The sequence below is a fragment of the Aptenodytes patagonicus genome, chromosome Z (genome assembly GCF_965638725.1).
Source record: "Aptenodytes patagonicus chromosome Z, bAptPat1.pri.cur, whole genome shotgun sequence".
In the NCBI taxonomy this organism is placed as follows: domain Eukaryota; kingdom Metazoa; phylum Chordata; class Aves; order Sphenisciformes; family Spheniscidae; genus Aptenodytes; species Aptenodytes patagonicus.
Genome location: NC_134982.1, coordinates 50857591 through 50929679, shown reverse-complemented (window position 1 = coordinate 50929679; position 72089 = coordinate 50857591). Strand labels below are relative to the sequence as shown.

At 39.6% G+C, this 72089-nt stretch overlaps 1 protein-coding gene across 2 annotated transcripts; it reads left to right on the top strand.

Annotated features, from left to right (window-relative positions):
• Window positions 1–39685: 39685 nt before the first annotated feature.
• Window positions 39686–58875, top strand: DIRAS2 (DIRAS family GTPase 2). Of its 2 annotated transcripts, XM_076362641.1 has the most exons (3): window positions 39686–40010; window positions 46904–46965; window positions 54723–58875. In XM_076362641.1, the coding sequence occupies exon 3, from the start codon at window positions 54762–54764 to the stop codon at window positions 55359–55361; it is 600 nt and encodes a 199-aa protein (XP_076218756.1). In that variant the 5' UTR covers window positions 39686–40010; window positions 46904–46965; window positions 54723–54761; the 3' UTR covers window positions 55362–58875. The 2 variants fall into 2 exon arrangements, with proteins under 2 accessions (XP_076218756.1, XP_076218755.1); XM_076362640.1 differs by lacking the exon at window positions 46904–46965.
• Window positions 58876–72089: the final 13214 nt, after the last annotated feature.

The following is a 72089-nucleotide window of genomic DNA, read 5'->3' as shown; positions in this document are numbered from 1 at the left end:
TGTGAGTGGGATGCCACCCGAGAGCTGTGATTCCTTCTTCACTGAAACTGGCTGAATGAAAGCCTAACTGAAGGTTTACGTGTGGAGCCATCTCAGTTATGGGGTTAGCAACTTGTACCCGTAGATCACACTGTTGGAAGAATACCAAGCTAAAGTTATTGGACATACATTTTGACGTGTGGGTTTCTGTTTCATAGGTTTCTAAAATCATGTCCTAACTTACTTAGATTTTTATATATAAATGGTTAATGAAAGAGACCAAAATAGAGGAACAAAAGATGCAAACTATTTTCTTGATGGTGGAATAACATACTGCAGATAAATATTTGCTCTAATAAAATAAGTGAAGTTCCTAACAATTCAGAAATTATTTTTTCACATAACCAAGAGATTTCTCCTTAACTACTGTTAGACTAGGACTGTGGTTAAGATGACAAGACTGTAGCTTACTTGAATTAATGAGCTCAACAGATGTTAGAATTTCTTTCAGTGAAGTGTGGGAACATCCACCAATAAATAAATAAATCTGAATGTTCTGTTGACTACATGCATTCTTATAAATGACTAAGGACATTTAGATATTTAGTTAAAGTTAAGGATTATCACACTATTGATTTATCTATAGAGTAAGCATAGATATTAAATATTGTACAATGTATTTTCCTTAATATTGGTGTAGTTGTGAAGACAAGCATGCAACCTCTTTTTCAAAAAAGAAACATTTATCTCTTCAACGCCCAAACTAGTTTGTATTGTCTAAAAACAAAAGACTAACTTCTGCTTTGGGCTATATTTTTTGCAATTCAACTGAAGGTCAATGGAATTATATGTAGAGTCAGATGGGTTTTACAGAGTTTATTTTGACACCGCATCTGCTGTCTTGATGTCTTAACTACAAGGTGTGTCAACAACAAATGTAGTTTCAGAAGATTTTGCAAGTATCAGCATGACAATTCTCTATTCTGTCTTCTTTTTTTTATTTGTTTATTTTTTAACATGAATAGGAAGATCAGTCAAGAATACTGTCTTCCAAAATATTTGGAGAGAAAGATATCAGTGTATTTTAATACCCTGTTAATTAGAACAATTCATAATGAGTTAAAACTCTGCTGTTAAACATCAGTAAGTGAACTACCACTGACCTCAAAAGACAGAAGAATTGACAAAGAGAAGGGAGAGGTACATCGGTGGCAAGCAAATGTGGATTTAAAGCTAGCTTTAGTCAAAACATCTGTGCAGAGATGCCTTAACTGCGTGTCCTGGTTTTGGCTGCTATAGAGTTAATTTTCTTCATAGTAGCTAGTATGGGATTGTGTTTTGGATTTGTGCTGGAAACGGTGTTGTTGGGGATGTTTTAGTTACTGCTGAGCAGTGCTTACACAGAGTCAAGGCCTCTTCTGCTCCTCACCCCACCCCACCAGTGAGTAGGCTGGGGGTGTGCAAGAAGTTGGGAGGGGACACAACTGTGACAGCTGACCCCAACTGACCAAAGGGATATTCCATACCATATGACATCATGCTCAGCAATAAAACTAGGAGGGAGGTTGGTGGGGAGGTTGCTGCTCGGGGACTGGCTGGTCATCAATCAGTTGGTGGTAAGCAATTGTTTTCATTTGCATCACTTGGTTCTTTCTTGGGTTTTATTTATCTCTTTTTGTTATTTTCCTTTTCATTACAATTTTTATTATTATTAATATTTTCATTATTATTTTATTTCAGTTATTAAACTGTTTTTATGTCAACCCACAAGTTTTCTCACTTTTACGCTTCTGATCCTCTTCTCTCATCCCGCTGGGGGGGCGAGTGAGCGAGCGGCTGTGTGGTGCTTAGCTGCTGGCTCACGACACTGAATATTGCTGTTTCTGGTTTATGGGGGAAGATTCCTATTCAGAGTATCATCATACACAGCACGGTAGCCAAGGCCATTTCAAATAATCAGCAGAGTGCCAGGTGAGTGGTAAGCTCTAAAGGAGCATTGTAAAGTGCTCCTGTAAGATCTCAGCGAGTTTGTAGCAAATACTTGCATATATTATGCATAAAAGAGAACTGGGTAAAAAGTCAAAATATCCTCGATTCTCAGTTCCCAAACCTGACCTCGCTTCCAGTTTCACCTCCTGATTTACAGCTCCTTTTATGATTCTCACTTCTGCAAGTTTATTTTTGTTCAGTTCATCCCTCTACTGTTATGTGCCACGGCTCCTACTGAGGTCATTACTCTTATTTTGGGAACCACTACTTTTGATGCAGTGTCCTAACTAGCATTTCACACTTTTTAGAAGTTAATATAATACCCAAACGGACACCTAGAAGGCAGCTTTTATGGATACAAGAAACAACAGTTGTTTCTTAGAGCTTGTATTAGTCCACTGCTACCTGTACTCCATAAATTATTTATCTCCTCTGTGAGCATAAAGCATGCTCTCTGTGTCCATTAGGACATAGCCTTTTATGTAACATCCCCTCAGGGAGATATGGTGATGGCTGCTATTCTGAAAAAGACCTGAAGCAAGGACTAAAAATTCACCAGTTCTAAGAGTTTGTTTTTTTTTTTTCTAGCTGGCTTGAAAGGTACTTCCACAATCAGATGTCTGTAACAGTTTCTTACATACCATAGCATTTTATAATGCTGTCATCACTGAAGTACCACTTAATGGACTTCATGGACTCTCCATCTTTCCTCACCGTCAGTGGGAAAGCACCTGCCTGAAGTAATTTTGTTTGGTTCCTTTGTATTTGCTTTAGGGGTAAGCATAAGCTAGTATTCAAGCAGGGAACATCATACTCAGATTTCTGTGGAAAAACTTAGATATATGACCCGCAGCATTTTTACCCAGTTACAGCATATTGTAATAACTTGTTATCAATATTGCTATAAAGTATGACCACTGCAAATACAGTCCATTTACTTAATCCATGTCTAACCACTCTAGGCTGGTCAAAAGGTAAATTAATTGGCTATCGAGAGCTGTATTCAGAGCTTCGTAACATAGGACATAATGTCCTAACAATGCTTCCTAGCACATCGTATTTCAATACTGAGCAAAACTTAGCAGGGTAGGCCCTTAGTAAGCTTTAGCAGGAGTAAGATGTCATATTGAATATCAATAAGGAAGTTCCCACTCACCTTAAAAGACACACAAGTCCGTTGAAAGCCCTCCCTTCCTTTTCCTCCTCCATCTGTCTGCACTTTTCTGAGCAGCATCACAGAGGCAGATTTTTCCTCTGTGTCCTGCGTATCCATTTGATGTCATTTAAATTATGTTAAATCCTTTGATTTTCAGGATGGTTACAGAATTCGTCACTGCATTTTAGCATCTTGCAGGAAAAGCATTTCCTCTGATGCGTTAGAAGAATTGTCAGAGATCTCAGTAAGGTGCTGTCTGCCTACATCCGTGGTGGAATTAGCGTTAGGTACCAGATTGTTTGGTCCCTTTCCTCCATTCTGCCAGGCCAGGTTCATGCACTGGGAGACAGCTCACATGCCAGGTTCACAGGGATATTGCCATCAGTGCCATTAAGTGGTGTTGGGGCTCAGTTCCACACTTAGCGCTAGATAAATACAGTGTTAAAGGAGAGACAAGTAGTTTGCAATCTCGCAAAGAGATTGCCTCAACAGAGAAAACTGGCAGTACTCCACACCTCACCGCCTCCAGATTGCTCCTGATGCTGTAGGGCTCAACAGCATTTTTTAAAGTTTCTATTCTTTCCTCTTCTCTTCCCAACTACGAGACTTCTGACATATTCTTCTCACCCCTCTTGCTTTTGGCTCTGCTGCTGACGACACACAGCATGGAAAGCTCAGCTTGACCCGGCTAAGTGTGTGTCTAGGGATTCCTTGATGGCACTGTCTCCTACCCTCCTGAAATCCTGCTTCATGGTGTACTGTGCAGCAACATTAGTTTGGGCTCTGTGAAATGTCCCAGCACACCAGTATTCCGTTGATAAGCCTATCAGTCTTTTTGTATACACAATAGCAGAAATCATGTTTGATAAACCAGGCTGCTAAGTAATCTATAAAAATTTAATTGCCCACATTACTCTGCAGTTGCTGAATCAGCACAGTAATTTTGGATTCAGTTCCTGCTTGTTTTTTAGGTTCTCTTCTTCAGCTACATGTCCAACAATACAAAGCCTTTCTCATCCATGTTTTTAGGTATATGATACGGGGTGTAGTCTGGTCTGAGCGCTAACACATAGGAGAAAATGAGGGTTTCCAACAACCTGGATGATAATACCTATGAATTAGTGCACCACAGTGGAGAACTACAATTTCATGTTGAATACAACTGAAAGGAAACATTTTGTTTCAGTTTTACAAACTGACAATTTTTTCCCTGAAAAAATAAAGAAAAGGGCATTTTTTGCACAATTAATTACTCATTCTAGACAGAAATTTTTATTTCATGCTCTCTATATAGTGTATTGTATAATTTATGTTCCACATCTGGTCTGTGATATAATTTTTGTAAGGCCCGTAGAGGAAGCTGTGCCTTACATTTCTCCTTGGGTACTTTGGATTCATTCACATTTTTTCTAGGCTTTTCTGTAGAATCTTTGTTTTGCATCTGTTTATATTGACCTCATCAAAATTATCTAAGGCATATTTGCACATAGATGCTTACATATGAGCACACGATCTACTTTTTAGTTACATTTCTTGATTTTCCTTTGCCAGGTGGAACACATCTTTGGAGATTTTGTTTTGTTCACGTCAGAAAGGATATTCACATGCCACATCAAGAGGGATTTTTTTAAGAAAATGATCTACGAACCAGAGATTCAGTCACAAAAGACGTTGTAAACAAGTAGTCTAGTATGACCATGAACTTCCATGTATTTGAAGGAAAAATTGTAAGTCACATTTCTTCTGCCATAAATGGAAGGAAAATATTGTTCAGTGCCTGTTGAGTGCAAATGCATGGTGTGAGTAGGGTGTGTGTGCGGGGAAAGACATTATATCCTAAATCGGTTGCCCAGGTGTAATGGTGATGGGCACCATGCAAAAACTAGAAGAAATGTCCTGTTTGTTATATTCCATAGCTGGAGTTCAGGGAGATCTCTGGCTAAAAATTCATAACGTAAAGTAGAAAGAGACATGAAAAGTGGATTGTAAGGCAAATTTATTATGATATTTTCTCTCATATTTAGGTAGGTCAGGTAGAGGGGCAAGCACAGACCTTATGATTCTGTTTATGCATTACTATATCACTTAAGGGGAAAAAAGCTTTGGCTGAGAATAGTCTTGTGTCATATGATTGTTGTAGAAAAACCTTCTATATTGCCACTTTACTCTTTTATGCCGGGTCCTTACCTTTGCATTGAATTTGTAGTTTAAATCCAGCTGTTTACACTATGATAGCTGCTGCAGTAAGGAGTTCTATTTTGAAGGCAATAATAAAGATAGGAAAAAACTAAACCTTTTCAACCTAGGAAACAGTCAAGCAGAGAAGATTTGACAGAGGTCTACAAAAGAATAAGTTGCATAGAGTGACTTGGTGAGGGCACCAATTAAAACTGAGAGGACAGGTTCAAAACAAATTAAGGGCATAGTTCTTTACCCAGTGTCTAGTTAAGCTGTAGGAGGCCTTGCTACATGTTGCTGTAGACTTCAAAGGGTTGGCACTAGATTAAGAGGCAAATGGCCATGCTTATAAAAGAGAAATCCTCTGAAGGGTTTTCAATACAAAGATCTTTCTATTCGAAGATACCGTGTCCGGATCAGGAGGTCCCTCAGACTCAAGTAGTTGACAGTCAGGAAAATACTCAGCAGGTTTGCCCTTTTCGTGAAGTCTTCCCTCATAATTTGCTTTTGGCCACTGTTGGAAACAGGATTTTGAGCTAGTTTCTGTGTGGTCTTGTATATTCTTATTTTTAAAAAATATAAACTGCCATCTAAAATATTATTTTTAATAAAAGAGGGAAGCCTAACTGTCCCTGAATAATTTTCTGCTAGGAGCAGAGCCTGTGAATGAATAAGAGAGCTTGTGAGTGAATATAGGCAGCCTGAGACTCTTGAAAAAGAGCACAAATACTGCTTTTACATACCTACAAAACAGTTTTTCTTAAAGAAAGGGTTAGACATAGACAGTTCTACTTCAGATACATCTGGCTAGCTCACTTAAGCTGGTCTGGCACAGGCATGTGTATTACTTTGAGTAGGATGGGAGCATGAAACCTTATGTGCTCTGAAACCAGCTGCCACTGGTGTCCTAATTGAAAATGTAACTACAAAGTTCAGGAGGCGTCTTCAAACTCAGTAAGGGATGGAAACAATGAATAAATGATGGTCATTGCCACTGATACGAAGGAATGACCTTGCTTTCTTAGACACACATAAAACATTTTTAAAAGCTGAGTTAGGTTAAAGGCTCTTTGCAGCTTGCTCTCAGAAGTCTTCATTTGCAACAGTAGACACAAAGTGCATTTGTATTTTGGAAAACACATTCATAAACCATCTTTCAGTAAATGAATTGCCTATGCAACATGTTCGCTGTGACAGAAAATGTGGTATAACATCCTGTCAATATTTACATTTATAACTTCCCTTCATAAACTATGTGTTCTCTCAAGCCTTGCAAGCGTTAGCATTTTAGTTTTAGGACTTTACCTTTTGACCGTCCTGCTGATCGCCATAATTTCCTTTAGTGCCCTGAGACTTGCTAGGTACTTCCTAAAACAACAGTTGACAGCAAAAATCTTACAAAATGTGTAGCATAATGTAACAAAAGGGTTAAAAGACAATATGCACAGGGTATGAAAGGAGAATAATGTAAGAAAAAACTGTCATGGCACTCTCAGTAAAACATACCTGGAAGTTACACAGAGGGAATGGGTTTGTTTCACTTTTTGGGGCATTGGGATTTTTTACTGAAGGCCTATTTTATATTGCTGTCATTGTGGAAGGGGTTGCAAGGAATGAAGGAGACTTGAGCTTGCCTCTGCAGTGTTTCTTGCACACAGCCTGTCACAGAAAGGTAATAATGTAAACAGGAAAAGCTAATGAACTATGCATCAAGGAGAACATAGGAACAGGAGGAAAATTTGAGAAGAAAGCATGTCAGCCAAGAGAAAGACTCGACCAAGACTCTGGGGCTCCCTCTCTGAGTTGTTTCTGTGTACAGTTCCTTTCCAGTGGGGACTCATGCAAGACAGTTAAATAATGAGGAGAGGTGGAAGCACATCATGTAATGTTTTGAAACTGATGTTAACCTTTGATGTGGTGAAGCGGGGTATAAAAACATAGTGATGACCAGATTTTATATGATAGAGTATATTCACACACAGTGTGAAAACTTGAGTTCCTAATTCTTTATAGGTCATAAATTAAATGTATTTGCTTGTTTCTTCCTAGGATATTTTTGTTTCAGTTTTGGCTTTTGATTTTGTTTTGTCTTTTTGTGAGTTTTGTCCACATTGCATGCTCCTCTAACAATGCACCACCACGGATTTTCAGCTCAGGAATCTCAAACCGTGAATAGGGGAGGTGTCACGTGTAGCTTTAAGTAGTTGTGGTAGGGGTAGGTTGGGACTTTTCGTACATCAGTTTACAGTCTTTGGCTGAAATCAATATTTTTAGTATCCTGAAGCCCAAAGTCTCATGTAATATCTACAAGATAGAAGAAAATGCTCATTTGAGTTATAATACAAAAAGAAAACAAAATATAAAAGTTTTACATTAAGGAAGTCTATCAATAAATTTTGTTATTGCTTTACCAGCTGCACAGACTTTTTCCCCTGCCAACATTCACTGGAAACTCCTGATTTCACTCTTGTTTATTGGCTGTTTCATTCACTGTAATTTGATTGTGGAGCCTTTATATCATATCTTCCCTTGACACTCATATAATTTTGTTAGAGTCTGGATGTTATAAAACAAAGGACTATTTGTCTTTTTTTCCTACACTTCCAGTTTAAAATTGCTATTTTATCCTCTTATACTCTACCAATAGTGTCCAAGCTGTGTTCACATCCTACTCGTAGTCTGTGAGGCAGTTTGGAAGTAGTCTTCAGCTGGTCCCCAGACTAGATTAAACTGCGAAACCTACAGAGTAGTTTTTTATGGCACGCTGGGATGGCAGTGCAGCAGAAATTTTGCACCTTAACATTGGTACATAGCACTACATACTCAGAAATCACAGCGCATATAGTCATTAAATAACGCGTTGTAAAGAAGTAAAAGGTTATATTGGATTCTTATCTGCACTGTGCTGCTGTTTTGAATCTTCTTTCTTCTTTTACTTTTCCCTGTACACAGGCCCAAACACTATTGTCTGTACTGCTGAGGAGCTACTATGCTATTATTTGCCACCATTAAGCTAACTTTTAATCTATTTGACACCAATGCCAAACTCTTGCTTCTCAAATAAGCCAAAAGAATTGCTTTCAAGCTGTGGAGGAAATGACTCATCAGAGCTTTGATTATTACTGATTTGGTAAAAAACATGGGCATGAAGGAACTCAAGATGATTCAAGATGAATGAATAAGGGATGTCTTTCACATTTCTACATTATGAAATGATAGACAAATTATTAGTGTTTATCATTGATAGCAATTTAGAGACATTATTAAACCGTCAGCCTGAGACAATTACTGCATACAAATCTCACCTTGTCGACGTCAATCCAAATGGACAAGCAAGATAGCGATACCAAGCCTTATGCAACTTCCTAATGAAGGAAATTCACATCTCTCTTGCTTAGCTGCATGATTATTTCAGAACCACAGAGTAGCTGATGGCTAGCTGGAGACATGTATCTCACTGATGCTCACAGCCCTAAAGATCCCTTTTGTAATTAGGTGGAGAAGCAAAGAAGAAGAACGAAGTAGTCATCCTGCAAAATCCTGATATAACTTCATTCCTGACACTGCATCCCTGTGCTGGAGTGTTCTCCCATAGTTGTATAACAATTCGTGCGTTACGGCTGTCTGCCTGTCAGCATGATTTCCTCTTCTGATCAAAGACTCAGGGTGGGAATATGATGCAAACTAGCTTTTATAGTTTGGAATTTTCTCAGTTTCCCTGGGAGAAAGGAGGAACTAAGTGCCAGGAAGAGTCTGCATGCAGCAACAGCCTCTGCCACCTCTGCTGCCCCAGGCCTTTGGCTGCCTGTCCTCAAGGCAAGCCCTGATACCGTCTACCCTTACATCATGCTCCTGGGAAAGAGCCATGTGAGAAAGAGCTGGGAAAGGACTCAGTAGAGCCTCCCTGCCTTGGCTCGGGAGCCACAGTGGAGCTCAGGCCCTTGCCAGGACTGCACCACAGCCATGACCATGACTGTCACCGTGCCTGGCCACCCACCCTCCTGGTGCTGGCCACCAGACCTGAGATCTCAGCTTGGCCGCAGACCTGCCTCGGCTTGCCCAGCCATCACTGGCCTCTCGGCTGACCCTGATTACTGTCATTAGCCCCTGCCCTGCTCTCCCAGTGGCCAGGGAGGCCACTGCCTGTCCTGCCCCATCACCCTGACTATAGGGCATCCCTGCCTGTGCAGAGCAGCTGCCCCTCGCTGCTCCCTGACGCTACAGCTTCAATTTTCAAGGAGAACTGCATGTGCAAAATAACGCCTATCAAGTACTAACTTTATTCATAGAGTTATCTGAAACCTTACTGGATGCAACCATCTGTCAGAAAAGGCATTCTGGTCAAAGGCCAAATCTGCTGCTAGGAGCTGTCAATAAAAAAGAAAATATTAAAGGAAGAAGCCAAACTCTCTGCTTCATTAATGCCAATTTCCTTGACTTCTGGAAGGTATTCTAGCAGAAACCCCTGAACAAAAATGACTGAAAGATGGCACAGTTTCACATTGCAATAACAGAATATTTCAGTGAGTTCATTCTGAATTTAGAAAATAATTTTTACTTTTCTCTAGAATTGTTCCTATTTTGTTTTTTTTTTTCCTTCCAGTTGAGAAAGGAGAAAATAAAAAGATTAAAGGAAAGAAAATTTTTTAAAAAATGAAATGGTGGAAATTCTAGAAAGCAAGAGAGATATCTGGTATAGACATATTACAGAAAACATAAAAGAGGTATGCCAACATTGGTTTCCATGGGTATTTTGAACAAGCAAAAGGAGTTGTTGGAGTCTAAATCTTTAGCTTTAGTGTTGGTAGCACTGAGCACGAAAAATCATTTTATTGTTCAATGCACATCATGTAAAAAGGAATGCAATTTTAAAATAAGGGCGTTATGTATTTTTATGTGTTTTCTATTTTCCTTAGAAAATAGTTTTTTACCTAGTGCCAGATACTTTTTTTTTTGAGGGAAAAATTCAGAGGTGAATCACTGACCTGTTGTAGCTGACAGCAAAAGCCAGTAAGTTTTATTGATTCAGTGGTGTGCAAAGAGTCAAGGTGGACATACACATCAAGCTCCTTTCTGCTTCTGCCTGTATCCCTAGAACTCTTCCCAGGACAGAATTTGCCTCAGTATGAGAGCAAAGACGTACAATGCAGCTGTTTTCAGTGCTCTGTCATGAAAATGTGGGAAGAGAAAAAGAGAGATAAAAAATCCTGGGGGTGTTTTGTCATCAGCAATCATGAAAGTCTGTCAAAGCATGTTGGGATCAGCTGCTCCAATGTGAAGCAAGAAAGACAGCTGGTGAAGAATCAGTGCCCAGACTGCTATACCAAAGGCTAACAAGATGGCTTAATCAAATGGTAAAGGTGGAAGATGCCAGAGCCCAAAACAGGATTTAGTTCATATGTTGTCACAAAAGAAAAGAAAAAGAGGGAAAAAATGACTAGCTTGAAGAAGAGCTATTTGCTTAAACAACATGGAAAATATTGCTCGCTAAACTTCAGCAATATATAACTCATGAAAATGGTTAGATGAGTTCTCAAGAAACAAAGCCACCTTTGTGGTTCTGGAACTCAATAACAAAACCATATGTAACCAAGCACAGCATCAAAACTCTTCACCTGTCTCTGATAGGGTCAGATAACAATAATTTCCCCAACCTCTGCCAGGCTCTGCCCCAAATCTGTGTGATCAAGAGTAGACTGAAGTAACCTGTGGCCAGTCCTGTGCCTTTCCTCTAATGCATTTTAACTTTCATGGAGGAAATGCCGATAAATTCTATAAAATTTGTAGGCTTCGGAGAAGAGGTCTTCAGAAGAGAGAACTTTGATCCTACAAAAACGTTAAACGAGGTATAAAAGGGATTAGGTCCCAAATTATTTTATGCACATACACAGAAACAAAGGCACATATACATTCATCAGTATTTAAATAGATAGTGGGGAATATTGAGGATGCAAAAGATTTCTTCTGAAGAATGTGGCAGAGGAAGCAGCAGACACTCTTGGGTTTAGGGAAGTGAGAGCTCAGCATTATTTATACCACAAACTTGTTCAAGTGGTTTGTTGACAGCAATAGGACTTCTGAGTATCACTTTTCTGCCTCCTAAATAAAACATTTGCTGCGAAGAAAGTTGGGGAGCTGCAATTATTATTTAATCTGCGTCTGGCAGAAGACTCCTACCAATACTTCCAGGATGTCAGTGGAGACACTTTGCCATGCCCAAGTCATGTCAAGATCAGGAAGATAATGGTGACTGATGCCAACCTGTCTTAATATGAAATGTTTCAGCACTGAATAGTGTCCTGAGATGTCATCATAACCGTTTAAAGCAGAAACAGATGGAAGAGAAACAGGGGCATTTTCACAATCTGCAATAACACAGACATGGCCACAGACCCAGTGTCAGAGACTAAGAGTGTCTTTGTCAACGAGACACTTCCCACAAAACTACTTACCCCAGATGAAGCAAGGGATTCGTTATCATTTCCTTTCTCTGCTGGAAATCAGAAGTGGAAGTGAAAGTTCAGCTTTCTGTGGTCTTTTTTTTACTGCAGAAAGAATATGTTGAGAATTAGTAACAGGCTTGTGTGCTTGGAAATGGGCAGGAATTCACACCCTCGGGACTTGTCGCTCACTCTTCAGCTTCCCTTCCATAAACAGAATAAGGCCTGGAATCACTGGACGTAACCGTAATGGAGTTATTAAATAATAACAGCAAGCAAAACACTCATGATACATGGAAGTAAATAAAGTTGGTTCATTTCCCTTTGCGGGCTAAGAAACTGTTACTTCAGCTGTTTCCCTTTGGCTGGCTTTCCTCCTTAGTGCTGACTCAGAAACAGGTGTGCCAAGGATGGATTTGTTCCACCATATATTGGTGACTCCTTTTTAATATTTTCCTTAGAACATAAAGACTGTTCTCTTTTTTTTACATCTTGAGTTATAGTCGACCTTTTGGCATAAAAAGAAAAAACTGTTTTCAAAAATGTCACTAATTCATAAGTAGCAGTTTGGCAACTTAATGTCTTGCTGAAGGAGAGCTCTTGCAAAAGTGATAATTTTTCATTTCTTGATCTGGATTTTTTACTGATTTTTTTTTTTTTTTTTTAAATTTGGGGAGAGGATGTCACTTTGCACATCTTATCCCTGCTTAAGCTCTTTCACATAGAGGACTTACAGATTCCATCACAGGTCAATAAGAACTATGTTTCATTAAGAGATGATAGGGTTGTTTGGAAATAGAAGGTAAAGCAATCCATAAAAATAATTGCTTCATTTTATTTTGTCAGAGTTAACCATTTTCCATTTTCCATGCACATAATGCTTTTCTTGTACTGTAAAATACCAGTAGGATTAATATGTCCAGCTTAATTATACTCAGCATGACAGAACTGAGTTGATATGGGGTGAGAAAGGTATCCTAACCCTCATGCCACTTAAATGAATTGATGATTATAATCTATACATTATAGAAAGCAAAGCTTCCTTGATTCTTTTTATAACCATTTCTAATGCTTACTCTGACTCAGTCACACAACACGAATATCTATAAACAGACGCACAAAACAACTGACTCAATCTGAAGCATGCCTGTTGCACGTGTTTGGTCATATTTCCCCATTGAAGCTGGATGTGTACATTTTTCTCTGGTCACAGAAATATTCTGATTGAGTCAGAACATTCCAAATACAGACTACAACTGAAAGGGGGTAGGTACCATTAGGTGCTATATAAGAGCCTGGGAATATGTTCAGTAACTGCAGTTGCAGGTGAGTAAGAAGCACGGTTTCTCAGAAATTTTACAGTTAATTGGAGGGTAATGAACTTTACACCAGGGCTGATGCACTTTAATAGCACTTTAACTTTTAAGTTTGGAAACCTGAGTATTCACCTGCTGTAACCTCAGGCGATGAGGTGAAAGCCGAAAAGCTCAGTTTGAGCTCCTGACTCCCATCTGACTTTTCAAGACTGACTGAAGGAGAATAACCCTAAATGTTTTCTGCTGAAATATGTAAATTTCACTGAAAGGCACAATAATATGTTTATGGGCTTAGTATTTGTTCATATAACTTTACTTCAAACAGAGAGTGCCATATGTTGGGGAGTTTTGACAGAGAAGTAGTAGCTGTTTCATACAAAAATATCCCATGAAAAGCAACTAGTTGAATGTTTCGTCATCATCAGCAGCATTAATTCTGAAATCCCATTCTTCTCCACAGGTTTCTGACGTTTGGTACTCATAGGTAGGTTTGATATCAGAAGAGTGTGGTGCTGGTCCCCGGTACCATCTGGTCCTAAAAATAGTCACATCTGTTTTCTGATGTATCCTAAACATCTCCAGTGTAGTTGGTGGGGGTTTTTTTAGCAAATTTCCAAACCTCCAGGAAATGTTAGCTTATGTGTGTTTCAGTTCCTAAAAGTGTTCACATGTGATCAGTTTTCAGAAGCACGTGGTTGGCAGCAGCCCACTGGTTTCAAATTCAATTACATCAGTCGTGTTGCACTGCTTGAAGCAGAAAAAGACTAACACTGCATTTTCTTACTTTTGTCGCCATCCTCTCAGAGGAAAAATAAACTGTGAGATCTGTGCTAATTACATTTTCTGGGTAAATTTTAAAAATTGCATGAAACATCCTTTCAAAATGTTGGATTTTTTTATTGGTTGGCCTGTGGAAATTGGATACATAAATGCACAGTAAACAAATAAGAGTAAGCACTGTGATGTGGCCAGTAATCAGCACAGATTCAGTGATCACTGTAGTTGAGATTCTCAAAGAAATCAGGCAGCAGCATGTGTTTAATGAATAAACAAGGCATTGGGAATTTTGGCCAGATCCTTTAATTTAAATATCTCTGCCCTGAATTTTGAAGTGGAGGTAGAGAACTGACAAAGTAGCTATGAAGGTGGGTTTTTTGGTACAGTATTTTGAACATAATGTGTTCTATTTACTACCTGAACAGACTGTGGTACCGTACATTGGAAATAATGGATAATTATCTGACAGATACATTAGTTTCTGTTATAGGTACTGATACCTAAATGAAATCTCTCATTTTTCAAGCTTTAAGTGTATATGTATATATAAAATATATATTTATTTATGTATTCATATATAAGTACATACAGAGAAATATATACACAGAGAGCAAGAAATACATAATTTTAAAATGCAGTCTAATTAAAACCACAAAATTGCACAGGTATGGGGAAATTATTGTTACTGGATTTGAGCTGTCTAACCATTACAATAGATGAATGCAAAAAAAAAAGTCTGTTCTGAAAAATAATGAAAACAGTGGAACATACAGTACAATTCACCTTGGTGGCATGTTACATCATCTAAAACCCTAATTCAGACAATTGCAGAAGAAACTCTAGCTATAGAAAAACAGATGCATGCTATTTTAGCCTGTATGCCTCACTGCAGAGTAACAAAACAGGGCAGTTTTTATACTGTTTCTTCATTATTTTTCTGTATAATCTGTTAAAATTTTGGTCATCTCTGATTTTCTTCACTTCTTGTACAGTCTGTTAGAGGCAGAATGCCCTTTACCACAGCATCAGAGTCAAAGATGTTATTTTAACTTTCTTCCTGTACTCTTTGTCCTCCAAAGGGCTACAGACACAATAGTTTTTATTTACTATTTCTATTCCATCTTCTGATTGACGTTTATCACGTCTTCCTGTTTAGTACATTAGGTTGTGTCCTGGTTTCGGCAGGGATAGAGTTAATTTCCTTCCTAGTAGCTGGTACAGTGTTGTGTTTTGGATTTAGGATGAGAACAACATTGATAACACACCGGTGTTTTAGTTGTGGCTAAGTAGTGCTTACACTAGTCAAGGACTTTTCAGCCTGTTATGCCCTGCCAGCGAGAAGCTGGGAGGGGGCACAGCCAGGACAGCTGACCCAAACTGGCCAGAGGGATATTCCATACCATGTGATGTCATGCTCAGTATATAAACGGGGGGGAGCTGGCTGGGGGGGGTGACCACTGCTCGGGGACTGGCTGGGCATCAGTCAGCAGGTGGTGAGCAATTGCATTGTGTATCACTTGCTTTGTATATTCTTTATTATTATTATTATTATTACTACTACTATTACTACTACCATTTTATTTTACTTCAATTATAAACTGCTCTTATCTCAGTCCACAATTTTTCTCACTTTTACTCCTCTGATTCTCTCCCCCATCCCAGCGGGGGGGCGGGGAGAGTGAGCAAGCGGCTGTGTGGTGCTCAGTTGCCAGCTGAGGTTAAACCACGACAGTCCTTTTTGGCGCCCAACGTGGGGCTCGAAGGGTTTGAGATAATGACAGATTAACCAGAGTGCATTAAGGAATTTATATCTGTTAACAGTTGCGGGTCACAATATTTAGTCATCTGTTCTCAATATTAGTTTATCTGATCTGCACCATGCTCTTTTTTTTGCTGTACATGTTAAAGATTGGTGTTGTTTTTTGCAGTTTGCTGTGGTCTGCAGTGATAACTGATGTTTTGCCTGGGAGATTTGTTGTTAAAACACTGGCCTTGAGCTTCATCTGGTATTTGAGCTTTGTACTGAAGCCATTACTGTACTTCGGGTACCACTTCGTGGAGACAATTAGCAATTATAGTTCTTCCTCTGAGAGGTTTTTTATGGAGGAAATACAGAATGACAGCATCGCTACCTTCTTCTATGATGTTTCCTCCTTCATTACAGTAACTTTTCAGTATCTTGAACATCCCTGGGTAGTTAAGGTACTTCTATTGGTATTTCTTGGGAATATTGTTTCGGTTTTGTCTAAGGTTAATAAGCAATTTAAGAATATCATCCAGAGATCTGCCCCCAGGCTGGATAGTTATGAGTGGCAGGGTGTGTGGGATAGCATGGGCAAGTACCTAGGCCAGTGGGCACTCCCAGTGTTTTGGAACTTCACTCCTGGGCAAGTGCAGAATCCTGAAAAATTAGTAGAGTATTTGGACAAAGTATGCTGTCACCCTGGCAACTCCAGAGAGACACAGATCACTGCAACGTGCTGGGGCCTGGCCCATGCCTACCGAGCCCTGTTCAACACTATTCAGTACCCTCAAGGGGAAAAGATGGTCTCTGGATCTGACAATAAAATGACAGGCCCTGTGGCCACTCTGACCCCAGTGACAGGCACTGCGGCTGAACCAAAGAACCAACCTGTGCCGGTATCAGTCACCCCTGTACACAAGAAGAAATCTTGGAAGCGAAAGTCGGCTCGTTTAGTAAGGGAGGAAGAAACTTCTTCTAAAAGGGAGCCGGAGGAAGAAGTGGACAAGGCAGACTACCCTGGAGTAGGGCTATCACGAGAACAAGAGGAGGAGAGCCGGCTGCTGACTGGGGAGGAAGAAGAGGAAGAACTCATAAACAAGGCAGTGACCACCCAATCCCTATCCCTGAGTCAGCTGTGAGATATGCAAAAAGATTTCAGCCATCGTCCAGACGAGCATATTGTCACCTGGCTGCTCCAATGCTGGGATAATGGAGCCAGTAGCCTGGAATTAGAAGGTAGGGAAGCCAAGCAGCTGGGATCCCTTTCCAGGGAAGGGGGCATTGACAAAGCGATTGGAAAAGGGGCACAAGCCCTCAGCCTTTGGAGGCGACTCCTGTCAGGCATGAAGGAAAGGTATCCCTTCAAAGAAGATGTTATATGTCACCCAGGCAAGTGGACCACCATGGAGAGAGGTATCCAGTACCTGAGGGAATTAGCCATGCTGGAGGTGATTTTTGATGACCTGAACCATAAGCAGTTATTCAAAGATCCAGATGAAGTCAAGTGCACACGACCCATGTGGCGGAAGTTTATACGGAGTGCACCATTGTCATACGCCAATTCATTGGCAGTGATGACCTGGAAAGATGGAGAGGAACAAACAGTGGATAAATTGGCTGGCCAACTCCAGCAACACGAAAAAAGTCTCTCTTCCTCCCTCATCTCGGCTGTGGAGAAACTGTCCCAGAAGGTCCAGCAACTCGAAGAGGATAGGTCCTACTCCCCACCTGTATGGACCAGTATCTCGGCTATTAGGAGTCAGCGTTCTTTTGCTCAAGAGAGAGGATATAAAGGTTACACACCATGGGGCACCCTATGGTTTTACCAGCGTGACCACGGAGAGGACATGAGGAAGTGGGATGGAAAACCTACCTCAGCCCTAGAGGCACGGGTACCTGAGTTGCAAGGGAAAACAATCACAGAAAGAGGTTCTTCCAGGAAAATTGCTGCTCCAGTTTCCAGCGGGCAGTTCCCCGGTCAGAGTAGAAGGGCCGATCTTACTCCTGATCTTAATGAAGAGACTTCTGACTTGTATTTACAAGAAAAGAGAAACGAATACTATGACCAGGACTAAAGGGGCCCTGCCTCCAGCCAGGTGGAGGAAAGGGACAACCGGGTTTACTGAACTGTGTGGATTCAATGGCCTGGCACATCAGACCCACAGGAGTATAAGGCTCTAGTGGACACTGATGCACAGTGAACCCTAATGCCATCAAGCTATATAGGGGCAGAACCCATCTGTATTTCTGGGCTGATGGGGGGATCCCAACAGCTAACTGTACTGGAGGCTGCAGTGAGCCTAACTGGGAATGAGTGGCAGAAGCACCCCATTGTGATTGGCCCAGAGGCTCCGTGCATCCTTGGCATAGACTACCTCAGGAGAGGGTATTTCAAGGACCCAAAAGTGTACCGGTGGGCTTTTGGTATAGCTGCCTTGGAGACAGAAGAAGTTAAACAGCTGTCTACCTTGCCTGGTCTCTTGGAGGACCCTTCTGTTCTGGGGTTGCTGAGGGTTGAAGAATAACAGGTGCCGATCGCTACCACAACAGTGCACCGACGGCAATATCGCACCAACCGAGACTCCCTGAATCCATAAGCTGATTCATTGACTGGAGAGCCAAGGAGTGATCAGCAAGACTCGTTCACCCTTTAACAGTCCCATACGGCCAGCACAAAAGTCTAATGGAGAGTGGAGACTAACAGTAGACTATTGTGGCCTGAATGAAGTCACGCCGCTGCTGAGTGCTGCTGTGCCAGACATGCTAGAACTTCAATACGAACTGGAATCAAAGGCAGCCAAGTGGTATGCCACAACTGATATTGCTAATGCGTTCTTCTCAATCCCTTTGGCAGCAGAGTGCAGGCCACAGTTTGCTTTCACTTGGAGGGGCGCCCAGGACACCTGGAACTGACTGCCCCAGGGGTGGAAACACAGCCCTACCATTTGCCATGGACTGATCCAGACTGCACTGGAACAGGGTGAGGCTCCAGATCACCTGCAATACATTGATGACATCACTGTGTGGGGAAACACAGCAGGAGAAGTTTTTGAAAAAGGGAATAGTCAAAATCCTTCTGAAAGCCAGTTTTGCCATAAAACAAAATAAGGTCAAAGGACCTGCACAGGAGATCCAATTTTTAGGAATAAAATGGCAAGATGGACATCGTCAGATCCCAATGGATGTGATCAACAAAATAACAGCCATGTCTCCACCAACTAGCAAAAAGGAAACACAAGCTTTCTTAGGCGTCGTTTTTGGAGAATGCATATTCCAAATTACAGTCTGATCGTAAACCCTCTCTATCAAGTGACCCGGAAGAAGAACGATTTCAAACGGGGCCCTGAGCAACGACAAGCTTTTGAACAAATTAAACGGGAGATAATTCATGCAGTAGCCCTGGGGCCAGTCTGGGCAGGACAAGATGTAAAAAATGTGCTCTACACCACAGCCGGGGAGAACGGCCCTACCTGGAGCCTCTGGCAGAAAGCACCAGGGGAGACTGGAGGTCAACCCCTAGGGTTTTGGAGTTGGGGGTACAGAGGATCTGAGGCCCGCTATACTCCAACTGAAAAAGAGATATTGGCAGCATATGAAGGGGTTCGAGCTGCTTCGGAAGTGATCGGCACTGAAGCACAGCTCCTCCTGGCACCCCAACTGCTGGTGCTAGGCTGGATGTTCAGAGGGAGGATCCCCTGTACACGTCATGCAACTGATGCTACATGGAGTAAGTGGGTCGCACTGATCACACAACGGGCTCGAATAGGAAACCCCAGTCGCCCAGGAATCTTGGAAGTGATCATGGATTGGCCAGAAGGCAAAGATTTCAGAATATTGCCAGAGGAGGGGGTGACGCGTGCTGAAGAGGCACCACTGTATAATCAACTAGCAGAAAATGAGAAACAATACGCCCAATTCACTGATGGGTCCTGTCGTATTGTAGGAAAGCATTGGTGGTGGAAAGCTGCTGTGTGGAGTCCCATGGAACAAGTCACAGAAACTGGTGAAGGAGAAGGTGAATCGAGCCAATTTGCAGAAGTAAAGGCCATCCAGCTGGCTTTAGACATTGCTGACCGAGAAAAGTGGCCAGTGCTCTATCTCTGTACTGACTCATGGGTCGTGGCAAATGCCCTGTGGGGGTGGTTACAGCAATGGAAGCAGAGCAACTGTCAGCGCAGAGGCAAACCCATCTGGGCTGCCGCATTGTGGCAAGATGTTGCTGCCAGGGTAAAGAACCTGCTTGTAAAAGTCCGTCACGTAGATGCTCACGTACCCAAGAGTCGGGCCACTGAAGAACATCAAAACAAACAGCAGGTGAATCAGGCTGCTAAGATTGAAGTGGCTCAGGTGGATCTGGACTGGCAACATAAGGGTGAGTTATTTATAGCTCGGTGGGCCCATGACACCTCAGGCCATCAAGGAAGAGATGCAACATACAGATGGGCTCGTGATCGAGGGGTGGACTTGACCATGGACACTATAGCCCAGGTTATCCGTGAATGCGAAACATGCGCTGCAATCAAGCAAGCCAAGCGGTTAAAGCCTCTTTGGTATGGAGGACGATGGCTGAAATGCAAATATGGGGAGGCCTGGCAGAATGATTATATCACACTCCCACAAACCCGCCAAGGCAAGCGCCACGTGCTTACAATGGTGGAGGCAACCACCGGATGGCTGGAAACATATCCCGTGCCCCATGCCACCGCCCGGAACACTATCCTGGGCCTTGAAAAGCAAGTCCTGTGGTGACATGGCACCCCAGAAAGAGTTGAGTCAGATAATGGGACTCTCTTCTGAAACAATGTCATCATAGACACCTGGGCCAAAGAGCACGGCATTGAGTGGGTGTATCACATCCCCTATCATGCACCAGCCTCTGGGAAAATTGAACGATACCATGGACTATTAAAGACTATACTGAGAGCAATGGGTGGTGGGACGTTCAAACATTGGGACACACATTTAGCAAAAACCACCTGGTTAGCCAACTCTAGGGGATCTGCCAATTGAGTTGGCCCTGCCCAGTCAAAACTTTTATGTACTGTAGATGAGGATAAAGTCCCTGTAGTGCATGTAAAAAACATGCTGGGGAAGACAGTCTGGGTTATTCCTGCCTCAGGCAAAGGCAAACCCATCTGTGGGACTGCTTTTCCTCAAGGACCTGGGTGCACTTGGTGGGTGATGCAGGAGGACAGGGAAGTCTGATGTGTACCTCAAGGGGATTTGATTTTGGGTGAGAATAGCCAATGAATTAAATTGTATGATGTTAATTACTATGTAATACACTATATCATCACTTCTGTGGTGGCTATATGCCATATCAATGGTATCACAGTAAGAATCACCCAGATGAACGAGGAATGAATTTTGATGAAACCAAACAAAGTGCAGCAATGATGGAACCAGACAAGTGCAGCCATAATGGAACCAGAACTGGCTTCAGCATGCAAAAATCCAACACCACACACCATCCCTCCTGCCCTGAAGGACTGTTATGATATATGGAGCCCAAAGTCATGGAGTAAATGAACTCCACAAACATTTTAAAGGGATGGCTTATAGACTAAGGGAATGATATCTGTGTATATATATCAAAAGACAGGAAAACTGGTGGTGATTAACTGGAATGTGTTGGAAAGCGTGGGGACCTGGGCATGACATAGAGATGGTATAGAATAGGGGCTGGATACTGTTCTGGTTTCGGCTGGGATAGAGTTAATTTTCTTCCCAGTAGCTGGTACAGTGCTGTGTTTTGGATTTAGGATGAGAACAATGTTGATAACACACCGATGTTTTAGTTGTTGCTAGGTAGTGCTTACACTAGTCAAGGGCTTTTCAGCTTCCCATGCTCTACCGACTGAGCAGGCTGGAGGTGCACAAGAAGCTGAGAGGAGGCACAGCCAGGACAGCTGACCCAAACTGGCCAAAGGGACATTCCATACCATGTGACGTCATGCTCAGTATGTAAACTGGAGGAAAGCTGGCCGGGGGGGCCGCTGCTCGGGGACTGGCTGGGCATCGGTCGGCGGGTGGTGAGCAATTGCACTCTGCATCACTTGCTTTGTGTATTCTTTTATTGTTATTGTTATTATTATTACTATTTTATTTTGTTTCAGTTATTGAACTTTTTATCTCAACCCACGTGTCTTCTCACTTTTACTCTTCCAATTCTCTCCCCATCGCACTGGGGGTGGGGAAAGGGAGCAAGCAGCTGTGTGGTGCTCAGTTGCCGGCTGAGGTTAAACCACAACAGGTTGATCTTTCTGGGAGCTGGACCCTGAAACTTTACCATGTTTGAAGCAATTTAGTCTGTCCAGCAGCTCCCTTTCCTTTTCGTATTATGCAGAAACTCATTGCATTTAATAGGCTCCTGACTACAAATTTCAGTTCATATATGCTTAAAGTCCTTACACATGGAAACAAAGTAGATGAAGAATTTTCTTATAAAAAATAATTTTTATGACTAACATGGAAATATTTTATGATTAAGCTTTATCCACCAAGCCCAGTAATACATGTGATGAATATTTACAGGAAACTCGTTTGTGCTATTCTGCCAATGAAAAGAGCTCTGAAATGGTTGCAGGTATAAGTTGCTCCACTCTAAGGCACTTTGTTGTGTGAAAAGGCAATTTAAAGATACCTGTAATGAAAACAGCACTCCAATAAATGACAGAGCTAATTAATTTGCTTGGCTTTGCTTTGTCCTGGTTTGCAAGGCCAGAATTGTGACAGTAGGGCAAAAGGTGAAAGGAGCACTGGGAGACCAAATGAATACAGCATTAGCTTAAATTAACTATTTTTGGGAGAGAATGCAAAAGACAAAGCAAAAAAACCCTCAACCCCCAAACCAAAACTACTGCATTAATGTAGGCAATATCCCTTAATGACAAGAAATCAGTGAGAGGGCTGACAGTCTTTCTTGTAAAAGATACACCCAATTTCAGAAGCTGAGTTTTAGGGCAACTGTTTTGACATTAGCAAGTAGTATGTGCCATAAATTATCTGTGCCCTTTTGTATCACTAACTATTCTTTTCCCTCTTTCTGCTCTGCATTACCCAAGAAAATGAAGAACAGAGCACCAAATACAGGATACTTTAGTTTAAATTTCCAGTGTTGCTTAAAGTGTAATGTAATATTGGCTTGAGTCACGTCTATTGGACTTCACACAGGACTGCAGTCTTCACACAGGCCATACTTAAAAAGACCAGAAAAAAAAATCATGTATTCTGGATAATTATTTTTAACACAAAGGTGAATATATACTGCACCAACAATGGACTTGTCACACTATTTCTTAACCCACGACAGGCAAATTTTCTGGGAGCTGATGTAATGGCATGGATTTCACCAGGTAGATACCAATCCTGAGTTCAGATGAATGAGAAATAAATCTAAATCGTGAGCCCAGCAAAGGGATAAAAAAGTCTTTTCCATATACCTGGTTTTCACTGGATGGAAGCAATTACCCTTGGTACTAGACAAAATGGATGATGTAAACTAGATAATAACTAGATAAGGAATGTTTTGAAAAAAATCATAAAAAATATCACTGGAATCTTAGAGCCGTATATTTGGCCTTGGTCCACCTCTTCTGTGACCATATGGTGGGAAGAGAAGGCTGTAGCGCCAACATAGTGTCTCATGGGCCTGGTGATAAAAACATCCCAGTGACGGTTAAAAGCTGGGCAGCAAGGTCCCCAGTGTCCCATTTCAAGCCCCTGAGATCCAGCACAGGCATCATAAAGGGCCTAAAGCAGGAAAACTGGGTAGAGAAATGCTCCAGCCATCCCTAGTGGTCGGAAGGGTTGTTTAGAAATGAGGCGTAACATCAGCAAGCGTAACACTGGCATTGCCTATTCTGAGGTCAGGCACCACCTAGCAGTGGTTTTATGTGACTTCAAAAAGTCTGCATGCACTCCAAGTACAGTCATTTTACTCCTGTGCCTCTTGCAGAGCCACAGCCTGCTGCTGCACGGTGCTTCACCTGGCACTGACCTGGCACTGACCTGGCACTGACAGGCACCATGAAATGTATTCTTTTGATTTTTGCATCCCATGTTGCAAAGAATTTGTCCCAAACCAGACAGCCTTACCCTTCCAAACACCAGGCAAGTGGGACCACTTTCTTCTCAACTGTGGTATTTGTGAGATAAGGTTCAAATGGATTACTGCAATGTGGAAATCTGCACCTAAATGCCAAGAAACTCTGATCCAGAGCAGAGCGCTAGTGATTTGTTGCACATGCACTTCTGTCTGTTTTCACTTTCTTAGCTTTGTTTCTGATTAGTCAGAATGTTATTACTGCAAAACATTGCAGGTTAACTTATACAACAATTAGAAGGCAGAAAAAAGGAGAAAAAAATCTCTATTGACAAAATCAAAGCACGTTAACACGGCACAAGTCCTGGTGATAGTATGGTGGCCTGGTGTCTAGAAATACCATCTTGGGGAAAGGTTGAAGGAACTGTTCCCTTAAGTGTTTTCTATATCTCATTTAACCTACCTCACAAATACATTTTTTAAGCATCTCTTAGTTATTTTAATTAGTACATTTTTATTTTATCATTTCTACTGGCTACACATATTCCTTTTCTCAAACTTTCACATTCACCAGCATATTGTTATAGGGCATTATTACTATGACTTTGCACAGTACTGAAATTTCTACTAAACTAGCAGACACTTTAAGGTCATCAAGAGTCAGTGGAGAAATGTTTGTAATAATGACAGCTGTTTGGTACGCCATTATATCACATAGCACAGTCCAAGGAGATATCAAAAAATATGTAATTTCCAGTAATAGATTTCTGTGCTTTTCTGATTCAAAGTAATTTTCTTCAGTGTGCTCCTGGTTAAACATTCATTTATCTGATAGATTTCTAAGACAGTGTCAGTGCTTTTGTTTGTGTGTATACAAGGTGGAAATTTTAAAAAACCTTTTTTTTTTTAAGCCACCAGAAGGCCACCAGAAATTAAAGTTAGTGTTATTGATAATGAAAGTTTGATAAAAAGATAGATTGTAAAATGATCTGGATCATGCCTCTACAATTCTAATTACTCTAATTTTTAAAAATCTATTTATGTAATATATCCTATAGGATAAATTCATTGCTGGAGTAAATAATTTTAACACCACTGGTTTCAACAGAGCTGCAACTGAACTGCTCTGTACATTGCCCTTTTAATCCTTCCTTGGAGAATTAGAACCAAAGTGAATATCTTCCCACATATAATTTAGCAATTAAAAAAAAAAAAATTATTCCCCCCCAGGCTTATTCTGTTTCAGGGTGGGATATTTTTAAATAGATTTTTTTTCACAGCTGCAGCAGCAGGGGACACACTAGGTTGCTATTATTGGCTAGTCAGGCGCTGAAGAACTGCAGAAAATGGAACAGACAGCAAAGTTTCACTCTTTGAACTCCTAAGAAGGTGTAATCTAAAATATGGTATAAACCCTCCTTCACAGCTTTTGTTTGGGGTCTGATGAGAGGGGAATCTATTCTGGCGACTGTAGCCTCTCTCAGCATAGCTTTCTGTACTGAATTTCCAGACAGGCTGATGAACTTCAAGAGAGCATCTGAAAAAAAGACATTGGGAATCTCATTGAGAAGCTTCCTCTTTCTGATTCCTGAGATAAATCCCTGGACACTATTTCTGGAAATTCCTTTAACAGAAAAGTTAAAATAACTTGTGTTGAACCATGTTGTTCAGCGGAACCTGTCTAAAAGATACAAGTAATCAGCAAAGTGAGGCAGCCTTGACCATCACGTCGAAGGCAGCCGTCCTGGAGGGAACAAGACTCAGTCAGTTGCTGGGGTCAGCTGTGAAAAGAAATATGTCATTTTTACGTAACATTAGGGATCATGCAGGCCATTCATAGTGTAACATTCATATCCTGAAAGCAGACCAACAGGCTGGAAGGGAAAGCCTTCCAGTGTGCGGATGGAAGTCCTGTGCCTTACTGACAAGAAATCAAAAATGCACTCCTGAACTGAGCTCCAGATCTTGCTGTGTGGAATAAGAGCAATGCCAGCACCTCCTGGCTGTTGGCACTGTGACAAAGTCTCCAAATCTGACACTATTGGGCTAATATTTATTAAAAAAAAAAAATCATGTAAGATTACCAAATCTGCTGAGCTTATGCTACTATTGTAGTGAGCGTACAAGAGGTTTCATGGATTTAATTGTAGAAGCTGTGTCTTAAATCCTGGTTTTCAGCTGTTGAAGACAGCTGTGAAGAGGTCAGGCCATTTGTGGTGAAGCTTATTTCCTTTGTAGTGGAACGATGTTCACTACAGACCTCGTCAGAACATTAGATCATGTTAAGGCTTCACTGATGTAATGATTGGTGCAGGACTTTTGGGAACCGTATATCAAACAAGCATATCTTTTGCAGACTTATGCATGATAATATGCTAATAAGGTCAGGGGAATGGTGTGGGGTGCACAGACCTGTCCAAAAGTGAGCAATGAAGGCAAGGGTAGTGAGCACAGGGCAGCCTACCACTAGTAATGTGAGGCCACAACATGAATGCACAGAGTATCTTGGTAGAAGGTGCCGGCTGGTTAAAGACAGGAATGTAATTTGCAACTTGTTTTGATCAGTGTAAACTCTTTGTTTGGTTACTGTAACCTCTTATTTTGGTCACTTTATAAAATGATGGATTGAAAAATGTATCTTTGTACTGGCCAGGAGATGCTTTTTTGGGGTTACTGCCTCATCAGAGTGCGGATGGAAGTCCTGTGCCTTACTGACGAGAAATCAAAAATGCACTCCTGAACTGAGCTCCAGATCTTGCTGTGTGGAATAAGAGCAATGCCAGCACCTCCTGGCTGTTGGCACTGTGACAAAGTCTCCAAATCTGACACTATTGGGCTAATATTTATTTAAAAAAAAAAAAAAAATCATGTAAGATTACCAAAATCATTAGGAAGGGAGAACTCTGACAATACCTAGATAATCCTTTGTCAATACATACTTAGTGAGGGACTCAACTGTTGTATTTTGGGTTATTTTGTAGTGAGTGAAGATCAGAAGGTCATGCTGATGTTTTGCAAAGTAATAGTAGTACACCCAAAACCAACAGAAAAAGAAACTGAGATACTGCATTTAGTCAAACTCCCCAAACCAAGCAGGCATACAGATGTAAAATTTCGGGTCAACTGAAGTAACAAATTGCACACCTATATCGTCTGCCATAACGAACCTCCTACTGCACACCTATATGGTCTACACAAATGAACTTCCAACCTTGAACTGAACTTTGCAGCTCAACCTGGGAATGGGAAAGCATCAGTCTCTGCCCAGAGAAAATGCCATGGTTGTCACGTTCATTGGTAATACTTGTAAAATTCACTGAAATCAAGATCTTATTAAAGAAGCACATGTATATCAACACAGAGGCCCCTTGCAATGAAATGCAAGCTATGGAAAGGATTGAATAGCTTCTCTCTTGCTTAGAGATAGGTAAAGGACTTCAATGAAATCTTTCAAACTTTTAGTCTCCCTCTTGCTTTCTTTGGTAGCTCTCTTCCCTAGGGAGAATCCTTTGTGGTTAACTGGAACAGATTAGAAAACCATCTCTAAGAATATCTTTTCTATCCATTATGTTTCCATCCAAAATTTGGTTCAATAAACTGTTTGTCTATTTCCAATTTGTGTGCATCAACATAGTTCTTCCTGAAATTATATTGAAAATATTTTATAAAATGAAATGTTTAATGTCCACACAGCAATGAATTAGAATGATCAAGTTTATCTGTGAAACGTCAGAAAATTTAGCAGGGAAAGAATATTTGCTAGATTTAGTGAGATTGTGTTACTCACAGAATGATGAAGTGGTAGCAGTTCATGTAAGGGTATTCTCTCTGTCTATGCCAACACAATTGATTTGGGCAGAATATACCTGCATTCATCCTTGTTCCAGGACTGCAGCAATGTTACAGAATGGAAAGGGCTCATTTATTTAGAGCCCACTTACACAGAAAGGTCCCAATTCTCAACTCTGTAAACTAGCACATCTTGAAGTCTGATTTCAATGAAGCTAGGCTTTCACCCACTGAGTACTTGGCTTAAGGCTGCTTAGTTCTTACAAAAAAAATATCCCCTGGAAAGGGCAACAGCAACAGCAGCCTTCTTTGAGCTAGCCCTGGGATATTTTATAAAACTGGCAAGAGATAAGGCACACATGTTTTGTTATCCTACATAAGAATATTTTATGTAAAATTTTAGTTTATTCTGAGAAATACCATTTATTCAGTAGGTGCTATTACAGAAAAAAAAGGAATGTACTAGTCAAGTTCTATCTTCAGCTGAAGTCTGCAAAGCCCCAGTGTAAAAACAACGAGAATCTGACCCCACAAGAATTATTATTATGGCCATGTAATAACTGTCTAATAGTTAGGTGGGCTTTTCTGGAAAATTATGTTCTTAAGTACACTATTTATATACCTGAATGACTCCCTTAGCATGAATGTGGTAGTGTTAGTGATTGCATTGCTGCACAGTGAGTAAAGCTCTTTATGGTCTTACTTCCGTCAATGCAAACCTTTAAACTTTTGGCCACTGTATAGGCTGTGGGCTCTTTGGATATGCCTACATGCAGCATACGTCTGTGCAGCACAGGATCCAGGTACTAGCAGAGGTCCCAGATGTACAATCATCATGTCACTGAAGGCATCACACTGCACTTTTCACTAGAGCCAATTAATTTGAGAGACCTGCTGAGCCAAGATGGTTGTGCTATTTTCAATTTTGGAGTTAGCTTATCTAGCACAGGCTCAGCTATCTCTGCACAGTCCACATTGTGTTCTTTAGACATACTCTAAATGGCCCAGAGCCTATAAACAAAAGTCATACACCTTCTTGCATCCAGTTCTACCACCTTTCCTCAAGAGAAATATTCAGAGGACTCAAGTTTTGATTTAGCAGGTGCCTAGCTGGTTGTCTGCACAAAGAATCTCATGATCACAGTTGCAGTCCAGGTCTTCTGAGGTCTGTAATGCTCCAAACAAAGCCATGTTGTTGGATATTAATAACCTATGGTACAGTAACAATGGCAGAGAAAAGGGTAGAACTAGCTTGTATAAATGGTAAATAGTTTTAAGTTTTTCTTCATTTTTTAAGAACTAATTTTCTTAAACATGATTATGCTGTTCTGAAAACTTTCTAGGTTAGCATTTCTTATTTCTTTTAAGGAAAGCAAATACTATATATTCCTTTTATGTTGCACACAGCCCACACAGTGGGTAATTTAAATGAACAGCAGGCCTTCAAATTACACCGAAAAGGATGTTATATTTCAAGCAGGGAACATTTTTATTACAGTCACATTCCTGACATCCTACAGGATGCACACATTTTTTTTCTTCTTTCTTGATCTCAGACCAACAGCTGGGGTAAGTGGGCATCTCTGAGATACCCTTGAACAGTTTATGAATACAGGTACCTCACTTTTTTGATGCTGGAATATTTTGTACTGAGGGAAAAATGTATTTTGTACTCAGGAACTGTAGCATGAATTGCATGTGGGAAGTCTTATCATACAGAATCGGTAATCCACAGTTTCATTCGGAGCAGACAGCTACTAATGGCATTATCCAGCCCAGTGAGCAGGGATTTGTGTAACAGGGCTTCCCAAAAGTATTAACGCAGCAGTGAAGGGAGGTGGCAGCTCAATATTTTCTGTTTGTGTTTGAACTTTTATCATGCTTTGGACCTTGATACAGCCTTGACTGCTTCCCTCTTGCTTTGGAATGAGCCTGGCCATTTTTCCTGTAGCTATCCTAGGACTCCAACTGATGGTAGTCCTACCCCACATCTTAATCTATGGGGTTTTTCTCACCTCATTAGCTTCCTCCTTCCTCATCCTCACTGCCTCTTTCAATTTCAAGGCTACAGAAGCTGTAGTTCATTATAATGAACTGTAGTTCATTAATGGTGCTCTCCCAACCCTGGAAATTCCTCACCAAAGAGCTGCCACCCAAATAAAGTGAGCTAAAAGACCGGGAATTTTGCAGTGTTCAAATGACAGTTTTGCAAGATCTCTTTCACCTAAAAAGGAAAACAAGCACATCTGGGGATTCATAAAAATGCATACATTTTAATGCTACTAAACACAAAGGAGTGTAGATGTCTAGGCATCAAAATGGGAACTTAAACATTTTTGTTATTCTTTCCATGTGACTCAGACTGTGTCTTTATAGCCCACTGATGTGCAGCATACAGATATCCAAGAGTGCTATCCATAACCTTCTGCAATTCTGGAAGCCATCTAGCCAAAGGGACTCATAATTCCGTGAAAGCAATTTTGCCCTCGCCCATGTAGCCACAGTAAGACTGCTTCTACCCCCTTGACTAACAGTGCAGATGTATCATCAGAATCCAGTGAAAATCAGTGAAATTTATGCCTGCGAATAATCCAAGTACTTTTAAATACCCTGATCCATGAGCCCACAGCCACATTCTCATAGTGAACATAAGGAACTAGCAGGAGGGGCTAGTGACCAGAAAGCTCTGCTAAGACTCAGCAGAGTCTATTCTTAGCCGTGTTACCGGTAGACTAGATGACCTTGGGCGCATTAATTCACCTCTCCAGGCCTCAGCTCTACCCACTGAAGTACAGTGGTAACTATCTGCCCTTAGATTATGATCTGACATGTACTTGGGAAAGGCTGCTCTTATTATTCATGTTTAAGGGTAAGTGAAGAACGTGAAAATTCTGCCTATCGTCTATTCAAGCATGAGCTGTATTCTAGAAGCTGAAGGTCTATAGCTTCAGTTACTTGGAATAATGTTCAGAAGGGTAAATAACTTCTGTCTTCCTCCAAATGAATAGAATTTCTGCCAAGAAACTGTCCCAAAACTGTCCTTTGGGAGATTGTTCCTGATACCTTGGCTAACATTGTTTCCAAAGTGGTTTTGAATTTTGTAATGTCCACTAAACAACCTTCACTTTGCATTCTTTAAGGCAAGTAATAACTAATAAAAATAAATAAGGATTTTAATTATTTGTTTGCCTGATCAAGCTATTTAATATGATAATTCAGTCAAAAGAAATTAAGTCTACCATGTTGTTCTTTTCCACTGTGGCAATTCCACATTTTTGTGTGGCTAGCAAGTTTCAGTCAAGATCGTGTATTTCTAAGGATATGCAGAGCCATTGGGAAAAGAGGCTGTCCTTGTAAGGAGGATAAATATGTCTGACCTACTGGTTTCCGCAGTGAGTCCACAGTGACAGGATGAACAGGAAGCACGTGATGAGAAGGATCAAGTGTCATTGACGCCAGGACATTTTATATAGCTCTGCAAATATGAATAAGTGTACAGATGCCAGCAAAGGCCTTAAAAATGTTAAGACAACTAATAGAGAAATATGTAGCAAGAACCATAGAGAGAACTGAAAAGTCACCAAAAAGTAAAGGGTAGATAGAAATATTCACATCGTTTATGTGGAACCCCAATGAAAATTTGGCAAAGTGGTGACAAGGGGGAATCTGACAGTAATACTATCAACAGGCTTTCTTATTCCCATTATTTACTCAGTTTTCATATCTGAAAATGAATGCAACCTTTTTGCCTGACTTTGGTTGGTCAATGTAGGATATCTTAGAGGGGAGAAGGCAGATCCCTGTAACATGAGGTGGCACTAGGCTCCTGCCATTGCTGGTACAAGCCTTCCTGATCAATGCCAGGAAGAGGATGTGTGGAAGGAGTAGTGCGCTTAGCTTTCACTCTGACAAGCCGTGTCAGCTAAGCCAGCTGCCCTACAGAAGCCGAGGAGAACACAACCTGATTTGTGCGCAAGGTTGTCAGAGCTGCCATCCTAGCCTGCATGTCCCGGTCACCCTGGGGAGATTTTAGCAGACTCAGCCAGCCTTGCTGGAACGCAGGCAGGTGGCTGTGGCATTCAGTGCTCCTCCTTTAACCTTGACAGGTAAAGATGAATTTCAGTGTTAATCACGTAAAAGGCAGCCTTTCTCCAAGCTGAGGGGGAGAAACCTGTTAAAACCTCAGCTATTCTTGACAAGTTGATGGAACACTGCTTTTTAAAACATTGACAGAGACACATAAGATCTCTGTAATGACAGAAATGCTGATGAGGGGATTGAATCAACGGAGTAAAGGGCTCACTCGGTGGGACAGGGAAAGTGAAGCAGATCAGTTTATCACTGTAGTACATGACAATGAGAAAGAAATCAACATGTTCTTAAACTTGCTTCTCACCAGACGTCTTATTCAGGAAGTAAGTTCTGATTGATATTGGTACCAAAAGGTTTGTACACTGTCTCAAATCATGCTGTAGTATTTAACATTTCATGACAGGGTTAGGAGAGCAAACCAGTTGGTGGTCAGGCACTTAAAGACCATAGGGCTCAACTTAGCAGATACCATTGGCAGGTACATGGCTCCACTCTCCACTGTGAACACCCTCAAGAAAGAAATGAATGACAACAGTGCACACCTCTGCATAAAACAGCAATGTGGAGAGTAGTGGAAAGGGTTCTTGCTACGCAAACTCTCTGCTTCAAATCTAGTTGGTAGAAGTGAGAGGTAATAATAGACTTAGCCCAGGGTCAAGAGGAGAGCATGAAAAACTCCTGCTGATAGTCTGTGCATAGTGCAGAATCTGGAGAACTGCTAACAATGTGCGAATTTCGTGCACCTACACTCTAGGGCTAAGCCAAACACCATTCTTGTCCTTGGTCATTTCTGCAAAGGCATGAGATTAAACCACTGATACTAAGAAGGCTTTCAAATTAGTAGAATTCATGTCTAATTAGCAATTATCTATTGTTTCCTGTATTGTTACCCTGATTCTACTCTTCATATGGAAAAAAGTTCAATAGCAATTGGGAGCAGCAATCTAGCAAATTAGACAGAGGGCTCTTTTCCCCTCACTACTCACATTTGATTATTGTTGCAATTAAGGGATTTGAGTACCAATTAGATCTGTGATGTCAAGAGAACCTATGATAAAATTTTCCATTTCAAATAGGCAACAATAAGGTCTGAAGACAAAATTGGGAACTGTGACTACATAAATAAACTAATGTCATTTGCAAAGGGTGTAATACATTGTCTATAACTAAAAAGGCAAGACCTTTCTTGAAATGTTTCATGTAATCCAAATGTTTAATACAGAATACTTACAGCTAACACTTCCACCAGTTAGCCTTAAATGCAGAAAGTAATAGCAAGTTTCAGACTCTGTTGTTTATCAATAAATGAGCAGTTCATGAATGGGGTTATGTGGTATTGAAAGTGCAAAAGTAATATGATGACTGTATGGAATCATAGAATTGTTTAGGTTGGAAAAGACCTTTAAGATCATTGAGTCCAACAGTTAACGTAGCACTGCCAAGTCCACCACTAAACCATGTCCCTAAATGCCACATCTACACGTCTTTTAAATACCTCCAGGGGTGGTGACTCCACCACTTCCCTGGGCAGCCTGTTCCAATGTTTGACAACCCTTTCGGTGAAGAAATTTTTCCTAATATCCAACCTAAACCTCCCCTGGCGCAATTTGAGGCCGTCTCCTCTTGTCCTATCGCTTGTTACTTGGGAGAGGAGACCAACACCCACCTTGCTACAACCTCCTTTCAGGTAATTATAGAGCACAATAAGGTCTCCCCTGAGCCTCCTTTTCTCCAGGCTAAACAACCCCTGTTCCCTCAGCCACTCCTCAGAAGACCTGTTCTCTAGATCCTTCACCAGTTTTGTGCACTTCTTTGGACACGTTCCAGCACCTCAATGTCTTTCTTGCAGTGAGGGGCCCAAAACTGAACACAGTATTGGAGGTGCGGCCTCACCAGTGCCGAGTACAGAGGCACGATCACTTCCGTAGTCCTGCTGGCCACACTATTTCTGATACAGGCCAGGATGCTCTTGGCCTTCTTGGCCACCTGGGCACACTGCCGGCTCATGTTCAGCTGGCTGTCAACCAGCACCCCCAGGTCCTTTTCCACCGGGCAGCTTTCCAGCCACTCTTCCCCAGGCCTGTAGCATTGCCTGTGGCTGTTGTGACCCAAGTGCAAAAGACAGCACTTAGCCTTGTTTGACCTCATACAACTGGCCTCAGCCCATTGATCCAGCCTATCCAGGTCTTCTGTTATAATGGATATGAATAATAACAGATTATAATTTTTATATTTATTTATACATGTTAGGTACATTTACAGTGCTGTAAAATTAATGAAGTTAATATATTAATAGTAAATAATGATATTTTCTTATACAGTGTGATAGTTTCTGTCTGGTAATGGTAAATGAAGGGTTTTTTTGGATGATACTAAGTAAAGCAGTTATAATCTTTCACCAATCACTCAGTCTTTGTGAGCCCTGTAATGGTTTACACCTAAGAGCTGCTGTAAAACCTGAATGGGGTTGTCCTCCTTTTAAAGGGTACTAGATAAATGGATGCATTAAAAAATGAAGGACTGCACACTTATGAGGGGGGTGTTCCTTTTTTTTATTTTGTTTTCAGGTGCAATGCAAGTAGTTCACATAATGTTTGAATTTTTAAGGCATTATGCTCATATGAACTTATGCCTTTGACTACCTAAACTATCATTTGTCCTCCTGCGAGCTGTAATTACATTTGTAACAGCTGGGCTGTCTTTGCTGATTCTCAGTCCCATGTGAATATTGAAGAAAAGGATAATCCCAGTTCTGAAATTCTGCTTCTCCTTTGTTTTCACTGGTGTCTAAATACTTGCTACAAAAACCATTTATGCACAGTAATATATTGGCACCCATGAATAGCAGAGTTAAGATCAATGAATGACTCTTCTGGTTAATGTCATTCATCCACATTTATCAAGTCACAAGTTTCTTAACCTTCCTCCTTCACAGAGGTTTCCTTCAGTATGCCTGGTTGACTATGGGTCAAACTCAGTGCGGGGTTTAGGGTGAATATTGATCAGCAAATGGAAAGACTGTTCTTAATATACTAATTTATATCCAGTATATTGTGTGATGGCTACTTATACAAATTAATGAAGACAGAAATACTCTGTTTTGCTATAAAGGCTTCTTAACAGTTTAGAAATTTCTCAAAGTCTTCTTAATAACATTAAATATTATTTATGGATTTGTAACACAGCATAGTTACTTTTTCTGTATTTACAGTTCTATGTAATTAATGTTGAATCACTATTTTGTGTGTGCATGTGTTTGTGCATGGTTTAGTGAGATGTATCTCTGGAGAAAAAGGAAAAAAGGCTGGTCAAACATGACCCTTTTTTGCTCTTCACAACAAAGAAATTTTGTTTTTCTGTTCTTCTTTGGTTATGATAAATGTTATCAGTATATTTTTTGGAAATGATCATGTTAAATACCGAGCAGTGCTATAGTCTCTTTCCATTTCACAGAAAACCAAATTAAATGCAGTTAGCTAAAAATTTTCAGTGACAATAACACTCTCCCCTGTGTGCCTGGACACATATTAGAGAATGGAGTCAACAGCCTATCTCCTTCAATCACCTTTATGGTATCTGACGTCCCAGAAGCTAATAAGGATTAAGCCCTGTCTTGCTTTCCCTGTAAATCAACAGCAAACCTGTGCTTGCTCTCAACTGTTCAGAAGCAAGCCCTGGAGTTATGACCCTCACACAGACAATAAGGCAAAAATGTCTCCTTGCACCATTCCCTTCACCAGGAACCAGGTAAAAACTTGGAAACGTCTGGTTCAGAGTAATACAGCCAATAATGGAAATTGCAGGTCAAGAGGGTGTCTAAAGGCAGCTGCATTGAGCTGCAAATTGAGCCTGCATATTGCAGGCTTGAGTGACAAAGCCTGGGCTGAAATCCACTGAAATCTAAAGGAGAAGAAAATTGTACTCTATGGGATCTGGCGATATTTTCTCCAAACTACCAATTCCATCTACAGTCTGTAGGAGTGACATGTCTTGCAATTTTGCTGGAGTAGCTGCTTTCTTTTACCACAAGCTAAGAGCTAGACAGGGTTTTATTACAACAATAATTTATTTTTTTTATTTATTTTTAACTTTTGTGTGCAATATAATGTTACCTTGCAAAGTGATGAACTAGAAGACCGCAGTTACCAATGCCAATATTTCATCTATCTACCCATAAGGCCTGAAAATATTACAGTGTAACACTCCCCTCCAGAAGAATTGCAGTTTGAGCTTTCTCCACATTTCACAGAGCAACTCTGGCTGTCAGATGAGGCTTTACTGTTAGAACATACTAGGTAAGGATCCATCTTTCTAACCCCAATAGAATCAAGAGGTAGTCTGGAGTCACTTCAACATAAATAAGAACCTTAATTACACCCAGGAAGAATTTGGCCCCCTCATCTGATGGCATTGTTGTAGACCACTAAATGCCTGATACACTACGTGTGAGTTTTAATCACATTTGCTTTATACATAAGATGTAATTCTACCAGAGATAGTCACATGCTCCAGTGCATTGTAAATGGGCTGTGATGCACTTAGCCAATTTGTAAAAGTACAGCAAATAATTTGATTACTATATTTTCAAAATTATAAGCAGTAGTGACTTGCTAGTTATCTACTTTTTTTGAGCTTTTCAGGTTCAAAGCAGTGTGCAGGCACTAAAAAGACCATTAAAATTTTATGCTTCATTTACAAAATGGTGAAATTGCCTAAGATTCAAATGCAGTGCACAAATACAAAATACAGCCTGTCCTGTAGCTACAGTCACATCATATTCACAGATTAGGAATCTAATTACTGCACTGATTACAGGGCATTAATAGATCCACTGCTGACCACCAGCTGTCCCAGAAAAACACTCTTAATAATTTTTTCTTAAGATTAATTTCTTCCTATTGGACAAAAACTCCAGTAAATCTTTCTGAAAAACATAGTATGCTAAGATCTTTTGTAATGTCCTACATACTTCTGATGAAGACAACTCATTAGCTCATTTTTGAACACAACTCAGAAATACGGTATGGGAAGATAACAAGGTATTATTACAGATTTATGGTAGCTATTAGCCATTTTTAAGGATACTTGTAGGGAAGAACTAGATTTCTTTAAGACGTTGCATAGCTAAGACAGTAGCTTTCCAAGTATACAAGAGAAGAGGGATGTATTTTAACCAGGGTGTGGTTTAGTGAAAGCGTTCCAGAGAAACAGAGGTTAACAGGACGAAAACCACCCCAGAAAAGACAAAACAGAGCTTAGTCCCTGCTCTCTGCTGACTGCTCTTTGTCAAGATTACGTTCTGCCTTGCAGAGAGAAAATCTTTACAAGTGAGGAACTGTTTTACGTGTTAAACTTTTACAGGGAAACTGAAGACTTTCTTAGTTTTCCATGCTGTACACGGGCCATGTATTGAATTTTGACTCAGAAGCTGTACTTCCAGTGCACATGCAGGTTTGTGCTAAATGTGCTTTCAAGCTGTAGGCAGCTCATATTTTGCTAACTAAGGAGGTCTCTTGTTTCTTGAATGCCCTCTCTAGCTCGGGATGCAGCCCAGAAACCTAACAATCACACAGCTTGCCTAAGACTTTTCTTTGTGAGGGAAGCTTGTAATAGAAATAGTCTTGTGGGGCTTTGTGCCCTTGCCCTCTGCACTTTCCCTTCCACTCAGCAACACGTGAGGCATACTGGTACATATTTTGGAGCTGCAGAGCAGAGGTCCTTGGTGCGCCTGGGACAAGGGCAATTCTTCACTGTGAACAGACCCTGTCCACTCTGCCACACGTTAACATCAGCATTCAGAGCAATGCAACCTCCCTGCAGCTTAGGGCAGGGAAATCTTTACCATGCTGTGCTGCTGTCAGCCTGCGTGGGACTGACCTGGGTTTAGGTCTGTGGGATCCGCTGCTGGCACCATGTGTGAATAATCTGTATTTATGATAAGATGAGACACACCTGGGATTTTGGAAGTCTGCCTTGTCTGGCACATCTAAACAACCCCATTGAAAGCAGCAGTGTTACAAAACCATTGCTGAGGGTAGGAACTGCCACACTAATTTTCAGCAGAGATAGTAAGGGAAATCCCATACAAGTATCCTTTACAGTGTGTTATAGTGTGGTGATCCAGTACTGTGCTTCTGCTCAGAAAAATCTCATGGTGATTTCGATGGGAGAGCCCAGGTGGAAGCTATAGAACTGGACCTTCTGTCTGTTGGTGCAGGTACATATCTGCAACCTGTAAATGAAAGATTTCAGTTCTTTGGACACATAAGGAAAGAATTACAACGGGCTATACTGATACTTGTAATTTAAGTCAATTCAATTTTGGAAAGAATCATGATTTTGAAAAGGTATATTCTTCAAAGTTTGAACATCCATCCTGTTGGAATAGGGTTCAAGAACTAAAATCTCCCAGACTTGTAGAGTAAACTGAGTGAGTAAAAGTTGTGGCAAATCATAATTCTAAAGCTCATCAGGTACTTCTACTATTTCTAAGGAAAATTAAAAGGCACATTCACAATAAAGAGACACTCACTGAGGACTGAGATCTGTTACCTTTGAAAATTACTGAGAAGCTACATTGTAACTACAGAAGCACTTTGTAGACTCCTTGAATAAGTGGGGGTGGATTCTGTACTCATGCTACCATGGGGCAGTATCAGGAAAAACCATAGGCTAAATCCCTGTGTAATATTATAAACTTTATAGATTAAGCTTTGCTGTGTTGCAGTAATTATAATACCTTGACTTTTTGGTTTCAGAATACTAATTAACCAATTCTCCAAGCACACGGGATTAAGATATTACTGAGAAGTGGTGACAAAGCCAAAGGCAGGGCTTTGGTGCCAGGCTGTAGGAGCAGGCCTGCGGCTGGAGAGGCACGTGGTTTGATCCACAGGTTGCAGCCCAGGAGCCTGAAGAAACAAGGGTCAGGATTAATCTGTACCAGAACCGCACACTAGTGCAAATTACTTCCTCGGGGCATATTGGCCAGGTCATCTTGTATCCTAATACACTAGTACTTCTGTAAGAGGCACATGTAGAGGAGAAACCTTTTCACTTCCGTGTTTGGCAAAAGCGTTAACACGATGAATGAATCTTTCATAAAAACAAGGAAAACAAAGCCATCCTTTACCGAGAGTGGCATTTAACAAATCGTACCAGCTGTTGGGAGCTAGCTGCTTGACCTGTGCTTCTCTCAGCAGTCACAGCAAGCCTAAAAATTGAATGCTTTCCATGCTGCTGTGCTGGGGTGCTGGGTACCACCTGTCCTCCGCAGGGCAGTGTTCCTCGGGATGGACACCGAGCCCTTTTATTTCACAACTCAACCCAGCTACGTGTTACAAGCTTAAAGAAACTATGGTGCTACATTCTCCTGCTACTGGGTTATGAAGTTAGCATCTCCCCACACCTTCCCTGGGGATTCACAGAGAGACCCCATGCTTAGACTTCCTTTCTGCAGCGAGAGTTCAAACATCGCCAGTGGACCCCACTTATAGTCAGGAAAGAAAAACCCCTTCTGAGTATTTCTAGGAGTTGCTTTAAAAATAAACAGCTGAAGGAGACATTAAATCTTTGGACATTTCACAGAAAAAATCACCATTAAAGGTGGAAAAAACAATGTACTTTCTTAATTTATGTTTGCCCATAAAACTCAAGAATCCTATTTTACACTGCTGTCAGGAAAAAAAAAAAGTCTCATCTGTTTCAAATAAGTGAAATTTTGAGGGGCTGTGTCAGACAAAAGCTATTTTTATAGCATTATTTTCGTACTTGATATCTACTGTATTTTTGTGAATAAATATTACAGCTAAGGGATGAATTTCTCAGCTAGTATAAATCAGCACAGCTCCTTTGATTTGAATAGGGTTATGCTGGTTTATGCCCACTGGGGATTAGCCTAACCAAAGGCTTTGTAAGCTTTTTAAAGTTAAAGGAACAGGTTCCGTGTTTAGGTGCTAAAAGAAAGGAAGAATTATGAGCACAGATTAATGTAAACTACAGCTTTAAATGATAAACTACAGAACATTTTGAGGGCTTAAAGGCTGAGTGTAAGAATCTACTACATTTGTTGAGAAAGCCAGAAAATTACAGCCTATGTAGATACATATATTCCACAGTTATTCAGTAGGTGGCAGTTAAAAGCCTAGATGAGCTTTGCAGTCGCCATTTAGGCAGTAGCACCAGCAGAGGCTGGAGTCAGTCCATCCGTATAAGCAGAAAGAAAGAGAGAGGCTGCGACCAAGCCAACAACAGCGTTAGCCGCGGCCCGGGCGCTGGGGAGAGAGCGGGAGAGGAGCAGAGCCGCCAGAGCGCCGAGCCTCCGAGCGCACGGCGGGCAGCAGCCGCCGCAGGGCGCCGGGGAAAGCGGCAGGCGACGGAGCTGCGGCCCCTTGGTTAAGACAGGGACTCCCTTCTGGTGGAGGAAACCCAGGGCAGAGAGGGTGAAGAGCTGGTGCCATGACAGGCAGAAACTGAAGAGCACTTGGAGCTTTCTGTTCCTACACAGGTAAATTTTTTTCCATTGTTTTTCTACCTCACCTCGTGCAATAAACATAGCTTTGCATTGAGATTAGAGGTCTTTATCTCCTTCGGCCAAAATCCACAGTCGTCACTCAGGCAAAATTTCCACTGAAGTCAATAGAGTTTTGCGTGAGTTACGACTGCAAGATTTGATCTAAGCCTATCTCTCATGTAGAGAACAAGGCATGCTGTAAGCTGGGGCTGACAAGGAAGCCAGAAGCTGGTCACATGCATACTGACCAGTTAAACAACATAATTTTTCTGTGTGCTGGGATGCCAGTGATGGCTTCATAACCTTTTTTTTAAACTGTCCTTCATTAAAACTCGATGTGCTGAATTTTGCCCTAGTTTATACCGCTGCCACTGCAGTGGTTTAAGGAGAGGTGGTTTTTTTTTTAAAATGAAAGCTACATTTTAACTTATGTGATGAAAGAATACAAAAATGTTGAGTCTGAATAAAATAACACCAGGTGTTTCTTTCTTTGAAACAAATACAACTTTGCAGCGTTCCACTGACAGGAGGACAGTATTTTATTTGTTCAGTAGATTGTGCCTCTCTCAATTGAATGAAAGAAAATAAATCGTGAAAGGCCACTCTCAAATGTCTGTGAGTGACATGAATTCAGAGTTTGCAGTACTTTCTCTCTTGCTATTTTCCCCGTGAAATGTGGGATGCTCTGTGTGCTGCAGTACTCAGTCACAGCTGGGTGAGCCCAGAATGGAGCAGCAAGATTTGATGTATTTTATTTTTAAAGCAATTTCTGAATGTCTTGTTTTCATGAGAACCTAGTCATACATGAATGCATATATGCCTGTTTACAAATTCACACAGGTGTAGGTATGTAATGTGTGCATCCCCATACCTTTTCATGTAAACTAAGCTGCTGCAACTGATTGCTGTTATAGCTTTGCCAGGGTTTACAGTTTGTAGAATGTTTGCAGGTCTCACAATTTCTAATTTTGGGTCAGAGGGCTATTTTGGTCTCCCCTGCCCTGCTCCCCCTCCCCGCCTCTAACTTTTCTGACTGATGGATTTGACTCGTGTTCTGGGGCTGCCCCCCGGCGTCCAGCTGTGCTTACTAAATGCAGTAGCGCCTAATTCTCGCAGAATGGCATCCATGCCATCGTTCAGGGGCTATGAAATGTGGTATCCCTCCAGGTTTCATGCTCTCTTTCACCCTGCACACCACATTCCTGAGGCTCTTGCATGAAGAACTGTCCAAACGTGGAACAGATTCAAATACACAGCTGCAAATCAATAGCCCCATGGAACTGGGGGAATGATTGCGATGTACAGCTATTTAACTTCATCCCTGGGAAGAGAGAAGAATGAATGCGTGTAAATGGGCTGTGAAGACACTTAGGCTGGAAGGTTTCAAACCATTAGAGCAGCAATGTTCTGAAATTACCTTCTCGTTGAAGTAATAGAAAGAAAAGGCTCTAAACGCCTTTCAGTTAGAACTTGATGGAAGGGATTATGTGAAATGGTTGCCTGCAATGGCAATGAATTGGATTTGGTAATCCAGAAGGTCTCTTTCAGTACTAAATACCATTCTTACTCTTCACTGGAAGTTGCCTGCATTAAAAAGTCTCTTTGCAAATGGGTCAAGGTCTTTGGAAACACAGTTTTCCACACTTCTCACATCAGAGCCAAATGAAAGCATATTTCTCTTCTAGGTTGTGCTGCAGTGTTGTTTACACCACCATGGCCAAACAGCAGACACATAAGCCCTGATGGTCATCAGGCTGAATAATATCCCCTTCTCACAGTGCAGAGCAGAGCTCTTTGGAAGATGACTGGAGTTGAGAGGCACAGCTCCTTCTGGCCAAGTGGTCAAGGTTATATTACACCGGCACTGCAGCCTATGTAGTACCAACAAAAATAGTGGGTAATACATAAACTGATAATGCTATTCCTGACCTTGTTACTAGTGCTGGTTCTAGTTTCCTTTGAGGATCACCCGATAACTTTCTTTTGTACTAACCAACACACCTGCCCATGTAAAGATCCCACCATCATGTGTGAAAAAGCAACGACTCACACTTTCATTGTGACAGTGTGTGTTATTGCCTCAAACTTAGCTTATTTTAAAAACCTGCAATAAGCAGTATTCTGGTTCAAAGATGCTCCTACAGAACGACCGCATTCAATTCCATATTCCCTTTTCCTCTACTTCTTTCTTTTTATAACCTGATCCTTTTCTTGCTTTTTTATGGTTTTGATTTACATATTACATTGGATTGCTTTCAATTCACAGTCTACCTCAGTAACTATTCTGTAATATATAATAAGCTGCATTTGAGCGCTGCAGCTCCCACACTGCATGTGAGTGTCAGGCCATTTGTACACTTAAACTGAAACAGTATTCACTATGGCAGATTTGGTTTGGCATGTAGGGCTGATTCCAAATGTTTGTTACTTTCCCCTTAATACTTTGTATTACTAGGCCTAATTGTGCAATTATCAATATTACATACAAGGAGAAAAGTGGCAATTTTGTGAAACATGAATACATAATATTAGCAATATTACTTTCCTTTTTAAATGATCAATTTCCTTAAATGTACCAGAAAAAAAAATCTTGGAAATTTTTTTCCATTTGTTGTTTTTTACTTTCCATCCACACAAAGGTTTTTAAGTAACAATGAACGGATACTTTCACTGCATTCTTATTGTTGCACTAAAATTAAAATGTGCGCTAAATTATCTCATCTTACTACTGGAAAGGCAGTGGAAAAGACCCACCGAGTGACAATGCAACTGTATGTATTAATTGAAACACAACATACTTTATTTTGCCTTTTTGAGAAAATAAATATTAATTTGTTTTCAACCACAAAATATTGTTTACTGTATAATTCTTGAAATAAGTATCAAAGGAAGACAAGAGCAAAATGTCAAAAAGGGTGTGTCAAGTCTGTGACAAACGCACTTTTCCACTCACACCAAGGTCAGGAGCACCTCCTCTCAAGCAAATAAATTGGAGCTGAATGTTAGACTTCTGTGTCTGGGTTGAAAATCAGTCTCTGATTTCTCTGACTGTGCAGGGCTGCAGTACGCTATGGCAGCAAAATGCAATCCCCCTCACCTTGACTGCAGGTAAAGGAATTGGTTTTAGTTGAATCTAAGTAAGTGTGAATGAAGCTATGATAGCCTTTTAGCATCCTCATTTAAACTATTTATGTAGCAAAGCAGCCATATGAAGAGAGCAAATCCATTCCTGGACTGCAGATGTTTCCTTCCCAAAATATCCAGTAGCTCTGACTTAAAATTAATGTGAAGCTAAGAAAAGGAGACTTACCCTCTTTTATTTATTTTTATATTCTTCCCTAAAAATCTAGACTGACAGCTTTTATCTGTTCTGAAAAAGTTAGTAATTTAAACAATCAAATATTAGCTACCATCAATAGCTAAAATATTGCTGTAAACCCAACTAAAAATTTGTTCACTCAAACATTAAAATGCTACCATGTGTTACTGAGAAAGTATTTTTTAACATTTAGAACATAGTTTTTATAATTTTGTCTACTGCTACAAGAAGAAACATGAATCAAGAATAAACTACTCTAAAGGCTAAACCTACCTTTCTTATTTCAGAATAGAAAGTACTGAAAGCTGGAGCAGTGATGAAGATTAGTATTTAAACAGCTTTTCTGTTTAAAAATTAAAAAAAAATCCGTAAGAAAAGTATTGAGTTTTGCGAAAGTCCTAAGATGCAGATTTGCAAGCTAATTCTTAAAGAAAATACACTTCAGAGTAAAAAGAAAAATAAATAAAATTTTGCCCCCAAACCAGCTTATGATAAATTGCACATCATAGACAGCAAATAGCTTCTTGTGAACATTTAGAAACTCCTATCAGAAAGCTGTCATTCCTGTATCATTCGCCACAGTTATACTTTAATTGCTGCTTTTCAACCCTTTCTGATTTGCAGACAATTTTCAGTGGAAGCACAGGCTTCTTACTAGTGCCTAGAAGCATATTGACAACAGGATTGCATTACTTAATTACCTGTCAGGGACACTTCTGCATCCTGAAACCTGCTGCATTAACCTATTCACAAGTTATTGCCCAACAAACCGGTTGCAAAACGTATTATTTTGGCTGGTAGGGTTTTTGGAGGACTTACCATGCACAGCTAGGACAGCAAGACAGATACCGATATTCTCAATTTAAGCCACATTGTTTTGAATGGGGTATTATTTGGGCTGTGGAAGAGTATCAGAAGTGTTCCAGTGGTCAGGATAGCAATCAAGCTATCCTTTCCAGCCCAGCAAGGAAAAGTAATAAAAGTAGTTATAAGAATAAGTCAGAAGCCCTTAACCTTTCATAATTCTGCTTCTATAGAAGACTTGTGCAAATAGTCTCAAATTAACATTAAGGAATTGAGGACTACAGTGGAAAGGCAAAAGGGACTCTGGTCCTTGTACAGTTTCCTCTGCTGAATCAAAACCAGTCTTCCACAGACACATGGTTCTTCTGTGTAAATACACTCATTTATATAGAATCATAGAATCATAGAATCATTGAGGTTGGAAAAGACCTCTAAGATCATCGAGTCCAACCGTCAACCCAACACCACCATGCCCACTAAACCATGTCCCTAAGCGCCTCATCTACACGTCTTTTAAAAACCTCCAGGGATGGGGACTCCACCACTTCCCTGGGCAGCCTGTTCCAATGTTTCACCACTCTTTCAGTAAAGAAATTTTTCCTTACATCCAATCTAAACCTCCCCTGCCGCAACTTGAGGCCATTTCCTCTCGTCCTATCACTTGTTACTTCGGAGAAAAGACCAACACCCACCTCGCTACAACCTCCTTTCAGGTAGTTGTAGAGAGCGATGAGGTCTCCCCTCAGCCTCCTTTTCTCCAGGCTGAACAGTCCCAGTTCCCTCAGCCGCTCCTCATAAGACTTGTTCTCCAGACCCCTCACCAGCCTCGTTGCCCTTCTCTGGACACGCTCCAGCACCTCAACGTCCTTCTTGTAGTGAGGGGCCCGAACTCACTTGTTGCCTATGCTGGGATTTTTATCATGAATCTCACAGTATATGGAATTTAACATCCAAAGACTCTAGAGCCAAATGATTATTTGGGAAATTTTCCTTCTTGGTTTGAGTTTTCTTAGTGTTTCATATGTTTCTAACTTTCTCCATTCAGGAAAACTTAAAAGCCACACCTTTTTCCATAACATGCAGAAATAAAAAGTCACCTATTTTGCCTAGTGGACATCTGGAGAAGCAGAAGTTCACTACAGAATGTAAAGTCGTAGCTAATTGCCAAAAAGAGTATTCTGCTAGTAAAAAACAGAGGGGCTGAAAGGTCAGACTGAGTCTCTGATCCTGCATTTATATGAGTGACAAATTCCAGTTAATAACCCTACTGCTCTACCCAATGGCATAATGTCCTACATGTTGAAAGCTGAACATACAACATTGTAAGTTGATCTTTCCATCTTTGCTCAAGTAAATTAAATCTACTGAAAACTGAGAAAAAACTACAGTATTTGGTCTGTTAAGCTGGGGAGAAAACTCCAAAAAATCCGTCCTGTAGGGAGTTGAATAATACTGTTATCCTGACATTTTATTTTCTATGTGTGAATTCACGAATACCTAACTACGTGTACACAAAGGCTTCTGAGTAATTTCTCACTGAGTTTTGACCCTAAGCACTTAAAAGATTAAGATACTGGTTTACCAAAATGCTTGAATAGATAAATAAATATAAAAGTAGCTCCATTTAAGTCAATAAAGTGTCTAACTTTAGATAGATTACTTTGCCTAAAGCAAAGCCTGAATTTAAACAGGAACTGAGTCATGAAATTCTCCTTTCTTAATTTCAAAATTAGCCAATCTACTAAATAGGAAGTGACAACCAGTAGGACACCTGTCCACCATGGGTAAACTTAGCATATTATTGCTGTTTCTGCATTAAATTAATTTTTTTTCACATGGTAAGTATGTTCAATGATGCTGAATGTTGGTTTATGGTAATGGTTTGTTAGTACATACCTGTTACTCAAGGGTTAGTTCTGAAAGCTCTTGGGCAACAACAGAGCAAATCATTTAAGTGTACTCCTAATTCTAAAGCTTTGACCACAGAACAGTACAGGGGCTGGATTCTACCTCCTTTACATACAGATGTTCTTAGGGCAGTATTCTACTTCTGTAAATACAGAACAAAACTGTGACAAATTATTCTGAAAGACTCTTGTCCTTTCTATTACTCTTCTATGCTAGGCCAGCAGTATGAAGGGAATCTGCAAAACCTTTCAGAGATCCTCTCTGAAAAAACTTTCTAAAATTGATATCCTGGCTTAATACCTAGGCTGTATCTGTAGTGTAGCAAATGTATTTGCAATGTAGTGAAGAATCTGTGCCAAAATGCAAGAAATGCTTTAACCAATGTTGAAAAAATGGAGCAATTTTTATTTTTCTTCCCTTTTTCTTTTTTTAGATATTTGAAAGCAAATGCTACTATCACCTAGGCCAAACTCCCCCAAAGCATACACTTTGTTTGCTGACATTCTGGTCACGCAGGACAGTTTTAGCTTTCTGCTCCATCTCCGTCCCATCCAGTTTTGTACAAACTGAGCCACTACTTTCATTTCTGTTAGAAAATTCTAAATGATGAATTTCCTATGCAAATTCAAACAATTCAAACGTTGTAGAGAATCTAGCTCTAAAACGGAAACCGTTTCAGTTGAAACAAACAATTTGTAGTTTGAATTTGTGCTTCCTATGAATATGTTGAGTAAGAAGAATGTCTAATTTTGTCTCTTACTTTCAGAAGATCAAGTAAATATTACAACAAGTACAGTGTGTCAGAGAAAAACAGCAGGTTTATACACGTAACTTTATTTATTTTTTGTTTCCATAGAAGATGTCATTTTCTCTGTAACTCAGTCTGGTCTGCTTCCTTCTGGCTGATGATATAAAATAGTAAGTTGGCATTGCTTTTCTCTCAAACTATAGTTGAGAACAACTCTCTGTCATTTGCTGCCATGACCTATTATGCCATCCAATTTTTGTATTGACTCTGAAAATAGATCTGGAACTCCAAAAGCTTCTGTTCATTCAGATCTTTTTTTGGCCACACTTGGTAACTTCTACACAGATCTTAAAGTAAGATTATTAAATTGCTTTCAGTGTCCAATAGTTGAATGCTGTTTGGCCAACACGACTTATTATACTGAAAACTTCCCATGTTATTTCTAACTGCTGCATCTACATTGACCTGCCAAAAATCACTGATTTTCTTAATCTTTCCTTCACTGTAAACAGCCTTTATACCACGAGTGCTATATATGCAAACTTCAGAAACAATGTTCAATTAGACCACAATTAAGCCCAGATTAAAAAAACAGATGAGAAGGATGTACACAATTTAAGCATTTTCTTAAGGATTTAGCTGAACTGGGACCTACATGTCACATGAACAGAGCCCGCCTTCCTTTTCACGTTAACAGTACTTTACATGACACTAACTCAGCTTTCTTTCAGTAAACCAGTGTGTTAGTGCTTGGCCATTCAGTGCTGGAAATCTCGAAGTAGATTTAATCTTCACTGATCATGCAGTATTGTCATTATTTTGAAACACCATTCTTCACTATCCTCCAGTGTTAATTGAAATCAGTGTTAACATGGGGCTAGATTCAGTGACCAATTGCATAAACTTTGGTCTTGGAGGGAGTCCTATCATGAGCTTTTAGACTAACGCAAAACCCAAGCTATTACTATGAAACGACAGCAAAACTGGTGCTGGAGTCTGAGAAGTTTCTGGAAGCAACTAATTTAACTAATCATCAGCATTTCATCATCAGCAGCATAATCACCTTTGCTAAAGCAGTGAGATGCTTTTCAGAGAGTTACCATTAGATGGAACAGCTGTAGGCAAAGAATTCTTTTTAGGAATAAAACAAGATACTTTGTTCAAACTGCACTGGAGACAGTGAAAAAACCCAGAGAAATCTTAGGTCAAATGGCTTAATGATCTCTGGCACTGCATAAACACCTTGAGCAAAATACAGTCAATTTCTATCTTCAAATCCCACTTCACACTATTATGTGAAAGTCATTTTTGCATTTCAAGACTTCCTGGTTTTTTTGTAGGGAGAAGGTACGATCCAAAATATCTGACACACCTCCTTGTATTTTTGGCTTGTAAAGGAATCTAAAAAGTTATAACAATTATGAATAAATAATATGTACCCTAATATTTGTTATCCAACAATATCTGGATAGTATCTGCTAATCAAAGTATCAGAGACTTAAATTCAAGTGCAAAGAAGTCACCAATATATAGATAAACATTTTGAAAACAAGCAATGTTGTCTCAATAACTTATCAATCTGAAACTTTGGTATAGCAAAGCAAATTCAGGAAGCAGTTTTACTCTAAATGCATCAAATAATTTTAATTACCCTCAGTACTGTCAAGCCATGCATAGCTACTCAAGTTGATGTGACTTGGCCAGTCGTCCTCCTATTTTATGTAAACATGCAAAGCAAAAAGAGGAGGTATTTTGAATGGATACTTATCTCTGGCCAAGGTTTTGCTCAAATATCAATGATATAGGCATTAACAGTATGAAAATATTCTTCTCTGTTAACAAAGATGGCAAGAACAACACCTGCATAAAAGCCAGAGCTGACATAAATCAAAATTGCTATAGCATTTATGCAGTGAAAAAATCACGATTTACACTAGCTGGTCATCAAGAAGTAGACTTTCAAAGAACATTTTGTTCAGCATGAGAGTAAAAAAAGTGCTCTCCACATGAACTAGAACCTCATGTTCAAGAAAAAGCTGGTTTAACTGTTACCATTTTGTCTTCAAATATGTCCAACTTTCCATTAATTTGAAAAGACCAAAGCAAAGCAAGCAAAGAAGAAGAAAGAAAAAGAATGAAAAAGTGAGTCTTGTAGTAAAAGATGAAGACACTGGAAGTAGGAAAATCTCCATTCTTTAAGTCCATGTTCATTAGCAGATATTGTGAAAATACTCCCCGAGAAATGACTGTTTGTATACATAATGGACAACAAGTAAAAACTCCTTGCAGAACTCTCTTTCTCTCTTGTATGCAAATAATGTGTATCTTTTTCAGCTTTGATATGATGAAATGACCATTAACCTTACAAACATACTGAAATTCTTCTTGTCTATAACTACATTTGGTATTGTTCCTCACCATGCACCTTGTATCTTTGCATAGTGGTGTCATCACTGGGTAGCCTGATGGACTGGTAATTTAAGTTGATGCAAGCTTTTGAACTAAATGCATTGCTTGTACTTTATTGGATTTTCGTCATAGCAATAACAATATGAACAGAGACATCTCCTTAGACTTTAAAAAAAACCCAAACAAACAGTGACTGACGTGAGATGATTTTACCTGAGGAAAAAGAGCTTTCAGCAAATTAATACACAGCATCTGACAATTGCTGTATTGCATATCAGACTGACATCTCAGTAGGACATCATAAAACCTCAAGAACTGGATCAGTTAAGACACAATCTAAGACTCTGACTCCAGACAGCACAGGTAGTATCAGTCTGTTTTATAAAATGGATGCTACCCTAAAAGATACCATCTAGCCAAACAATTTCAAAGAAATTTCCAACCTGTGACATTTCATGGACGTCTAACAATGCAAACATGGTGAAAATCTTTTGCAACAAAACCAAAACTGTGGAAAGACTGGAGAGTGAGCAATTTTTTCTATACCTACTTTCAAGTACAAACTGGAAGGGCTCACCAGCTGTAAGATTCTAATCTCATGTTACTCTAAGGGTAAGTATTTAAGCAGATTAATTTTCAGCAGTTATTTTTCAGCCTCCCTATACCTTTTGCCCATTATTACATTCGTTATTCATGGCTTAAATACAAACATAAGAGGCAAGTCATAAATACAATTGATAAAAAAGTTAGACCATAAAAAATGATTAAAGATAGGAGATAACTATGGAGATCCAGTGGCTAAATACAGGATCAGTGACATTGATTTAGTAAATGCTAACACACTCACATGTAATTGGTCACCCAAAGAAAAATAAGAATTTGAACTATCAAGTGCATAATCTATAATGCAAGGTACTTTGTTTAAACATTTTTAAATGCATATTTTTGTTATCATTATATAACAAAATAACTGATTTTATATCAAAATTACTTAGTCCTTAAACTGTATCCTCCTGCCAGAACAAACCTTCAGTTCTTTTACCTGGCATGTCAGAAACAGTTAGGGAAAGAATGCAGACCAACGTGAAGGTCTGTAGTTGAGTTTGAACTGGGGGCAGCCTTTTGCCCCAGTGAACAGCCCGTTGAGCTCACCTGCAGCAGCTAAGCTAGAGCAACTCGAGCCCTGTGCCAGCGGAGCATCTGCAGAAAACAGAGCCAAGTCAGCAGAGGTATATGGAGACTCACTAACTTGCTGAATTTTGCAACCAAACATTAAAAAATGAAGGGTATGGATGTATGTTATGAAAAATGCTTTGCCTTTTTAGGTAAGGATAGTTTTTTTAAACCTAACACTTCAGAGGATGAGAGTAAATTTTCACTGATGTAGTTTGTGAAAGTAGCAAAGGCAGCAAATGAGGGTTTATTACACACAAACTCCAGAATAAGTCAGTTCTAAAGTGTAAAAAGCAACTGCAGTTTTCTATGTGCAGATTATGACACAGACAGGTTCTCAAAGTATGAATCAGAGAGCATATTGTAGGTCTGAAAAGTCAAACTTCTTTCAAGTTAATTTTTCCATACCCACATTGGCCAGAATATTGAAAGCTGATGAAACAATGTGGTACCTTATTTTGTCCTGTTGCGTGTTTTAGTTAATGTACTTTAAGACAAAGAAAAATCAGTTCGCTAATAGGGTGGTATGAAAAGCATTAACAAATGCACGATTGTGTGCAAGTGCACCACAGTCACACAGAATGATTTTCACTGCAGGAGAATCTCTGACCAGATCCACACAGAGAATACAACCATATGGTAAAAATTATTTAGGGAAGACTTTCTCCTGCGTGATTAAAAAGCCTTGCATGAGCTTTTTGTTTTGTTTGCTCCCAGCTCCTGAGCAGGCCAAAAAATAAAATTATCTGTATTGTTTATGTTGGTAAAGCTGAGGATCTTTAGGACTAACAGACCTGCATGTGGGACAAACTAAACAGCAACTAAGACTGCTGCTCCTTTGCAGCAACCCAGGCTTAAGAGCAGCTCTGTGGAGAAGCCCCTGGGGCCATGGTGGGCAGAGATCTGGCATGGCCAGCAGGGACCCTGGCTGCAATGAAGGCCCACCGTGTCCTGGGCTGTATGAACAGGAGCATGGCCAGTCGGTCGAGGGAGGTGATAATGCCCCTCTGCTCAGCACTCATGAGACAACAGCTATGTAGTTTGTCCAGTTTTGGCACCTGCAGTACATGAAACACATCAATAAATGGGAGGAAGTTCAGATGAGGGCACCGAGGTGTCCAGGGCTGCGGCACTGTCCCGCCATGCAGGCTGAGGGACCAGGGCTGGTTCAGCCTGGGGAAGGCACAGTTCGGGGGGCACCAACCAGCAGCCCCCCAAAACCTACAGGAAAGCCACCAAGAAGATGGAGTCAAACTCTTCACAGCAATGGATGGTGGGAGGAGGAGAGACAACAGGTATGAGTTGAAACACAAGTAATTCAGACTAGATATAAGGGGAGAAAAATCATGCTGAGGGTAATATAGCAGTGGAGCAGGTTGCCCAGAGAGATTGTGGGAAATGTTGGAGGTTTTCAAACCCTGACAGGACAGAACAACCTTGTCTGGTCTCATGGCTGACCCTGCTATGACCGGCAGGCTGGACCAGAGACCTCCTCAGGTCCCTTCCAGCCTGAATTATCCTTTGATTCTATGCTCATTTCTAAAGACAGTCTGCAAAATCTCCCTAAGCAATCGGTGTGCTCTTCTTACCTCTGTAATGTTTTCCTATTGTCTAATGTGAATCTCTTCTACAATGTAAGCCCATTAATTCTAGTTTTTTCCACTACAGATATACACTCTCCCTCTTTGCAGCAACTTACTATGTATTTGAGGACTGTTACCGTGCCACTTCAGGTTCCCTTAGCAGCTTTTCGGATGATTAATACTTCATGCCATGAAGTGCCACATTTCAATTTCTTCTAACTTTTGGGCAACCATATATGCCAGTTTTCTTGGAGATTTCTGAGTATGCTTAAAGCATGAAGTTTGATATAGCAGGAGTACACTCAGCTAGCTTTTAAAATTTTATTTCTCTACTCCATATTTCACTGATTTTCATAGTAAAAATTTTCATAGTGCATTTTTTCTCATCATCCCATAGTTCCTAGGCTACATATTATCTGATTATGCAACGCTTAAGCTGCTTCTGAGGTAGAATAGCCATGTTTTTCTCTCTTGCCTTTGCTCACAAAAGTTGTTAAACTATAATTCTTATGGTAGCTCATTCTCTGCAGTCACCCACGACTTTAAGCTCTATGACTATTCTGAATTCGCATGTTTGCAGCTCTTAGGTACAAGTTTATTCTCAGTGGAACAGCATCCTGCTAGCTTCCTCTGTTCTCATTTCTTGCTAGCTACTTTGGTTTTGTTTGTTTTCTCAACAGCGTGAGCTGCTTGCCCATTTTCCTTGTTCCTCAGAGGGTTTTCCCTCATATAAACACATACACCAGTGTTTTCTGAGACTACTCTTCTTTCCATTCCTTGAATTCTGCTGTCAGAAACAATTTTGCTTCAGTGCCTCATGATGAACGCTCTTATTTATCAATCTTTCCTATATTTAAACAGGTCTCTGAGAGTGACAGTGGCTGCAGTGTAGGAGAGGTGGAAGGGGTGAAGCTGCCTTCTGCCTGAAGACAGGCTGGGTAGGCAGAGCTGTGACTGCTCTCTACTTTGCCTCAGGATCAGCATCCCCAGTTACACTGGTTATTCTGCCTACAGTGTGGCAGATGAGGAAGTACAACTCCTTCATCCAACACATTATGTAAAGACAGATGTTTACAGCTTACTCAGACATTAGAATTAGGACAGAATAGGATGCCGTGGACAAGAAGGATAACAAAATCAGGGTATGCTTGAACAGCAAAATTAAGACATTAGTGCAGCATGGGTAGCCATAGCTTTAATCTAAATGGCACAGGCAGCAACAGCATCAAAGATGCAGAAGCACAAAATTCAGTGTGGGCTGGCAACTGAGATAAGGTCATGGGGGCTCCACTCACATCCATACCTCTACAGCATTACTGCTATTTTCCCCATGCTAGACAGGTAAAGGGTGACTTAAAATCCTGCCCCACAATGCAATCACTCCTTCTGCTGCAGTGAAGAAATATTTTGAAGGCTTTCCTTAGTAAGAAATCCCTTTGAGTTGTTCTGAACTAGCTGCTAGCCAGGTAACATTGCAACAGGCAAATTCAATAACTTGGCACTGATAGGACACTTGGACAAGGTTCCCTATTAAATCAGGCCATTTTCCTAAGAACAAATATAGGTGCAGCAAATTTTGCAGCTTGTTCCACATGTACTTTTTATATATCTAGCTTTGGTCTGAAAAGTAACAATATCCTAGACTCTTTTCAACTTTTAGGGTTCAATTTTTTAGTGTTTATGTGCTTAAATCTCACTAAATACAAAAAGAGACTTGTACATACTGTGTACCTAATGAGCTGCTACTGGTGGGAGGACAAATTAATCTTCACGTTTATTTCAATGAATTCTGAAAAAACTACAGCTTGCAACCCTGTGAAAGCTTTACCATTTCTGTTATTTAATAATGATGACAATATTTGTGGTCCTACTGTTTACAGACAGGTTTTGTCAAGGGGAACTGACTTCAGGGATCACAGAGTTTTGTGACCTTTGACATATGCATTTGTCAACCTTGACAATATAAGCCACTTAAAAATGTTGTGAAGATGCCTGCACAACCTTTCTGATAAGTGTAGCATGTCTCCCGTCAAATATCATCTGCTGTGAAATAAAGATTAGAATGAAAAGGCAGACTGAACATGAACAATCTCAGTTTACCAAAACGTAGTCTTTGACCTGCAATGCAAGTGGAAAAACACATTGAAGTGGGCCACATGCTCCCGAAGAGTTAGAAACAAAGCATACCTGATGCTATTGCTGAATAAGCTACAAATACGTCTTAGATGTCACTCAGGAGTGTTGTACAGTTGTAGTGGAGATAAATTCCCTAACTACTGAAGAGAAGGCATGTTTAGAGTAATTGACTGTGATACATGTGTATACCGGTGTGTTTCAACAATGATTTGAGGAGATCTTGTTTTAGAGCTGTCTTGTTTTAGAGACAGAAGAGTAATTCAGTTTCTATAATTTGTTTGGGCCTTGGCCTTGCTGAAATACCATTTTCCAGATGCAGCTTTTTGTTTCTGGGGATATTAGTCCAGTAGGAAGAATACTTAAACTCACAATGTTAATTTAAAATAAGTCATGAAGTGATGAAGATGGTCTTTTGTTACCAGTCCAGGCTGGATTGCAAATCCTAAATTTACTACTGAAATAAATCATTCTGTAGCCCACTGCAAGTCTTCTTAAATTATTACAACTAGTATGCCATCACTTACGTCACATTAATTTCTCTTATTGGGAAAGGTATCACAAAGTGCACTCTCCACATGTACCTGTGTTAATGTCTGTCTTGTTGTTTTCATTGTTTTCTTTCCTAGATTTTTCCCTCTAGCTGAGCAACAGACACACGGAGAAACATGCCTGAGCAAAGCAATGATTACAGGGTGGTTGTGTTTGGAGCTGGAGGAGTGGGCAAAAGTTCTTTGGTCTTGAGATTTGTGAAGGGCACTTTCAGAGAGAGCTACATCCCTACCGTTGAAGACACCTATCGGCAGGTGATCAGCTGTGATAAGAGCATATGCACTTTGCAGATAACTGACACTACAGGGAGCCATCAATTTCCAGCCATGCAACGTCTTTCTATTTCTAAAGGACATGCTTTCATTTTGGTTTACTCTATCACCAGCAGACAGTCCTTGGAGGAACTCAAACCAATTTATGAACAAATATGTCAGATTAAAGGAGATGTAGAAAGCATTCCAATAATGCTAGTGGGGAACAAAAACGATGAGAACCAAAATCGAGAGGTGGACAGCAGTGAAGGAGAAGCCATGGCTAAGAAGTGGAAATGTGCCTTTATGGAGACCTCTGCTAAGCTGAACCACAATGTGAAAGAGTTATTCCAAGAATTGCTAAACCTAGAGAAACGCAGGACTGTGAGTTTACAAATTGATGGCAAAAAAAGCAAGCAACAGAAAAGGAAAGAGAAGCTGAAAGGCAAATGTGTGGTGATGTGAAATTGCACTGTCAGGAGTCAGTCATGCAGTCTCACCTGTCGACAATACCTATATAAAACCTATAGACAACAAACAACCATAAAAGACCCTATTTATTAGTATCTGTTTTAAAAGAAATATTTGGAATTTGAAAAAATCAGGTACTGTGGTTACTATGAAAAAAGCCAACAATAAAAAAATCATGTACTTTAGCTATCAGTGAAAAAAATCGGGAAGAAAAAGAAAGATGGGCCAGGATATCTAATTTTGTGGTTTACAGAAGAAAATAAATTTCATCCTTAGCGTAATGTAGAAGATTTGGGAAGTCAACATCATATTACTTATGTTTGCATATAACTGCAAGAGAAGGCAATGTATAATGTTAGAAGAAAAACAAAGAAATGGCCATGAAGAAACTTAGAACATATAAATGCATGCTCGGTGGCATTATCACACCCTTTAAGAATGCTGTGGACAAACAATTCTGTGCAATTTTCATTACTGACTGGTGGGGCAGTGTGCATAAGGTAGTCTTGGATCTGCCAAATAAACAAACTATTTCACACCAAAAGAAAGTGTGGGGGGGTAGCACAGTTAATAGGAACAGATATTCTCTCTACCCCCCCAGCATGAGATTTCTTTCCAGTATGATGCGGTGTTTGAACTGCAGGATGAGGAAAAGCCAGCCCCTGTAGGAGAGATGGAGATCATCTCCTTTTCTGGACCCATCACTTCAAGAATGACCTGAGCTTCTGGCCCCGATATATTTCAGAAGAGCAGATGTTTGCCTGTGGAGATGTGAGATTGTATAAAAATGGTGTACATATACAAACAGAAAGCTTCCCCAGGGAGGACTGGCTGGGGAGTCTGCTACTTTAAAAGCCTCTATGGGAAAGGCTCAGTTCAAATGCTGCTGATGGTTAAATGAACACACAGTGTGATTAGTGAATGAATGGAAAGTCTGTTGAACTGGTGGTACCCTTGGAGAGGAGTCGGTGTAGTATATACAGTTTTTATTCAAATTACCAGATTAGCTGAGTCAAACTTCTTTACATTATTATATTCCAATTAGAATGGTTTTGCATTCATGCACTACTAGATCTATTGCCTTTATACTGTCTGAAGGGTTTTATATTTACCATTTAAACTCATGATTTGAACTGCTGTGACTATAGAACCAAATCCTGTATCTGGAGTTAGGGCCCACAAGAGTCTCTAAGAGAAGATTTGCTGGGATAAGTACTACAGGATTTGGCATATTAAGAGCTGCAGTCAGTACTGCTTTGCAATGCAATACAAAGTTCAGAATAGAAAAAAACTGGTTCAAACCACTCTGTCAGGGGAAACTGTTCTTCTCAAAACCTTTGGAAGGGGAAAAAGTGTACAAAATGTGAGCTTTTCTGGATCTCTCTCCAAAGCTTTTTTAAAAACTAATATGAATGAGTAAAGTATGTATCCTACTGATAACGAAGACCATCTAAGGTAAAAGAAGCACACACATTTTTTAAAGGACACATCAAAATTATATAAGCTACAATTTGCACCTTAGGAACTGCTTTGAAATAATAAAACCAAACCACCATATTTTTGGTAAATGTTTATGTCAAAATCATACTATAGGAAAATGCAGTCAAGTACTAGTATTATTAGTACGCATGCTGTTGCATTATAAATAGCTTCTAGGAGCTGTTCAAATGCAGTATTTGCATTAAAAATTGTTACCTGGTTGCTCTCAGAGCTATTGCTTGCTTACCTTCCACCTTTCAAAGAAAAGTGCAGATATTTCACAGGTAGGGTGATAGTATACATTTCATTGAGCAAGAATTGCTATTAGCACTGTCTAGAAAGGAGCACAACTTTTGTCATTCACTCAGAAGAAATTCTGGCACCATTAAAATCAAGCGTAAAACTCCTACTGATTTCAAAGAAGACAGAATTTTGTGTGTTTATTTCATTGCATTAGAAGAGAAAATTGGAGAGAGCATGAAAAAAAGCTAAGGCTCTTCCTTAGCAATAAATTCCTGGCTCTTACAGGATGCTTTTTCTCCATAAATCTCAAAGCACTTTACAAAAAGGACAGCATCATTATCTTAACTTTGCAGGTGGTGAAACTGAGGCACGAAGCGAGGAAGCAACTGCACACAGGTTACCCAGCAGGCTTGTGGCAGACCCAGGAACAAAAGCAGATCTCCTCAGTCCTAGTCCAGTGCTCGCTCTGTGTTTGGTCAGACTGCCTCTTCACATTTTTAAATAGTTTCTAAAACACATAAAGGAACCTGGTATGGCTTATATGGCTAAGCGCATCTTTTTCTTGTCAGTCTGTCAATAGAGCAAACAGTATTTCCAGATCAGGGATGCAAAACATTTAAAAGCACTACATTTATTAAGACTTTTATACATGTTTATACATCTACTCTGTTTGTAAGCAAATGGCTGAAGATACTCAACTTCACAACATTGGATTCTGCTAACGAAACTGGAAAACCAAAAGAATGATCACACTTAAGGAGTAACCGGTCACATACAGAGCTCAGCAGTACAGAGGTCTCCTGCTGATGCTAACACGCCAGTGCCAAAGGTCATCATGCATGGCACACGCCTAAGCAGCCAGCATGGAATAATGATAGATACTCAAAGAAAAAAGGCCATATAAAGACAAAGATCCTTTTAACATTATTACTTTAATAGGGGAACTATTTACATAGTAAAGAATCTTGCCGAAGTAGAGTATGGGGGATCTAAATTAGGCTCAAATGGTTATGACTGCAAGGATATTACAGGCTGAAATTTGGCCCTGGACTTTTTTTGAATGTGCCTCATAGTAAGAAAAGAGTAATTGTATGGCAAAGGTGGAAATAAAACAAGTAGCTGCTGGTTGTTAGGCTTGAGAACCATTTCCTTTAATTCCCAGTTGATTCCTCACGTGCTACATAATAAGCCATGAATTATTTCATGGACTTGCATGTATCAAAGCAAGGCCAGTACAGAAGCAATATTACTCATGGACCATAGACTCGAAAGAGAACATATTTTGTACCCTTACATTGTCATCCTAGTTTATACTACTAGATTTTACATATCTTACATACTTGTGAGCTGGTTTAAAACATTTGTTTTGCTATTACTTATACAATTATTTTTTTTTAATACAGGGAAAAAAACTGTAAGGTAAATAAAGAAAATATACAGATTTATTACATTTTGTGTTTTCTTTGGGAATGTGATATCAGTACAATAAAGTCTCTAAAATGTACAGAAAAAATATGACATATTTAAAACATGTAAGATCAACAGTGAATTTTAGCACCCAGAAAATGTGATCTGGACAAAATGCCTCTTTACAATGCATGACTTTTATATGTATATATGAAATATTAAGATATATAGTTATCATGAAAATGTGTTGTTGAGATTTCATTAGCAAGTATTTTATTCAAAACCTCTGGATATGAAGTCATTTGTGCCTACAAGTTTCTATGTTTCCGGTGATGTTCTGAACATACAAAATAAAGTTTTAAATGGAAGCACAAGTTTGGAAGAAGCCTTGTTGGTGCCCGCATTGTGTTTGTTTCATAAGTATATTAAGAATGTATTTTTAAAAAGTTGCAAAGGCAATCTCTAAATCAAAATAGATTCTTATATGTTAGGCAGTGTCCTAAAGTCTTCAGCTATACAAATCAGACTCCTGAAAAGTCCTGAGAGAATTGGAGCAGTATTATTTTATCTAACATTTACCTTTCTTTTATTATACTGTGGCAAACACCTACACTGTCAAAGCAATCTACCTTCATAAAACACAGATTATCAGTGGGTGTTTCTTTTGGCCATCAAAAAGCAAAATAGTTCTGGAAGCTAGTTTGTATTTTATTATTTACTTTAAAATAATGACAGATAAAACTTGGTGCTTGTGCAAAATTGAAACTTACTATATGGATCCTGCTATTCCTCCTCATTTCTACCAAATTCTTGATGTTTTTGTGAAATTTCCTACTACTGCATATTGTACTACCACCTGTTGCAAAAACCATCAAGTATAATACTTGAACACTTCTTGTAATTCAGAAGATGTGGTAACAGTTGTTTGGTTAAATAATCATTTCTGCATGTAAGCAATAATTCATACTCAACAGAGGGAGGGATCAACAAACAAACTTGAATACTTAGGCACATTGGTAGGCATTTGAACCAGTGATGAAATATTGAGTATTGAATGCAAATTTCATATCACTGTGAAGTAATTGGACATGGCAGTCCACAAAGCTTTTTATTTTTAGTAAAAGACACCCCAGAACTCCTAATAATTCCTGTTATTCATTTTTTTCTTCTAATACACCATAATTTACTATGCTTGGTCCTGATTCTGACACACCCTACTGTGGAATAGTGGATGTGTCAAGTCAGTGTCCTGGGGTTTGCACAATATATTCAGTAACTGTTTTATAGATATTTGCCCTATCATATTCCACAGAAACATCACAAGCATTACAAAATTTGCCTGCTTCTAAATTTTTTGTCATTGGTTACTACTTCTGTTTCTCGCTGGAAAATATTTTCATTGTTAACACATACCCTCATTCAAAGTTGTGTATACATACTTGTCACATTTAGTTCACTGGCATTTTAACTGGCATTTTAACCGGCACGTCTGACCCACCTTCTACATACGTTTTCTAATTAATGCACAAGTTTATTTCATGTAGTCAATGGTGTCTAAAGTCCAACTCCACTAAAACTGGAAAGAGAGGGAGAGCACCGCTTGAGCACCTTTGAAAGTGTATACCTGGATGCTCCTTGTGAAGGATACAGACTCTTCTCTAAATTAACCAGAATAATATGGGGTTTAGAGAAAGCATTAAGCCTCTTCTGTTTCATATAGTTTACCTTGGTCAAGCGCTACTTTTTATAATGAGTCATAATGGACCTATTGAAATCCTAATGGAACTGAAGCACAAAGGAGCATTTGTTTTTCAGTCAGATGTATTTATTCCTCATTCAGATGCTAAGAAATGGCCCATAATGGATCCTACAAGTGCATCTCTATCCTGATGCTCTGAAAGCTGTGGATGACAGTGTCTGTCACATGGAAGCTGCCATTGTATTTGTATTCATTTCAGTAGAAAAAGCAGGAAATACAGAAGCAGAAGAGGTGCTCGTGCTGTTGTAAAGATCCTTTGCCTCTGGTACTTCCCTTCCTTATTTGGTTCAGTTCCTGCTGCTGGTCAGCTTGGTCCTTAAAAACAAGCTGTCGGCCTATTTACTAATTCATTCAAGGTTAGGCACTCTTAAAATCACCATACAATGGCACTGTATGCTTAGGCATATGAATTTAATTCCAGATTTTACCTGTGGGCCACCTGTCCCCTGCGCAGTTGGAGCATTGTAATAAAGAAGTAGGAGGAATACAATTTGGGGGTGGGGGTGGAGAATGGGAATGTCAGAAGATTTTACATGAACTTAATATTTCTCAGGAAATTCTGAGATCAGTGAGGACTCCTAAATGTATTTTTGAAGGAAAAATCAATATTCAGTGGTCATGCTGAGCTGCACTAATGAACACTGCTGTTATGGACATCATAACAGTAGGTTACACATGGAAAGCAATTGCTGCTCACTCAGTGATCTAGTCAAATCTGTAACTCCTTATAAAAGCAACTCTACACTGGATTGTTAATTTATATGCCTGTGTAGGAGAACACACTCTCTAGCCACAGGATTTTAGCTCTCTTTTCTTTCCTCTTTAGTCCAGGACCCCGGGGGGGGTCTCAGTTCTTCAAAAGCAGAAACTTCTGGTGGATGTTCAGTAACAGCATCCAACCCTCCTCCGGGTTAAGCAGATAGGCACCTATGGAAAGCATCTGCAAAAAGCAGGGAAGTGACTAAGCAGTTACCTCAGCTGAGAATCGGGCAGCAGGGAGGAGAAGGGCGAGTGCGGTCCTCTTTCCCACCATGTGGGAAGAGGCAGATGTTCTCCTCAACGAGAGGAGATGACATCTACAGCCATGACCACCCTGCAGCATGAACACCAGGTCCTTTCCTTCCACAAACCTCACACTGATCAAGGCTTGTGTGACTGGAACAAAAAAGTCTAATATAGCAGCAAGGGAGAGCAAGGCAGTTTTATAGAAACACGTCTGTAAGTGTTCTTTATATATGGCTCTGCGAAGAGCATGTTCACATACCAACAAACAGTGAAAGAGTGTTAGAAGAAAGACGCAGGATTATGGTGGCTTGTCTGAGGATGCTGAATATGGAGGGAAGGTGAATATGTATAACTTCAGTGGTAATATTTAGGAAGGATGAAATAAAGGAGGAAAAAAGTCAACTGCATATACTCGGAATTATCCTAATAATAAAATCCATTAGGTCACAGAACAATCACTCAGAGCAAGTAGCAGTCAATATGAACATAAAAAACAGGTTGGTGTAAAAGAAACAATCTTAAACTCTGCCCTCCCTTTTTGCTGCCAAAACCATATTGGTCCATGGTTGCTCTCCTGTTTCTTTTCAAACTCAAATCTGAATTTAAGGTTGGCCTCATTCTGAAAGTTTGAGCAACACCTCATCGTTTCACGGTCTTTTGCTTACCTAGTAGCCAAAGCTGAATGCCATTTTACAAAAGCCACCAAGTAATCCCATTGTGGTAGAGGACTATTTTAACTGATTAATTACTTACTAACAAACAGTTCAAAATAATTTGACAAGTCCAGCAATCAGAGGGATACAGTAACTCTCTTAAATCATTCCCATGCAAAAAATAATTGAAAAAAAAATCCTGTCAGTTATGTAACAGCACTTAAAGTGTACACAGATTGCAGAACTGGAAAATACCATCAAAGCCAGATGGATGCAAACACAAAATTTTATTACTGGGAGGGTGGGGAAAAGAAGCAGCAGTGCCTCTGTTTGGCTGCTTTCCCTGCTTCTCCTCTCCCTGGGAAGAGCAGCCAGCCAGGCTGCCTTCGCCGCAGCCAAAGCACTTCCTTGTCTGCTGGAAATGGTTTATAGAGCAGAGAAAAAAGCAAAAGCACCACTTGGCCAGTGGCATTGATGTTCTTTCTCCCCTCCTTTACAAGTAGGTGCTGCTACATGGACAGCCTTGTCTGAGAAAGGCGGGAAGAGCAGACCCCAGGGCTGTCAGTGGGGCTCGGGCTTCCCTCCTGTGCAGTGGATGGGAATGCGGACAGGGAGCACAGGCGATCATTTCTGCCCTGGCAGACACTGCCCATGCTATGATGGTCATCGCAGAGGTGGTAACACTGAAAGCCTCTGGTTAACATTTATGGCCCAGCTATAAATTTGTGGAAATACAGTTTAGCAGGTACCTCAACAGATGCAGATGCAAATGCCTTGGGCAGAAGTAATGTAGCAGCTACTAAAAAGAACAAAAACATATCTGGGCAACAATTAACTGGTAAAGAATATGTGTTTACTTAAATGAAATATTTCCTGAATACAAAAGGCACTTCTAGTACTAACTGATCAAACCAGTGGATACACAGCTCCGCTGTTTCTTCTACTGATAAGTCTAGTCCAGACCACGTCAAAATCTGTAGAGCTGATGATGTGGGATAGGTATATATGGTAGGTTAGTCCAGGGGTATAAATAAGTGAAATTTGTATATTGTGGGCTAGTATGGTGATGTGAGGAGATTCAAAAAAGATGTGACTGGAAAGCAGTACACTTTATCGTATGGCCTCTGTTGGCTGTGGTTTTTGCTACAGCTCTGCATCTCTGGAAGTTACCATACTCTAAATGTTGTTGGGTCATTTAGGTTACACAGAACCACTTTAAACTTCTTATGGAAGTTAGATTATTTAATTAAAAAGATCAATGTTGCATTGCAGTCACAAAAGCATATTATTGTGTACTATACAGATGTATGAGGTAATGTATTTATAAATGCAAGCTAGTAGTTATAACTGTATCCTGTTTATTCTTGTGATTTCTTTAGCCTGTCAGTTGTGTTTCCTCAGAAACTTGAAATTAGTGCTCTTCTACAGGATCTTGTAATTTGAGTTAGTTTGGAAAAAGAAACTTTCATATTAGGACTATTTTCAGCAAGAGATTTTTAAAGTGCATTCAATGGCAATTAGAATTTGAAGTTCAACAGAAAAATTTAACAGTCATTTGTAGAGACAGTATTAGTCATCCATTTCCCACACAAATGTTTTATGGTTTGAAATGTCACTAAAATGGGTATTTTAGAACACAAAGCAGAAGCTTGAATAAGAACAGCTTGAGCTTCTTGTATTTTAACTTTCAAATACATGAAAGTACATGCAAGTTCAATTTTTTCTGAATGTCAGACACCAAACTCATTCTTGGTTTAGTCTGCAATAAATTTGTCCCTATGTTTTCCAACTGGTTTTCAAGAACACTGTATTTGGTGTAGTAACAATGGACTTGGTGTGGTTTTTGGACTCTGTGGTGTTATATTGTTGATTTTTTCGGTATGGGGAACTACCAAACAAAAAGAAAGATAAATCTGTAAGTTACAAAAGGGGACTTTTAGGAAACATTTTCCTTTTTCTAACTCAAACTTTGTTTGATCTTTAGCAAAATGACTAATACCCATGTGTCCAAATTCCTTATGTGTGAAACTGGAACAATTTTTTTCTTCTCAAAGATGCAGGAAACTTACGGAACATATGAAGTGAAAATTTCATTTCTCTGTGTTTTTTTAAAGCTGTTTTATAAAATAGCTGCCAATTTTTCAAAACCAAACTTAAAACACAACTTACAACAGGGTGAAAATCTGTTCCCTCTGGACACATCAGAATTTACCCCTTGGGTCTCATGCTGTCATTTCAAAATACTCCAGTGTCAAAATAAAATAACTCTCTCCCTCCAACTTCATTTGCTAAGCCCCTCAGCTGTTGATAATGACTGCAGCTTCACCACGGTGATGATGCCACCACAGAGAAACCCACAGGAGATGTAGGGGGACTGTGGAAGGGCTGTACTCCCAGTCCTCTGTATTTGCTTGAGAAGAAATCTGCAGTACCTCCTCAGTTCCTCTGAATTTGGTTGCTTGTAGGTCAGGTGCTGGGCTCCAGCACAGAACCCCTACACAAGCACAGGCAGTTAGCTGGCAGCTCACACTGAGCATGCCAGGCACTGCTACGTGCACCAGAGCTGGCACGGAGAGCATTCCTATCCCAGCCAACAGATGCCTCTGGCTACTGTCTTCATCCTAACATCCATCACACACTATCGCCCCACTGCTGTTTCGGAGGCTGTAGGCAACTTACTTTTCACAGGTCTAAGGTAATGGGTTTCATCACCATGTGTACCAGTGTAGACACTGACCTGGAGGTTAGAAAAATTATTTTTGGCTGTGGACATGAAGTTTTATATAGCCTACAAGGTATGACATAATTTATGTATTCTTTGCAGGAGATTTTCTTTTTAAATGAAAAGCTCTCTGGTGGTTGGTTTTATCTTTGAAATTTAAAGAGGAAAGACCATGTTAGATGAAAGCTTTCTTGAGCATTCATGTAAAGCCAGCTTTCCCATGAAATAACTTCGGAGTTCTCATCTCAGTCTCAAAAGGAACAATAATTCAGTACATAAAACCATTGACTTTTTCTTTCACTGACATGATCATCTTTGCTTACTGAGGGCAAGACTAAAATGACAAAAGGTCTTAATTGCATCATGATGTGAGAAAGGGAGCAAGCAATTGAAGAGTAAAAGTTACCCGCAGGGGATTATGATGTGTCTATTGATTTTGCTTTTAATGCTCCATCTGTGGGAAAAGAGACAATATTCCCATTAGCATCTTTGAATTGTGAAGAATAGATGTTCAATCCTTGAGAGAACTTAGGGGGGAAATAGAGCAAATTAAGTTCAGTAGGCTCTGGCTTGGATTTGTTCATTGACTGGACATGTGCATTCAGTGACCAGTAGCTCATCTGGTCTTTGAGGAAGACTGGCTATTTTGAAATAAATAAATAAATAGGTACCGCTCCACTTCTTGTATCTTACCACTTTGGCTAGGATTAGAAAGAGAAATGCTAAAAACTAGTGGGAACAGCTCAGCTTGTCTGATTTTTGGAATACCATATTTCCAATTAGCAAAAGTAGAATTTCCCAGATCTACTGGGAAAGCTTTCAGTGATTTTTAACACATCCAGACAGCTTTCAAAGAGAGACAATGAATGAATCTGAATGGGTGATCTTTCTGAGAATAACAGTGACCAATGACCTTCAATGAAAAATATATTCTGAACTTCTTCCCTTTACTTTCTTCTTTTTGAATAATAAGGATCAGATACAAGTAATTTCTGTTGATATAGTTGAACGAGATATGTACAGCATAATACTTTCATATGACTTTTTATGTCAACAGACCAACAAGAAACTTGGTGCTATTTAGCACAACGGGAAAATCTCACATAAAGACTCGGTTAGGGATTACAAACCAGTAAATGGTCAGATGTAATTCAGGTTTTCTGTCCCAGCCTAGTGCTTTCTCTCAAAAGAGAGAAATGGCTTGAAGACCACATCAATAAGTAATTACTTCCTTGTTAAAAAATGCAAAGGTGTAGTGTAAATCTGGAGGGATTGCTGATGAGTAGTATTTGTTCCCTATTTACACTGCTCAATTTTCTAAGGAATGTTCTTTTTTTTTTTGAGACTAATTCTCATAAATTATTTTTAAAATCCTTGTTTTAAAGAGCATTTACTTGTATAAGAAAGAAGGTAGGTTGGCAGGCTGAGTGGAAGGAAAATATTGCTCTTTCTTCCCAAAGCACCTGACGAAACAAAGAGAGTTTCTGAAACCTGTAGCTGCCTGCTTGTTTTAGGTGAATGCCAAAAGAAATGTACCATTCACGGTTCCAGCGCCAAATGCTTGCAGTGATGCTCGTTCCCCTTAAGTTAAAAGCAGTAAGTGCACACGTATGGAATACCACCATGAGGCAGGGTTTTGCTTAAAAAGCATATCTGAGTACTTTAAGAAACGCCAGCAAAAGAAAAGCAGAATGCACCATGTGATGAATTGGTTTACACAGGCAGGAAAGACACCGACATGCAGAGATTAACAACACAGGAATTCAAAGTGAATCAGAGACATAGACAGAGGGGGTGCATCTGTTCTTGCTCAAATCAGTGACTATTCTGGATTTGCACAGATTACGCTAGACCAAAATCTGACCTAGGTAGTAACACTTGTGGAAATCTATTTAATATTAAGTGAAATTGTTCCTATTTGATGGAGTTTTGGGGAAAAGATTTAAAGATTTTGTGAATTTGTGGAATGTGAATTAAAGCAGAGAGATGTCTTTTGAATATGACATTTTAAAATGAACCTTCTGGAACTGAATGCTGGCTGAGAGGACTGGGTTTGAAATGTGGGGAACTTTACCTATAAATCATCTGGATTTGAAGGCTGGAGGTATGTGATGTCTTCTGGTTATTAGTAGCTTGTATGGACTGAGTTGAAAATCCCAGCCTAGTTCAAACAACAAACAGATGTCCACATTTCAAGAGCTGTGTAATTTTCATTGGCTTTTTTACTAGCATGAACTCTCTTCACCAATTAACTCAGTTTTTTAAAATTCTGGAAAATTATATCCCGCTTAAAAGTAAATACTGCCTGTAGAGCAATAGTGATTTTATGTATACTAATCTCTCTCTGATATTCATGTTCATTCATTTTCTCTTTAATAATAATTAAAAAAACCTATAGTCAGAGATTTCTCTAATGTTTGTGCATATTGGATGCAAAATAAAGGTTCAATTAGTGGAAAAAAGTAGAACAAAATTGGAGCTTATAATTTGTTAAATCTTTTCTCTTTTCAGCTGACTTTTATTTAAAAATCAAACAATACATCTAAGATTTATCACACTAACTTTGAGATATTTTGACCAATGGTACTCTTTCCATATGTTAGAATTTTGTAATTAGTATGCATGTGGGGTTTTTTTTTTGTTGTTTTTAATTTAGCTGAGTATTAATAATTTATAAATGCAAGTACATCTTGAAACAGATATTACATTGAAACAAGACTCCTTTTTAGTCACTTTTAGTGATTTTAGACCTTTTCAGTTAAAGAATGAGGTGGGAGAGTAAGGAGAAAGGTGTTTTTAAAACTTAAAATATTATAACGGGATTGCCTACAGGAAATGTGGGAGACCTTAGCAATCCAAAGGCTAGCTGAGAAAGGAATACAGCAAGATACTTCAGTCCAGCAAGTCTTGGAAAGGATTGGTGGCAAATTCTCTTTCTTTTTATAAAGCAGAAAGTAGAGAAAATTACAGCAAAGGGAGTATTACCATCTGTAATTACTGTCAATCAATAGGGAAGAAATGATGGAGAGTAAGATAGCAGAAGAGAGTATGGGTGAAACTGATTGTGAAATATAAAGAAGGAAGATCAGCAAAATAAAGACAATGCATTTCTAGAAAAAAGAAGGAAAAAAAGACTTCAACCAACTTGTGAAACTTCAAAGTATTATTTCCAGCTTTGGATCCAGGTTAAGAAATGTGCAGACGATTTGAAGAGATCCGGAGAAGAACAATGGGAGTAACAGGACATCTAGAAAGCCTGATCTATGCTGAATAGATGAAAAAATGGTTTAGGCTAGTACAGAAGAGCCATACGGTAAGAGCCATAATAGACTTCAACTATGCTAGTAGGTGAAGAAGAAGAATAAACTCTGTGGCGCATCCGCTTCTGCAAATTCTTCAGTAGTCTGAGCAGGGAAGCACCTAAATGGAGACTGAGTATGGAGACTGACTGAGGGATCTGTATCCTTTTACCCTCATCATAGGTGGTGGGTTGGGGAAAACACCCACTGACAGGAGAGACATATTGTCCCGGTTTCGGCTGGGATAGAGTTAATTTTCTTCGTGGTACCTGGTACAGTGCTGTGTTTTGGATTTAGGGTGAGAACAATGTTGATAACACACCGATGTTTTAGTTGCGGCTAAGTAGTGTTTACACTAGTCAAGGACTTTTCAGCTTCTCGTGCCCTGCCAGCAAGAAGCTGGGAGGGGGCACAGCCAGGACAGCTGACCCAAACTGGCCAAAGGGACATTCCATACCATGTGACGTCATGCTTAGTATATAAACTGGGGGAAAGCTGGCCAGGGGGGCGGTGACTACTGTTCGGGGACTGGTTGAGCATTGGTCAGCGGGTGGTGAGCAATTGCATTGTGCATCACTTATTGTGTAATAATAATAATAATAATAATAATAATAATAATAATAATAATAATAATAATAATTATTATTATTATTATTATTATTATTATTATTATTATTATTATTATTATTATTATTATTATTATTATTATTCCTGTTCTGTCCTATTAAACTGTGTTTTTTTCTCAACCCATGAATTTTACTTTTTTTTTTCCCGATTCTCTCCCTCATCTCACTGGGGGGGGGCGAGTGAGCAAACGGCTGTGTGGTGTTTAGCCACTTGCCGGGTTAAATCACAACACATGCATACTAATGACATTGCTGATATGGCCCTCAGACACATCCTGAAAGTCCTCACCAGTCTGATTTTCTGTTGCTTCTGTGATCCATCACAGTCACTGAGGATAGCCTGTAGTCATCCCGGCACAGGTACAAACTAACACCGTCCCTCTAAGGCACTGCTTTACAATAGGCATACTGTTGCACTTATACTACTACTAGTAGGAAAAATGGTGGTGGTGAAATGCATACAGTATGGTAATGCCTGATATACAGAGTAGTTGCAAAAGGGCACAGTAGTAGGTGTATGAAGCAGCAGAAGACACCACCAGGAGGATTAGTGGAATTTAAAACAATGTGATGTAGTGACTGGAGAGTATATTAACTCCAGGTGTTGTGGTCAGTGGTTAAGTCTTAGAATATATTTCTGAGGATAGATGTATTTTTAGTTAAAGGTTGTTACCTTTACATGTTGAGTACGCTATTTTGATTCATTATGAAGAGGAGTGTCATTATAAATACTGATCTTAAGATAGGCAGTGGGTGTTTTAACTTCTTTTTTTTCTTTCAAAAATGCGCAGCTGAACTGCCAGGGGCATTCTTTCCCGGTAGAGTTTAGACATTGCTAAAGATAAAATAGAGAAAGACAGAAAGGCAACCCTGAGACTGGTATTTTTACTGCTCTTTTTTCTTTAAAACAGTTTGCATGTTGTTTAGTTTCTGCCCTTTTGTATTCCCCTCAACTAAAGAGAAGACTATTTTTTCCTGGGAGATCCTCATAACATGTCTTAATTTTTTTCCATCTTTCTTCACCCATTCCTATGGCTAAACATTCTGGGAAAAAATAATACAAACAAGGTTGCTTTCTTCAGGCATTATAGTTTCTCTGTTACTATCTCTTTAAATGTGGCAGAAAAAACTCATCGTCTACCATTTTCTCATGGGGTTTTGTGTTTTATCAAGTAAGATTAACACTCTAAATATTATTTCTTTTACTTATCCTGCCAAAAAATATGATCCAACAAGAAAAACTACAACCACTATATAATCATTAATGTAACCTATTCTCTCTTATCCTAGCAATTTTTATCTAAAAGTTGACATAAAAACATATTCTAGAAAGTCAAAACATTAACATTTGTACATTATAATATTAGGGTTTGGTTTTTTTCTATTCTGTGAGCTCTACTTTAAAAAAAAATACCAGCCTGTTATAAATATTAGGATATATACTTGAAATTTCAGTTCAGACTGATTAAGGACTTTTTGTGGCATTTAGCCATAGTTACTGTGATGTAAGAGAAAAATCCCCATCTGGCAGCAGAGGTTGCCATGTTGACAGCAGTGTGGGCAAGAAGAATTGTGTTTCACTGCATTTTTTATCTTTCAGTTCATTGTCTGCTCAGAGAAGAAGTGTATCAGGCATAGGATTACTTTTCAGGATTTTTTTTGTCTTTTATGTTTCCAGATATGAGGAAAAATAGGCTGACCAGTCATTTTATGAAACACAAATGAGTTTGCCAGCAAAAATGATCGCAGATTTTTTTTAATGAGAAATCTGAAGCATGGTTGAATAAGAATCTTAGTACTGTATAAATTACTTTAATGCCATATGGACAATACGATTACTATAGCAAGCAATTTCAAAGGAAGATTAATCATGACAGATCCATTGAAAAAAAAACCCAACCCAAAAAAACCAACAAAACACCCTATCTAGAAAGTTGATCATCTGTCAAGATGGTTGATAACTGGGTGGCTTAGATTTTTCTTAAAGTATTTTTTCTTTATAATTTTGTTCCTTACCATCATTAAAACATTCTGGGAAGAGGAACTATGCCTACAGGGAAGATCCCAATGGAATTTGAAGACATTAACCTTTTTTTTTTTAAATTCTGTTTTATTTTTGTCAAAAGTAAAGATTTTATTTAAGTGGCTGGTTTTACACTGGTTCTTTTTGCTCTCCTTTAAAGAAGAATTCTTGGTGAACTTGAAAAGTGCAAATCATAAATGCAATGCAGTTGATTCAGCACTATATATGTCTTCCATGTTTGAATTAACATGTGCATTCAAACACATAATGTGATACTTTCAGATGTATACTACTCCACTGGAGACTACTGATCTGCAGCATATAATGTTGCAGATTAAAGACTGTCAATTTTGTGAACAGTTTTCTTTTTTTTTTCTTTAGAGAGAGTGATAAAAGCTAGAGTACATAAATTCATTATCTGTTCCTATTACAATTCATTTTCTGTGGCCTATATTTAATTACAGTGGGCTATTACAGATAATTATCTAGCATCTTTGAAAGTCAGTTTGCCATGAAAAAGTAATGTTTCTATTAGAAAAACAATTTATGTACAGATTTAAATGTACCGTCTAAGACTTTAGAAGAAAGCAAGAGCTGTACCATCATTCCCTCAATATACATGAAACACAGGCAACCTGCTATGTATTTTACACAGGATATTATTGGTACCTAAAAAGGCAGAAGAATATTTATGTCAAAGTTTTGTTTCATTTCTGTGTGATTTCTTCTCAAATGAGTTATAGTTGTTTTTTAATATCCACAGTGTTCTTCTGCCTATCTAAAAGATAGATGGTCAGATCATATTCTAGATTCGTATGTAACTACAAAGCTGAGAAGATTTGCAGAACTCAGGTTCAGATGGGGTAATTGTATCTGACCAGATAAACCATCTTCCTAAATTTAGATTCTTCTTTCTGCCCAGCATAGCATGTAGTTGACATGTCCCACCACATGGAAACATGTCATTTGTATATAGGGTGAATGACCCAAGTCAGCAATATAGTCTTCTGGGATTATTCTCAGTAGCAGAATATACAGTGCCAAGAACTGTCACTGCTGTCGGAAGAATGCTGTGTTGAAATCCTTTAAAAATGTTAGTTTTAACACAGATTCAGACAGAAATCCCAATTTCATGTTAGGAATACAACAAGTAGTATCACACCAACCCAACCTTGGTAAGAAGGAACTATTTGTGTTGTTTAACACCCTGCTTACACTGGTCAGTGAAGTTACTTTATGTTAGTTACTTGGCAGATTTCCTTCACAGTCTGAGATAAAGCCACTTTTCCTGTTGTGAGGGCTCCTGCCTGAACTCCTTTGTGTTTCCTGGGGACGTATTGACTAGGAAGCCAAGGCATCACACAGTGCGTGCCAGGTTTCACTTGAGGGTCTAACAGTTTCTCCATATAAAGGACAACTGCTCTTCAAAACTGAGGAAAAACACCAAGTCTATGAGCCAAGTGCTATCCAGATGTCCTCGATGGGATATAGCTGATCTTGAGAACA

What these genes read in the sequence shown, in the direction of transcription:
- DIRAS2 (XM_076362640.1), top strand. Translation starts at nt 54,762, where the DNA reads ATGCCTGAGCAAAGCAATGATTACAGGGTGGTTGTGTTTGGAGCTGGA.